Raw genomic sequence first — 72,089 nt, 5'->3', positions numbered from 1 at the left:
CGTGTTATGTTCCCACAAAGGTTGAGCATTTTCAAGTTATACACTTGAGTCAAATTTATGCATTATTTGTTACAAACCATGATGGTTTTAAATTTACTACTGCTAAATTAATCATCTCTGATTTTCCCCTGTAGGTAGTCGATGGCTAACAATTGGAGGCTCTTGCCCTCAATGGCCACAACTTACTTAAGCAGGTAATGGACATCAAGATCAATATTGCATCCCATTGGATAGCGCATGCAATCCAAGCCATGCCTTCAGGACGCAAAGGACCTCAAGGGTAATGGTTTGAAACTCACTTCAAACCCTCAACTTGACACCATCAAGCTATCACGGGACCGTGTGAGCATGGAGAGCATGATGGTTGAATATGCTTCAACCAACATGTTTGGAGACTATGCATTTAGTCCCTTAGTCTCCTTAGTGATCTATTTATTTATGTCCATTTATGATGTTCTAATAAGAACATGGTTATTGTTGTCATCATATATTGTATATCACAATATATTGTATCAGCACTTTGGTACAAATACATTTATATGTATTATATATATCTGAAGGTGATTTTCATATTGAGAGTCTTCATGTCTATATATAGATTTCTATGGGAGTCAATCCAATGAAAGATGATATGTGCCTTGTGGACATATGTACCACAAACTCTTGTTGGGGAACGTCGCATGGGAAACAAAAAATTTCCTACGCGCACGAAGACCTATCATGGTGATGTCCATCTACGAGAGGGGATGAGTGATCTACGTACCCTTGTAGATCGTACAGCAGAAGCGTTAGAGAACGCGGTTGATGTAGTGGAACGTCCTCACGTCCCTCGATCCGCCCCGCGAACAATCCCGCGATCAGTCCCACGATCTAGTACCGAACGGACGGCACCTCCGCGTTCAGCACACGTACAGCTCGACGTTGATCTCGGCCTTCTTGATCCAGCAAGAGAGACGGAGAGGTAGAAGAGTTCTCCGGCAGCGTGACGGCGCTCCGGAGGTTGGTGATGACCTTATCTCAGCAGGGCTCCGCCCGAGCTCCGCAGAAACGCGATCTAGAGGAAAAACTATGGAGGTATGTGGTCGGGCAGCCGTGAGAAAGTCGTCTCAAATCTGCCCTAAAAGCCCCATATATATAGGAGGAGGGAGGGGGGCCTTGCCTTGGGGTCCAAGGGACCCTCAAGGGGTCGGCCGAGCCAAGGGGGGGAGGACTCCCCCCCCCAAACCGAGTTGGACTTGGTTTGGTGGGAGGAGTCCCCCTCCCTTCCCACTTCCTCCCTCTTTTTTTTTCCTTTTCCTTTGATTTTCTTTCCTTGGCGCATAGGCCCCCTTGGGGCTGTCCCACCAGCCCACTAAGGGCTGGTGTGTCTCCCCAAAGCCTATGGGCTTCCCCGGGGTGGGTTGCCACCCCCCCCCCCCCGGTGAACTCCCGGAACCCATTCGTCATTCCCGGTACATTCCCGGTAACTCTGAAAACCTTCCGGTAATCAAATGAGGTCATCCTATATATCAATCTTCGTTTCCGGACCATTCCGGAAACCCTCGTGACATCCGTGATCTCATCCGGGACTCCGAACAACATTCGGTAACCAACCATATAACTCAAATACGCATAAAACAACGTCGAACCTTAAGTGTGCAGACCCTGCGGGTTCGAGAACTATGTAGACATGACCCGAGAGACTCCTTGGTCAATATCCAATAGCGGGACCTGAATGCCCATATTGGATCCTACATATTCTACGAAGATCTTGTCGTTTGAACCTCAGTGCCAAGGATTCGTATAATCCCGTATGTCATTCCCTTTGTCCTTCGGTATGTTACTTGCCCGAGATTCGATCGTCAGTATCCGCATACCTATTTCAATCTCGTTTACCGGCAAGTCTCTTTACTCGTTCCGTAATACAAGATCCCGCAACTTACACTAAGTTACATTGCTTGCAAGGCTTGTGTGTGATGTTGTATTACCGAGTGGGCCCCGAGATACCTCTCCGTCACACGGAGTGACAAATCCCAGTCTTGATCCATACTAACTCAACTAACACCTTCGGAGATACCTGTAGAGCATCTTTATAGTCACCTAGTTACGTTGCGACGTTTGATACACACAAAGCATTCCTCCGGTGTCAGTGAGTTATATGATCTCATGGTCATAGGAATAAATACTTGACGCGCAGAAAACAGTAGCAACAAAATGACACGATCAACATGCTACGTCTATTAGTTTGGGTCAAGTCCATCACATGATTCTCCTAATGATGTGATCCCGTTATCAAGTGACAACACTTGCCTATGACCAGGAAACCTTGACCATCTTTGATCAACGAGCTAGTCAACTAGAGGCTTACTAGGGACAGTGTTTTGTCTATGTATCCACACAAGTATTGTGTTTCCAATCAATACAATTATAGCATGGATAATAAACGATTATCATGAACTAAGAAATATAATAATAACTAATTTATTATGGCCTCTAAGGCATATTTCCAACAGTCTCCCACTTGCACTAGAGTCAATAATCTAGTTCACATCACCATGTGATTCCAACGAATCCAACACCCATATAGTTATGGGGTCTGATCACGTCTTGCTCGTGAGAGAGGTTTTAGTCAACGGTTCTGAAACTTTCAGATCCGTGCATTCTTTACAAATCTTTATGTCATTTTATAGATGCTACTACTAAGTGCTATTCGAAAATGCTCCAAATATCTACTCTACTATACGAATCCGTTTCACTACTCATAGTTATTCGGATTAGTGTCAAAGCTTGCATCGACGTAACCCTTTACGACGAACTCTTTAACCACCTCCATAATCGAGAAAAATTCCTTAGTCCATTAGTTACTAAGGATAAATTTTGACCGCTGCTAGTGATTCAATCATGGATCACTCTCTGTACTTCTCAACATACTTTTGAGTCAAGGCACACATCAGGTGCGGTACACAGCATGGCATACATTAGATTCTACGGCTAAGGCATAGAAGACGACATTCGTCTATTCTCTTTATTCTGCCGGGGTCGGGTTTTGAGTCTTACTCAAATTCACACCTCACAACGCAACCAAGAACTCCTTCCTTGCTGATCTATTTTGAACTCCTTCAAAAACTTGTCAAGGCATGCATCTTGTTGAAACTTCCATTAAGCGCTTTCGATCTATCTCCATAGATCTTTGATGCTCAACGTTCAAGTAGCGCAATCTAGGTATTCCTTTGAAAAACTCCTTTCAAACAACCTTGTATGCTTTACAGAAATTCTACATTACTTCTGATCCACAATATGTCAACCACATATACTTATCAGAAATTCTATAGTGCTCCCACTCACTTCTTTGGAAATACAAGTTTCTCATAAACCTTGTACAAACCCAAAATCTTTGATCATCTCATCAAAGTATATATATTCCAACTCCGAGATGCTTGCACCAGTCCATTGAAGGATCGCTGGAGCTTGCATACTTGCTAGTATCTTTAGGATCGACAAAACCTCCTGGTTGTATCACATACAATGTTTGCTCAAGGATACCGTCGAGGAAACAATGTTTTGACATCCTATGTGCAATATTTCATAAATAATGCATCAACAACTAACATAATTCTAACAGACCTTTAGCATCGCTACGAGTGAGAAAGTCTCATCATAGTCAACTGTTTGATCTTGTCGAAAACATCTTTGCGACAAGTCGAGCTTTTCTTAATAGTGACTTATCACCATCATCGTCTGTTTTCCTTTAAAGATCCATCTTTACTCAATAGTCCTATGACCATCAAGTAATTCTTCCAAAGTCTACACTTTGTTTTCATCCATGGATCCTCTCTCGGATTTCATGGCTTCCAGCCATTTGTCGGAATCTGGGCCCACCATCGCTTTCTCCATAACTCGTAGGTTCACTGTTGCTCAACAACATGACCTCCAAGACAGGGTTATCGTACTACTCTGCAGCAGTACGCGACCTTGTCGACCTACGAGGTTTGTAGTAACTTGATTCGAAGCTCAATGATCACCATCATCAGCTTCCACTTCAATTGGTGCAGGCGCCACAGGAACAACTTCTTGCGACCTGCTACACACTGGTTGAAGTGATGGTTCAATAACCTCATTAACTTCTACTACCCTCCCACTCAATTCTTTCGAGAGAAACCTTTCCTCGAGAAAGGATCCATTTCTAGAAACAAACACCTTGCTTTCGGATCTGAGATAGGAGATGTACCCAACTGTTTTGGATATCCTATGAAGATGCATTTATCCGCTTTGGGTTCGAGCTTATCAGACTGAAACTTTTTCACATAAGTGTCGAAACCCCAAACTTTCAAGAAACGACAGTTTAGATTTCTCTAAACCTCAGTCTATACTGTGTCATCTCAACGGAAATACGCGGTGCCCTATTTAAAGTGAGTGCGGTTGTCTCTAACGCATAACCCATAAACGATAGTGGTAATTTGATAAGAGACATCATAGTATGCACCATACCAAATAGTGCGTGGCTATGACGTTCAGACACATCATCACACTATGATGTTCCAGGTGGCATGAACTGCGAAACAATTTCCACATTGTCTTAACTACGTACCAAAACTCGTAACTCAGATATTCATTTCTATGATCATATCGTAGACAGTTTATCCTCTTGTTACGACGAACTTCACTCTGAAACGGAATTGAACTTTTCAACATTTCAGACTTGTGATTCATTAAGTAAATACTCTTGTATCTACTCAAATCGTCAGTGAAGTAAGAACATAATGATATCCACTGCGTGCCTCAGTACCCATTGGACTGCATACATCAAAATGTATCACTTCCAACAAGTTACTATCTTATTTCATCTCAATGAAAACAAGGCCTTGCTCATGTGGTATGATTTGCATGTCACTAGTGATTCGAAATCAGGTGAGTATAAAGATCCATCAGCATGGAGCCTCTTCATGCAATTTATACTAACATGACTCAAGCGGCAGTGCCACAAGTAAGTGGTACTATCATCATTAACTCATATCTTTTGGCACCAATATTATGAACATGTGTAACACTACGATCGAGATTCAATAAACCATTGAAGGTGATTATTCAAGAAAATAGAATAACCATTATTCTCTTTAAATGAATAATCGTATTGCAATAAACACGATCCAATCATGTTCATGCTTAACGCAAGCACCAAATAACAATTATTTAGGTTTAACACCAATCCCGATGGTAGAGGGAGCGTGCGACGTTTGATCATATCAACCTTGGAAACACTTCCAACACGTATCGTCACCTCGCCTTTAGCTAGTCTCCGTTTATGCCGTAGCTTTCATTTCGTGTTACTAATCACTTAGCAACCGAACCGGTATCCAATACCCTCATGCTACTAGGAGTACTAGTAAAGTACACATCAACATCATGTATATCAAATATACTTCTTTCGACTTTTGCCAGCCTTCTTATCTACCAAGTATCTAGAGTTGCTCCGCCTCAGTGACTGTTCCCCTCATCACAAAAGCACTTAGTCTCGGGTTTGGGTTTTAATCTTGGGTCTCTTCATTAGTGCAGCAACTGTTTTGCCGTTTCACGAAGTATCCCTTCTAGCCCTTGCCTTTCTTGAAACTTAGTGGTTTTACAAACCATCAACTGTTGATGCTCCTTCTTGATTTCTACTTTCGCAGTGTCAAACATCGCGAATGGCTCAAGGATCATTGTATCTATCCTTGATATGTTATAGTTCATCACGAAGCTCTCACAGCTTGGTGGCAGTGACTTTGGAGAACTATCACTATCTTATCTGGAAGATTAACTCCCACTTGATTCAAGCGATTGTCGTACTCAGACAATCTGAGTACACGCTCAACGATTGAGCCTTTCTCCTTTACGTTGTGGACAAAGAATCTTGTCGGAGGTCTCGTACCTCTTAACAAGGGCACAAGCATGAAATCACAATTTCATCTCTTTAGAACATCACTTATGTTCCGTGACGTTTTACAACGTTTTCGGCGCCTTGCTTCTAAGCCATTAAGTATTTTTACACTGAACTATCGTGTAGTCATCAGAAACGTGTATGTCGGATGTTCATAGCATCCACAGACGACGCTCGAGGTGCAGCACACCGAGTGGTGCATTAAGGACATAATCCTTTCTGCGCAGCAACGAGGACAATCCTCGGTTTTACAAACCCAGTCTGCAAAGTTTTGCTACTATCAATTTTCAACTAAATTTTCTCTAGGAACATATAAAAACAGTAGAGCTATAGCGCAAGCTACATCGTAATTCGCAAAGACCATTTAGACTATGTTCATGACAATTAGTCCAATTAATCCTATTACGTAAGAACTCCCACTCAAAAAGTACATCTCTCTAGTCATTTGAGTGGTTCATGATCCACTTACACTATCCCAAGTCCGATCATCACGTGAGTTGAGTATAGTTTCAGTGGTAAGCATCCCTATGCTAATCATATCAACTATATGATTCATGGTCGACCTTTCGGTCTCATGTGTTCCGAGGCCATGTCTGCACATGCTAGGCTCGTCAAGCTTAACCTGAGTGTTCCGCGTGCGCAACTGTTTTGCACCCATTGTATGTGAACGTTGAGTCTATCACACCCGATCATCACGTGGTGTCTCGAAACGACGAACTGTAGCAACGGTGCACAGTCGGGGAGAACACAATTTCGTCTTGAAATTTTAGTGAGAGATCACCTCATAATGCTACCGTCCTTCTAAGCAAAATAAGGTGCATAAAAGGATTAACATCACATGCAATTCATAAGTGACATGATATGGCCATCACCACGTGCTTCTTGATCTCCATCACCAAAGCACCGGCACGATCTTCTTGTCACCGGCGCCACACCATGATCATCCATCAACGTGTTGCCATCGGGGTTGTCGTGCTACTTATGCTATTACTACTAAAACTACATCCTAGCAAAATAGTAAACGCATCTGCAAGCACATATGTTAGTATAAAGACAACCCTATGGCTCCTGCCGGTTGCCGTACCATCGACGTGCAAGTCGATATTTCTATTACAACATGATCATCTCATACATCCAATATATCACATCACATCGTTGGCCATATCACATCACAATCATACCCTGCAAAAACAACTTAGACGTCCTCTAATTTTGTTGTTGCATGTTTTACGTGGTGACCAAGGGTAACTAGTAGGATCGCATCTTACTTACGCAAACACCACAACGGAGATCTATGAGTTGCTATTTAACCTCATCCAAGGACCTCCTCGGTCAAATCCGATTCAACTAAAGTTGGAGAAACCGTCACTTGCCAGTCATCTTTGAGCAAAGGGGGTTACTCGTAACGATGAAACCAGTCTCTCGTAAGCGTACGAGTAATGTCGGTCCAAGCCGCTTCAATCCAACAATACCGCGGAATCAAGAAAAGACTAAGGAGGGCAGCAAAACGCACATCACCGCCCACAAAACCTTTTGTGTTCTACTCGAGAAGACATCTACGCATGAACCTAGCTCATGATGCCACTGTTGGGGAACGTCGCATGGGAAACAAAAATTTTCCTACGCGCACGAAGACCTATCATGGTGATGTCCATCTACGAGAGGGGATGAGTGATCTACGTACCCTTGTAGATCGTACAGCAGAAGCGTTAGAGAACGCGGTTGATGTAGTGGAACGTCCTCACGTCCCTCGATCCGCCCCGCGAACAATCCCGCGATCAGTCCCACGATCTAGTACCGAACGGACGGCACCTCCGCGTTCAGCACACGTACAGCTCGACGTTGATCTCGGCCTTCTTGATCCAGCAAGAGAGACGGAGAGGTAGAAGAGTTCTCCGGCAGCGTGACGGCGCTCCGGAGGTTGGTGATGACCTTGTCTCAGCAGGGCTCCGCCCGAGCTCCGCAGAAACGCGATCTAGAGGAAAAACTATGGAGGTATGTGGTCGGGCAGCCGTGAGAAAGTCGTCTCAAATCTGCCCTAAAAGCCCCATATATATAGGAGGAGGGAGGGGGACCTTGCCTTGGGGTCCAAGGGACCCTCAAGGGGTCGGCCGAGCCAAGGGGGGGAGGACTCCCCCCCCCAAACCGAGTTGGACTTGGTTTGGTGGGAGGAGTCCCCCTCCCTTCCCACTTCCTCCCTCTTTTTTTTCCTTTTCCTTTGATTTTCTTTTCTTGGCGCATAGGCCCCCTTGGGGCTGTCCCACCAGCCCACTAAGGGCTGGTGTGTCTCCCCAAAGCCTATGGGATTCCCCGGGGTGGGTTGCCCCCCCCCCCCCCGGTGAACTCCCGGAACCCATTCGTCATTCCCGGTACATTCCCGGTAACTCCGAAAACCTTCCGGTAATCAAATGAGGTCATCCTATATATCAATCTTCGTTTCCGGACCATTCCGGAAACCCTCGTGACGTCCGTGATCTCATCCGGGACTCCGAACAACATTCGGTAACCAACCATTTAACTCAAATACGCATAAAACAACGTCGAACCTTAAGTGTGCAGACCCTGCGGGTTCGAGAACTATGTAGACATGACCCGAGAGACTCCTTGGTCAATATCCAATAGCGGGACCTGGATGCCCATATTGGATCCTACATATTCTACGAAGATCTTGTCGTTTGAACCTCAGTGCCAAGGATTCGTATAATCCCGTATGTCATTCCCTTTGTCCTTCGGTATGTTACTTGCCCGAGATTCGATCGTCAGTATCCGCATACCTATTTCAATCTCGTTTACCGGCAAGTCTCTTTACCCGTTCCGTAATACAAGATCCCGCAACTTACACTAAGTTACATTGCTTGCAAGGCTTGTGTGTGATGTTGTATTACCGAGTGGGCCCCGAGATACCTCTCCGTCACACGGAGTGACAAATCCCAGTCTTGATCCATACTAACTCAACTAACACCTTCGGAGATACCTGTAGAGCATCTTTATAGTCATCCAGTTACGTTGCGACGTTTGATACACACAAAGCATTCCTCCGGTGTCAGTGAGTTATATGATCTCATGGTCATAGGAATAAATACTTGACGCGCAGAAAACAGTAGCAACAAAATGACACGATCAACATGCTACGTCTATTAGTTTGGGTCTAGTCCATCACATGATTCTCCTAATGATGTGATCCCGTTATCAAGTGACAACACTTGCCTATGACCAGGAAACCTTGACCATCTTTGATCAACGAGCTAGTCAACTAGAGGCTTACTAGGGACAGTGTTTTGTCTATGTATCCACACAAGTATTGTGTTTCCAATCAATACAATTATAGCATGGATAATAAACGATTATCATGAACTAAGAAATATAATAATAACTAATTTATTATTGCCTCTAGGGCATATTTCCAACAACTCTATATTCATGGAAGTCCAATGTTTTCACTCTCGTTGAGAGAAAGGAGATATTTTAAAATCGCTAGACGCGATGAGGTATTTGTTGGCTCAACTTGAGTCATATTTACTATCCCTCTAGGTACTCGAGTAACGCCATGATGCTTTATTGATTACTGGTTTAACTCGTACCTTACTAAACTATAGAGGTATCCGTCAAAATAGTCTCCATAGTGAAACTTATGATGACAACAAAGAGGACTAACTTCTCTTTATCATATGCAATGGATATGGTTGGCACATTCTCTATGTATCATCGGGATTGGATTACAGATACTACAAAACCCGTATCACATGTTGCGTACAAGATAGTTTTCCACAGTGTCTTGTACATGACAACTTGGCATTCTCGCCTTGGTCATCGGGACATTGGGTTGAAAGCGAAAATATCAATAATTCCAATAGTTTATGATTATTATGATGCTCAATTCTAACAATATTTGGATTTTTTGTGCACTACATGTGACACAGGGAAGCTAATTTTAAGGCTCGCGCACCTTAAAGTCTACGCTGAACCACTCAGACTCCTTAAATGCATCAAGTCGAGGTAAGTGGCTCTTCCCATCCATTGACTAGACCATTCAGGTATTCCATGGTTCTAAAAGACATATCTATACGATTGTATCAAGTGTGATTTATCCACATGAAACCATTGGTTCATTATCCTGACATCGATTTCAAGCAAATCGAATGGATAACATTGCAAAATTCTCCTTGAGTGCCTTTTCTATGGTCCTTGGATTGAAGTTTGCAATTTGTCCTAATGTCTAGACTCAAAATGATTTGGTAGAATCCTTTATCCAAAGAATTAAGCTCATTGCATTATCTTTACTTTGGAATTGCAACTTATCGACTTTACGTTGGAGTCATGTAGTTTTACACGCTCATGACAAAACTGCATAATATCATTCCCCCTCTATCTTTGGTACGTGGAAATCTATCGAGTATTTCCCATCTGCGGTAATTCGGTTGTATACCGTTATCACCACCCCACATACATCATTGGCCCCTCAACATATAGTTGGGATCTATGTGAGGAATAACTGTATTTCCGTCAATACCTCCAACCCCTTGCATGGGGAGTTATTTAAGGCAAGTATGCTGATTCATGAGGAATATTTCCAGGCATCACGGGGAGATTTCAAGTACCATAAAGAATGCCAGGAAATAGTGGAATGTTCAACACATTTCTGCCTCAAATCTACGTACTCAAAGAACTGAACCATGCGTTCGGAAGGTTTGCAACACATTGCAAATAACCTGCCAGATTCATTTACTGAATATAAAGGTGTCACACAATCTTACAATCCTGGCAAAGTACGCCTGAAAGAGTGGAGGTACCAACAAAAACCACTCCAGTCCCCGTTCGATGCAACAGGGGAGATGTATGGCAAAAGTACATCAGGATTCATCTTCCTGCAAGCAAGGATATCAAGGCCCGTGAATCAGTAAATCAAGTCAACTTCACGTTGACAGACACCTAATGGGTAGTATACCCGACGGATAGGAAACCTCCACCAACCCAGGTCATAGTGCACACAATGATTGGGACATCAGAATACCCGACTTAGTCGCATTGGGAAATCGCGAGCAATCACCATGGGTAATGATATTTCCATCAACTATATACTGATATATAGATTCTAGAGAATCATATAACCGGAAGTCTACAATTGTTGACATATGTTTCTCAACTAGATTGCAAAACCTTTCACATGATTCGGATCCAAAGACCATGGCCATGGCAAAGTGTGAACAACACTCGGATTGAACTCAAGCAAAGGGTATAATCTAGGTAGAAATAATCTTGCTCAACAATGGAAAGGTATTGATACGCAATACCTACACCAGTTTTCTTCTGAAAACAGAATTGAGAACAATGTGGTGGTGAAACAAAGAGCAAGTATTGTAGCACAAGGGTTCACGCAGATACCCGACTATTCTCCAGAGGTGGAATCTTTTTCCGATAACTTATATCATTGGTAGTACAAAATCATTTATCTGTGCAGTTAATAGATGTAGTGAGCACATATCCATGTGGATCACTAGATTCAGACATATATGATTGATTCCCGATGGAATCTCACTTCTGAATCGAAATGCAAAATGCAACATACATTGTGTAAAAATCAGTAAGTCACCATACGACTTATTGTTGTCGGTACATATGGTACAACCGACGTAGTGAGTTCCTCATACACAAGGACTACTCCTACAATGATGATTATCCATGCTTGTGTGTCTGCAATGACGACACATGTAGTCATCTAAATGATGGAGTTTAAAATGAAGGATTTGGGTAAACCAAAATATTGCTCGTTACTACAACTTGAGCACCTTCATTCATACATTTGGTATACTATGTTGCCTATATCCAAAATATATTGGAGAAATTCATTGTGGACAAATCTTACCCATCCATAACTCTCATGGTAGTTCATTCTTTGGACGTAGAGAAAGATCTATTTAGACCAAGAGATGATGGAAATAAGATATTGGGGCTCAACGTTTCGTAATGCCATTGGATCCATCAAACAAAATTGGTTGAGACTCAAGAATATCTATCGATATCTCCAAAGGCATCAAACATCTTGTCCTGGTTTTTCAAGTTTCAGAAAAATCTGAACACCAATACTATTGGATATATTGATCAGATCCCCACTATGTCAGATCATAGACAAGCTTAGTGTTCCTAGTAGGTGTGGTAGTCATCTCATGAAGAGTCTTCGAAACAGACCTCATGGCTACATCCACCAACCATTATCTCAACGATAATGTTTCTTGTGTTGCCCGGATGCAAACATGCTACATAGTAAACAATATCACTATATTTCATATATTGCAAGTCAAATCATGTGACTGATTTGTTCATCAGGTCTCTACCAACTTTTATGTTTCAGAAATGTGTTCATGGAATTGGTATGCGACGACTTCGAATTTTGCAAGAATCAGGGGGGAGCATCTTCCTGAATTATTCCTGTTTAATGCATCATATTATACTCTTTTTCCCTTCATGAGTTTACTATACAGGCTCTCATAAAGGTTTTTAATGAGGTAATATCAACATGAGATCATATGTCATACTTTCAGTTTTCCTCATCGAGGTTTTTAGGAAAATATATACAGCATATTTATTGACCTCTTAATTCTATGAGTTTTCTCGTGTTGAGTTAAAAGTGGCAATAACCATTATATGTTGCATCATTTTTCTCCTTATTTTTTCCACTGGGTTTGAAGGAGTTTTAGCAACATATCAAACACCTATCTCCTCATATTTTTCCCACTGGGTTTTTAGAGGAGCTTTTTCAAGATGATGATGCTTACACAAACAAGCATGGATTAGGGGGAGTGTTATGATTAAATAATTATGTTAATCCTTGATTTTCTTAATTACCAAGGCAGTTACTTTTGGCATGTCGGTTGCTCATGTCCCTTTGTAGAGACACCCCTTGGAGGCACCCTTTGTAATCCTATATAAGACATCATCATCAATGAAAATGATACAGTTGAATCATTTTGTTGTCTCTCTCGTTTGTTTCTCGATTCCATTCAACAAATTATAGTCGCCATGTCTAATTAACGGTAGTTGCCGCGTATAATGAAACAAAGTTACCATGTGTGATTAACTACTTGTCATATGTGGTCAAACAATAGTTGTTATATGCGATTAACTAGTTGCCACATGTGATCCAATCATAGTTGTCATGTGTGGTTAATCATAGCTGCAATGTGTGGTTACCTAATTGCAATGTACGCACAACTATAGTTGCCGTCTAGTAACGAATCATAGTTGCAACGTGTGTTTATCTAGTTGCCACGCACGCGTAACCGCAGTTGTCATCTAACAGTGTACGAGCGTCGTGTGGACGAAGAGCAGTTCACCCACACGCATGCGGACTAGATGTTGACTGTGTGAGCGGAAACTAGTTCACCCACACGGTGTAGCTGACAACCGTGCGCTGCGGATCATGTGGACGAACTCTTCAACGCACACACACATGATGATGCCTATATAACACACAGAAGTCATCGAACGGTATTAAGATTCGTGCAAAACTGAATCAACATGATCAACACGTGTGAACGAAGTATGTCATACTTGTGGACGTTATCATTTGGGATCTCTTTTGATACGATGTGAAAAGGGGCACAACACGTTAAAGTTCCATGTATGACTTGTCTACGTACATCCCATTGAGGGCTTGTTCGGTTAATCCCCATCACAAGGGGATTTGAGAGGATTGGAGGGGATTGAGGTGAATTTTGACTTACAGGGAATTTAATCCTCCCCAATCCACTCCAATCCCCTTCAAATCCATTGCAACTGAACAAGGCCTGATGTGAGTGACCAGGCTTTTCAAATAGATTAATTATTGAACGGTGGTATATGATCTGATGAACTTTTATAATAGAGTCATGTGCTTTTCACAAGAGGATTAAAAAAACTCAAGCAATTCGAAAATGCGAACTTTCAATATATAGATTGCTTGATTCTTTTTCCTAGATTCCTTGATTCTTTCAATACTAACCTTCAATTTGACGTTAAATTTGTAGGCATGGACAATCGGACATCTTTCATGGCAATTTATATTCATGCTGTGATCGCAAATTTAGTTTGAAATCACGGTAATTTTTTATGGAAAACATATTCTAAGATAGATTTGCCAACCTTCCCAACTTAACAAGCCATCCCCAACAAATAAATTTTGCCATGAAAAACATTTGATTTGTCACTCCTAAAAATCTAATGTTCATGTTTGGGTCCTTCTTTTTTTGAGGAGGAGAAATAAAATTGGACTCTATATAGATTTTTTTTAGCGAAATTGGACTCTATATAGATGGGAGCTCCTATTCACAACGTCGTTCCATGAGAAGTTATGAAACGTGCACCCTCTGCTCCCCGAGCGACCTTTTGGGACGGCCCATGTGTGGCCGGGGGGGAGGGGGGGGGGGAATTGTTCTTTTTTTTCTTTTTCATTTCTTTCTTTACAGCTGCTTATTTCTTCCTTCTTTAAATCAAATTTGGTATTTCAAAAAATGGTAATGACTTTTAAAATATATATTGCAAATTCAAAAAATAAAATATGAAAATGTTCATGAATTAAAAATTGTTCATGCATTTTCTTAAATGTCAACAAATTTGAAAAATGAAAGGTTGTAATTTTTACAAAATGTTTGCAAATTCAAAATAATGTTTATAAATTTCATAAATTTGCTGATTTAAAATTGTTATCAAAATTATCAAATGAATATTTTTTGAATTGGTTGAATAAATTTTGAATTTTATGACCAAAAATTGAATTGGATGAACATTTTTTGAACTCGATGAACATTTTTTAAATTCATGCACATTTTTAAATATATGAGTAAAAAATCTGTAATTTGATGACAAAATTTGTAACAAATAATTTTTGAATTCAATGAACATGTTTTGAATTTGATGAATATTTTTGAATTGGATAATTTGAACAAATAAATGTTCATGATTTTAAGAAGATGTTCGTGAAATAAAGAAAGGAAAATGAAAATTAAAAAATGAAACAGAAAAGGAATAAGACAAAAATGGAAAAAATAAAAGGAAGAATGAACAAAAAATAAAAAAGGATATGGGAAGGTTACCTTCCTAAAACCGGAAGAAGGATCATGCGCTCCTTGGGCTTGCCCATATTATGTACCGAGCCGAGGGGCGGGGAGGGGCGACAATAATTGACTTACACACTAAATAGGAGGCATCAGGCCCTGCTCTCCTGTCTCTCGCGCGCACGTTTCCCCGCGTGCGATCGAAAGGGAACCCTGGCCGTCGCCGTCGGGCCTCCCTCGTCGTCGCCTGAGAACGCGGTTGGGCGAAGCCCGGTCGTCGTCGTGAACGGCGGGGGTTCTTTCGTCTCCCTGCGCGGTGGCTTCGGCGCTGGTTGCGGCGGGCGCATCGGCGGCGGTGCATCGGTGCTAAGGTGCGATGACGGTGTGGCTGGCGGCGTGATAGGCGGCACGTTGGTGGTGCACACGTGGGGGCAGGGGATAGTGTAGCGACAACGCTCCTATATCAGTACTGCTATTGTGGGAACTAGGCCTCTTGGCCCTCCCACCCACCAATATGTGGGATTCATGGCTTTCACGAGGGAGTGAGAGGTCGTGGTGGAGGGGGTGGTGGGTTAATGAGACAGAGCTCATATTGTTATTTTGCTCGGTTTCCCTCCATCCTAACCAGCCGGGGAGCCTAAGGCCTCTTGGATATAGAATCGATAGAATGGAACGAGCAAAAAGGGCTTAAGACGACGATGTGACCTTATTATCGAAAAAGACTTCCGTCCCATTTTATATATAAAACAACCACCAAACCACGAGTACATGCATAGGTTCAAATTCGAGCACACACACCAAGGTATCACGACACCAAGTATTTGCAGATGTGACCTTATTTAAACTAGATGATACCAGGCATGTTGTTGTGGGAATAAGTAGTAATATATTTCAACAAGATTTGGTTGTATGAAATATATAACTAAAATACATATTATATATTATATTTGATCATTGTATAATTGTAAAAAAATATTGAATACAAGTAGATTGATATGATGATAAAAGAATTGTCATGCATGTTGTGGTGGGCCTTGGATGATATGGCATGTGTGGTGAGGTGAGACTTGTGCATGTTAATGTTGGGGAACGTTGCATGGGAAACAAAAAATTTCCTACGCACACGAAGACCTATCATGGTGATGTCCATCTATGAGAGGGGATGTGTGATCTGCGTACCCTTGTAGAGCGTACAGCAGAAGCGTTAGTGAACGCGGTTGATGTAGTGGAACGTCCTCACGTCCCTCGGTCCGCCCCGCGAACCGTCCCGCGATCAGTCCCACGATCAAGTGCCGAACGGACGGCACCTCCGCGTTCAGCACACGTACAGCTCGACGATGATCTCGGCCTTCTTGATCCAGCAAGAGAGACGGAGAGGTAGACGAGTTCTCCGGCAGCGTGACGGCGCTCCGGAGGTTGGTGATGATCTCGTCTCAGCAGGGCTCCGCCCGAGCTCCGCAGAAACGCGATTTAGAGGTAAAACCGTGGAGATATGTGGTCGGGCTGCCGTGCCAAAGTTGTGTCAAATCAGCCCTAAAACCTCCGTATATATAGGGGGAAGAGGGGGAGCCTTGCCTTGGGGTCCAAGGACCCCTAAGGGCTTCGGCCGAGCCAAGGGGGGCAGCCCTCCCTTCCAAACCGAGTCCAACTAGGTTTGGAAGGAGGAGTCCTTCCCCCTTTTCCCACCTCCTCCTTTTTTTTCTTTTCTCTTTGATTTTTCTTCCTATGGCGCATAGGGCTCTTTTGGGCTGTCCCACCAGCCCACTAAGGGCTGGTGCGCCACCCCCAATGCCTATGGGCTTCCCCGGGGTGGGTTGCCCCCCCCCCCCCCCCGGTGAAGTCCCGGAACCCATTCGTCATTCCAGGTACATTCCCGGTAACTCCGAAAACCTTCCGGTAATCAAATGAGGTCATCCTATATATCAATCTTCGTTTCCGGACCATTCCGGAAACCCTCGTGACGTCTGTGATCTCATCCAGGACTCCGAACAACACTCGGTAACCAACCATATAACTCAAATACGCATAAAACAACGTCGAACCTTAAGTGTGCAGACCCTGCGGGTTCGAGAACTATGTAGACATGACCCGAGAGACTCCTCGGTCAATATCCAATAGCGGGACCTGGATGCCCATATTGGATCCTACATATTCTACGAAGATCTTATCGTTTGAACCTCAGTGCCAAGGATTCATATAATCCCGTATGTCATTCCCTTTGTCCTTCGGTATGTTACTTGCCCAAGATTCGATCGTCAGTATCCGTATACCTATTTCAATCTCGTTTACCGGCAAGTCTCTTTACTCATTCCGTAATACAAGATCCCGCAACTTACACTAAGTCACATTGCTTGCAAGGCTTGTGTGTGATGTTGTATTACCGAGTGGGCCCCGAGATACCTCTCCGTCACACGGAGTGACAAATCCCAGTCTCGATCCATACTAACTCAACGAACACCTTCGGAGATACCTGTAGAGCATCTTTATAGTCACCCAGTTACGTTGCGATGTTTGATACACACAAAGTATTCCTCCGGTGTTAGTGAGTTATATGATCTCATGGTCATAGGAACAAATACTTGACACGCAGAAAACAGTAGCAACAAAATGACACGATCAACATGCTACGTCTATTAGTTTGGGTCTAGTCCATCACGTGATTCTTCTAATGACGTGATCCAGTTATCAAGTAACAACACCTTGTTCATAATCATAAGACACTGACTATCTTTGATCAACTGGCTAGCCAACTAGAGGCTTGCTAGGGACAGTGTTTCGTCTATGTATCCACACATGTAAATGAGTCTTCATTCAATACAATTATAGCATGGATAATAAACGATTATCTTGATACAGGAATTATAATAATAACTATATTTATTATTGCCTCTAGGGCATAATTCCAACAGTTAAGATACTAACAGCATATACACACATGCAATGCTAGTCTGAGCATGAATAAAAGAAAACTAATTAGGTGTACATCATATGATGTCATCGACCTCATGGAATATTCATCTTCTACCAAGTTCTGAACGACCAACCCAATCCTACACCACCCTGCTAACATGACTGAGGCCTTGTTCGGTTGATAGAGATTTGACAGGGATTGAGGTGGATATCATCCCCTACAAGTCAAAATCCATCCCAATCCTCTTGAGAAGAGGTGTAACTGAACAAGGCCTGATGTAGCTAGCCAACACTGACTCAAGCATGCCACTCACTACAGAGATGCCCCCACTCAAATTTCAAAGCGCCCTCTGTGCAAAGGGCCAAGGTTTCACCCTCGAGTCACCATTTCTCAATCACTAGAGCCCCTGTTTGACGGCGCTATTGGGCACCCCTGGGCCGACCCATATACAGTAGATGCTGGTCATTTTTATTTAACAAATTTAATAATCATTATAAAAAAATGATATAGATAATAGGAAGATATCATATATTTTTCGCAAAGAAATGTGGAAAATATATTTTTCTTAAAGGTTCAAATGATATTTTCAAAAATCAATTTATAAAATGTGGAAATACTGTGAAAAATAAAAAATGTTCGGACCCGTACATGTAAAATTTAATAGGTATGAAAAGGCATGTTCACCACCCAAAAAAAGAACATGTTCACTGCATATTTAGAAAATTTTCTGACTAAAAGATTATGCTAGAAAGTTCAGTTTTTTTTACCTAGCAGTCCAAGCAGTCAGCTTGGTGAGCTACCTACAAAAAGTTGCAATCACTGAAAGTTCAGGTTTTCTTTAAAGAGGTCTATGGATTTAAATAAATGTTCATAGGTGTGTGAATACGTTCATACGTATGAAACACAATGTTTATTGCATATTCGAAAATTGTTCATTTTGTGCAGTACCAAAGTGCATATATTGTGGACGTACACTTACGAGCACCTGAGCACAAAGCCCATTTCTGCTTCCTACCGACCATCAGACCAAATGGTATTTCCTCAAAAACAAAAAAAGTCAGACCATATGGTAGATGGCGCCTGCAATGAAAATGGCAGAACATGCATAGAAAAGGTAACTATAAATTATTTGAACTACATTTTCTAGCAGGGGAAAGTTGTAGCTAAACCCGGGTGCAATGTACCCATGATGAACAGTAAAAAATAGCGAAGAAAACAAGTTGAAACTTTGAATGTGATTGGTTTGACATCAAAAATTGGCATGCCAACATTTGACAAATGCCTAATATTGGCTAGTGCTTCGTTGGTTACCAATTTTACTTGCCAACCTCAAAAGAAGTTGCCAATTATTGGCAAGTTTTGATATTGCCAAATGCCAAGTATTGGCAATGCCAAGTGTTGGCATCAAACCAATTCAATCATAACCAAATGTTTCACATGCTTACAAATTTTGGTGACCAAATGCACTAATTATGTTCTATTTTGTATGGAGCTCCTCCAATGTCATTTGACCATCAAATTTTGCAAGCACCTAATAAATTTGGTCAATATAGAAGTCACAAAATTTCAGATATTTTATTTTATTTGCTTCTTTTTCTAATCTTTGTGGGTGCAATGCACGCGGCTACGCGCTTGAGTACTAAACAGTAATCCTGTAGCTACAGTCAACGAATGAGCGGACCGACACGGCCCTGGTAGCCAGGGGCCTAGCTACGCCCCTGATCAGAGGGATGCAGGTGAATATTTTGAACGCCGCAAAAAAAAAGTTGAATATTTTGAAGCGCATAACAAAGCCATATTGAAGCTGGATGTAACGACTTCAGCCCAACGGATTCATGGAGATCGAAAGCGTGATATAATCTGAAGGAAATGACTGCCTTCAGAGTTCAGACCACACCAGCTTTTCTTTCCTGCTGTTCTCAAGTCCAAGGAAATAAGAAATCAGCTGCACAAATAGCATCAACCTGTCAATGGCATCTTATTTGAAGTGCACAATCAATTTTAATTCCACAACAAAAGAGATTGATGACTTCACATGCTCTGTTTTCGCATAAATTACTTATGTTTCCCAGAAGCATCAATCAAACCAATCAAGTTAACAAAGTTTGCGCACCAAATGGAATCGTAGCAGTCATCAAGACAAAACAATGCAAGCCTTTCATATTTTGATTCCACTGGTATCGCTGTGATTTATTGGCTCGTATGAACTGGACGTACCACAGGCAGATGTTCTCTCATAAACTGATTCCACCGGCATCGCTACGGTTTGTATGGGCTGGACGTGCCTCCAATCACCGTGCTGCCCGTTTTCAGAGTACCGTCCGCATTTCTGTCAAGCAGATCATCGAAGAACTTGTTGGAAGGAACATAAGATGGTCTTCGAGACCCTGCAGACATCGGTTGCTTCAGGTTCTTGTTTGTTGGGGAATTTAACACAGCACTGCGAAGCGGTACGCCAAAAGATTGTGATTGCTGTAGAGGCCTCATGTTGGATGGTACTTTAAGAGGCGAGCTGGAAGTGGAAAGATGCTGCGATGAAGATGCCACGAAAGGGTTTGACTCAGTGTTGTCCTGCGGGTCCCATGGTGGTGGCGGGTAAGGAGATGGGTTGTAAGAAAATTGTGATTGTGGTGGTGGTTGCTGTTGCTGATGCTGATGCTTAATGGGTCCAGTTTGAGATTGATGCTGAGCCCAAGGAGCGACGTAACTATTTTGTGCCGCAGCTGTGTGTTCTGGGTCTACGTAACGAGGCTGTGGATGATAACTTGTTGGGGAACCACCATGATGCAAGGCAGGTTCAGGTGATGGGCTTGACACTATGGTGAGTGCAAGAAGGTCACTCATAATCTTCTCTTCTGGAGAAGTCCTTATCGGAGCTAGGTGTTCAGGCAATGATAGTGCACTGCTTGAAGTAGATGGTGGTGCTGAAGTGGTCACAGGAGCTGCTGAACTTGCTGTTCCGTCCTGCATGGACGACGATGATGCGCCTACCCCTGAAGAGGCACTCTTCTCATTTGCTGCCCTGAATCTTGAATTCCTGACCACAAGTAATCGTCAGCAATGAATCATGCAAGACAAAATGAACCGAGTATGAATCAATGAGATCGGTCATCAGTACGACCTGCGAGCTAGCTGAGAGAACTCATCATCTTCCTCCTCTTCCTCTTCATCAGCCAAGACAAAAGTTGGTACAATGGCAGTTTCGGGAACAACTGTTACTGCAGGAGTTGTAGTGATCCCTCTGGGCAATTCACTCAACACATCTGTTTCTTCAGCCGGTAGAGGGGAACCTGATGCAATTGCATCATGTTTGGAAAGCAGAATTTGCAATCTGTCGTTTAAGTCAAGACTTTGGCTCAAGAGGTCTTCATCACTGTAATGCAGTAGAGGAACGTCAGATAATTTATATCGAATTGTGGTTGTTATTCTGTAAAAATTATCCCTGCCTCCGAAGAGTGATTGCCGCTACTGAACGTTATCATGTTATGCAAGGGGAGTGTCAAGGTAATAAGCTTGACTTTGGTCTAGGTTTAATTTTTTTAAAAGAGCATCTTACTCGTTATTCATTTTACAATGAATTGCAATCTGAGTGAAAGGTTGTGTGAGGGAAAATCGGATTATTCTTACGTGGCATGCATCTAATATTGGAAAAAGAAATCTGCTTTGCACATAGATGCGTTGCTGAATTGTACTTTCTAGACATGAAGATAACTTGGAAGTGATTTTTTTTGTATTTTTTCCAGTGAACTAAGAACTTACTAAAACATCAGTAGTCATGTACTACAGAAATTAGAAAATTATATTTGTCATGTTTGGTTCTTTTCTGAACAGGACTAATTAATAGGCAACAGACTCCAGGAACAATCTCATTTATGTTCTCTGGACCCATGCCTTATGCCAGTTAGTAATGCGTTGAACTATTAGTATTCTTCCAAGCTAATCAATGGACCATGCTTCTTGTCTCATAAATTTATAGCATAATAGTCTCTATCAGAAAAAGATGGTACAATCACATTAGTTTATTCTTCAAGTGTACGATGTGGGAACGTGCCCCACGGTGTCTTACGTGGGGGGCTACAATGAATATCCTATAATATCATCTTTTACTTGTTAGTGACATTTGAAAAACTTACTATATCTCTACATAAACATTGCAATGCCTAAAAAGCATCTGAAATATTGTCTCATTATTAGGGCTCATTAGGTTTGGAGGATTACTACGGGATCTCCACCCACGAGAAAATATTCCTATAATTTAGAAATCCTTTAAACCGAATAGGCCCTTAATAGCAGAAGCTGATATGACTGCTGCCACACATTTATCCCTTAATAGAAGGTAATAAGATGCAAGAATGTAGGAGACAATGTTCATGCAGGCACGTACCTCACTGAACTTACCAAGCTCATGATCTTTTTCTGGTATGACCGGCATTGGTTCACAAGTTCTGCAATAATTTCATCATTCACAGCCTAAAATGACAAGAAATGTCTGTGATTTAGAAATTTGCATGTGTACTGACCAACACAAAGCAATATTAAATCATCAGGCATCGTCAAATCCTCAAGATTAGGTTGGATGCAAACAAGTGCTCTTGAGCATACAACAGTACCGCACTAAATATATTAGTTATATGCTTAACTAGTACTCCCTCCTGACACGAATTACTTGTCACGTAAAGCGAAAAGCGAGGCGGCCCTTTAGACAGACTCTGAACCTAATGGGCAGTAGAATAGAGTACCATTTAGTGAGACTCTAAACCTAGTGAACATAATAAATCTCTATACCTCATGATCATTTGGATTGACTTCTCTCAGCATCTCACTTAGTAGCTCCGCGGCACTTAAAATGCGTTGCAAGTCTGACAAACTAAACAGATAAAAATATGTCATATAACATGGAACACATATCATCCATTTTCTCAGACACTAACATAAATCACAGAAAAGATGCATACAAATATAAAATAAATGGTTACCTCAGAGGAGAGCCACTAGATGAAATCATCTCATCAGCTCTCAAGGATGAACTGACTGGCATTCCGATCCCTGGTTGAAGGTGAGGAGCGAATATTGTTGCTGCTTCAGGTGAGCGCCTAGGAAATTCCAAACCAGATTGCTGCAAGTAATGATACTCATTGGGACATGCCAAACAAAATTATTCAGGATTCAACAACTATATGTACCAGCTTCACATAGCTGACGGGTGACTTCCGAAAGTTGCAGAATAAAAGGGTGTGTCATGAAGTGTAGATTGTTCTGGATGGTTTGGCAGACAATAAAAATACCTTAAGTTCAGAATATGCCCAGTAGAATTGAGGGTGCTTGCCACCAGGCCCACCAAATGCTTCTTGCCAGGAATCAAGGAGTGTCAAAATTTTGTCCCTCACTTGCACATTTGCCTGTGGTTATACTGAAGAATTTTAATCAATACCACAAAAACAAACTTTTAAAGAACACAAAATTCATGATTCATATGGTAATTAGAATTTATTAGACAGTGACTTAAAGTAAATGTAATGTGTAGAAAGTTCACTGACTGTAAGAGCAAAGATTGGATAAGTACACATGGATGCCACGTTAAGATCTTATGAATTTGATTAAAAAGGGGGAAAACTTGAAAGATAATTACTAATCCCTCCGTTTGAAATGAAATCCTGCATATCTCAGTTTCCTCATGTAGCAGTGCCAGGTGTGCAAATTTTCAAATATCTATCGGTTAGCCATGATGCAGTGACCACCTGACATTTGTCAGTTTCAGAAATTCAGGCCTTAACTAAGCAGTCTTAAGCCATGGAGCTACGTCCATACTGATTGTAATTAATTTTTGACATTTTCCGGATAAGAAATATATGTATGTGTCATTGTGTCTTCCAAAACATTGAACTACAATCATGAATATGTTCATGTCGAATCAAAGTATGTTAGTGAATAGGGTGTGAAGCCATGTGTTTACCAGAAAATGGAAGGAATTTTACCTACATATTATACTATAGTCTTCTTAGTTCCATGATTCAAAGCAAAACCATCCAGTGGCTTTTCTGGATAACAAATTGTACAACGGCATGTATTAGAAAACTAACCTTTTTCTTTGCAACTTTGATCATTTCCGGCAATATACCGCGCTCTACAACCAGAAAATGCACATGATCCCCACAATTTTTCACCAGAGTCTCCAACAGCTGCAATCCCATTTCATGGCATTCTCAAACAAGCACAAACAAAGCAGGACTAAAAATATACCTGAGCTGATAATAAGTAGAGAAACGTACCGTCAACGCAAGAAATTGAACCGATGAATTCTTGTGTTGAAGACGCTTCTTCAAAGTTTTAATCACCTCTTTCGCTTGCCTGCATCATTGCTTTATTGTAAGCTCTCGTAGGAAAGAAGTCGGAAAAATTAGAGGAAGATAAGCTGCTCTGTGCTATCTCATGATTAACGGCACGATCACACAAAATGAGGCTGCAAACTCGTAACCACTTGGATCATGTTGTAGATGACAACCACCATGACAGGTTTGGTGAGTGGTAATACTCACCGACAAGACTGACAGGCAGTAATCGTTTTCAAAAGTATTTGAAGGATGGTCCTTGAGAAAGTTGGTGTGAATATGTGCTTTATTTGATTAATTACATTTTTCTTCTGAGCAGCAAAATGCTGATGTGTGGGTAGGATCACCCAACCTTGTCAATACCTTAAACTTGGCGACAGATTGGTCCGTGCAGATTAGAAGTAAAATGGTGTGACAGCTCAGATGTCCTCTGTCTGAAACATGTCCAGTGCAGTAGTAATTCTTCTAGAGAGTGAGCGAATTGTTATGGCAATCCAGAGCTCCAATGGTCAGACCAAGAGGTCCTGGTGTGTCTGAATTTGGAGTGAAAACTGTGTGTGCATACACTTGGTATTGCCACTACATGTGGTGATGCTCTGCTTTTCCTGAACCTAAACAGGTCTCTGGTGCGGTTTCTTCTGGAATTCTGAGTGGCCGCTCCCCTCGTATGATACCGGTGCGCCTGAATCCAGATTGTATACTAGCCAAGCCTAAATATGGTGAGCAGAATTCAAGCATGAGTTCCGTCTTCTTTTCAGAGTAAAAATTGCACTAATAATACATGCTTATACAGTTACACTCGTATTTCCACTATATCTGACGCTCTGCTTCTTTTTTTCTGAACTGCCATCCGGTTGAGCTCCACCTACTATAATTGCTGCGCGCCTGCCCAATCATGCCACTTATCGATCGATCGACGGATGAACCAAATACTTATACTAATGCTATAGTATAATACTAGACCGTCAACGTCCAGCGCACTTGGTCGTCCTGTTAGTAGCACTAGCAGATGCTACGGCCCTTTTCTCTTGTGCGTGCTAGTAGTGTCTTGCGCAAGGGATAAGCCACCATCCTGCAGACCCAATCAGCCTTGGCGCGTGGCATGTGAAGACGAGGAGGAAGAAGAAGAAGGATAACAGATTAACGGAGCTCCCGTGCTAGAGAAAACGGGATTCTGGTTTGCGGCTGCACACGGGAAGGGAGCGATCGGGAAAACGGGTTTTGAGCGGTTCTTGCGGCGGAATGGAAGGGTAGGGAAGGGAAGGGTGGGGAAGGGAAGGGGAAGGGAACCCGTGATCGGAGTTGGCGTCGTCGCAGATGTCGATGTTGAGGGTCCAGTCGGGCCCCAGCAGCAGGTCGCTCGTCGCCTTCTCCACCCGCACCGCCGCCGCCATGTCCTCCTCCTCCTCGACTCTTCCCTTCTCCACTCGCCTCTTCTCTCTCGCGGAAGACGCACGCACGCACGCACGGGGAGGATCGATAGGGATTCTCCGCGCGGAGGCAGAGAGGAGGGGTGGTGGGAGGTGGGAACGAGACGATCTCGGTGGTAAAGAAGGAGACAAAACGGGCGGCCATTATTAGGGGCATCCGGTCCGTGCGAGGTGCCGGTCGCACTCCGCGCACACACGGACGAGCACGCGCTGTGCTGTTCCGTGGAGAGCGAAATCCAGCAGGAAACGTTGTCCGGGGTCGTGGTGGTGATGGTGGTGGTGGTGGTGGAGGAGGCCCGCGAATCGATCGCTCACGCTCACGGGTTGGTTGTCGTCGCGGTCACTATCACTTGGTGCTAGGCTGACGCGTAAAAGTACGAATACAGGCCAATTCCTCCAAGAGAAATTAAAACTTAGGCTGTTTGCTTTGGTCCAGCTCGAAAGATTACTTGGTTTTCAACTTGTTATGTAGCGAGATAGTTCCCTGTGGCTATGCCTGTGCTGGAGGTTTCTTTCTTCCTTTAGATGCTGCTAAGCGTGGAAGCTGTATGCTAGATAATGTCTGCTTCATTTTAACAAAGTGGGTCAGGGGGAACCCCTTTTTTTCAAAAAAAAAAAAAAAATCCTCCAAGAGAAGATCACACCCAGCTGAGTCGTCCTCTTCCTCCTCGTCACCCTTATCTTCCTCTCCAATCTCGATCATGGCGACGCAACATGACAAATCAAATCTCAACCTTTTTTTGTCGATAAGATAATAATGGTAGCTTTGGTTAAGCTTACGTCGGTCATAAACTTTTTTTTTGCCGAGCACGTCACGCGGCTGGGTCTAACACGAAATGCTACTACAACCAACTTGTCTATCTAGTCGAGTATTTAACCAAAAACTATCATATTTCATGAAAACGTGCTCAGAAACTATCACTTTACGATTTTGTACGGATAACTACCACTTTTTTTCTAATCCATTGTTAAAAACTACCAAGCGCGAAAACTGCTCAATTTACCTCTTCTAAACGCCTTTCTGACATGCGGGGTCCACAAGTCAGGTTGACCTCTTCAGCACTTTCATGCGGGCCATCCTTGTCATAAACTGATTTAGACGAGCCAAATCAACAACTTTTCTGACATGATGGTTTTTTGCCATAGGTTAAGAAAAAAATGGTAGTTTTCGACACAAATTTGTAAAGTGGTAGTTTCTGAACACGTTTCCATGTCGTAGTTTTCGACATAAATTTGTAAAGTGGTAGTTTCTGAACACGTTTCCATGTCGTAGTTTTTGTTAAATACTCCTATCTAGTCTCTCTAGGAGAGAGAAAGCACACATGACCACGATTGTGGCGGTGGATGGCCTCGTCGGTTGCCACTTCGCCGCCGTCCACCGTTGCGTTTGCGTGGCGCCTCGCACGTCACGGCCACGACTTGTTCATTCTTTTACTGTAGTACTCCCTCCGTACCTAAATATAAGTCTTTTTAAAGGTTTAACTAATGAACTACATACGAATGTATATAGACATACTTTAGAGTATAGATTCATTCATTTTGTTCCGTATGTAGACACCTAGTGAAATATCTTAAAAGACTTATATTTAGGTACGGAGGGAGTAGAAAAGACTTTTCGTTCTTGTGGTTTCCAATAAGAGCGACTTAATCCATTGACTCAAACCATTATTGTTCTGGCCTAATGTTCCGTCTAGATCATGCTTTCGATCGACATAGATTCTAGTCTTTTTATCTTATCCGTGTGATGACGCGCTGATTGCAACGGGTCCCGATGACCCGCGTGCCACTAGCGTTTGGCTCAGGGCGAGATGGCATTACCCGAGGATATACCACTAGCCACCTAGCGTCTCAAGGTGTGTTATTTATGGTCAAGGGATGTTGAATCATTTTTTTTAATTTTTTTTTGCGATGAATCAATGTTCTCCATGCTTCCTCACACATCAACCCGGACCTTTCAAGTCAGGACTAGATGGTCGGGCTATTACAGTTAGGGGTAAGCACTTTTATATCTAAAAGACGAAGAATCAAACTAAACTAAGTTGAGCGATGTTGCTGGTTTATTCGGTTGATGATGGTGTCCCGTTCGACGTTTCATCGCTAGGTGTTCGTGTTCGGGTGTATGGCCAGTTTTCATCCTACATAAACGAAACTAACTATCAACCATATGCACCGTAAATGGACCTCGTTTTTCTAATTACCCTACTTCGTTGGCACATGTAAATATACCCCAGGCCATGTACGATGCACGCCCCTCGTATAACCTAATTCACTCGTGTCTCTGGTCTCACAATCGCTCTATCACTGGTTTTTGTCCCCAAAGGACTCAAATCCCTCAACCTAGTTGCCTCTCACCCTTGCGATTGGATTTACTATCACAAGTCCTAGCTACAATGATTCTCCAATGTGTGTTCATGTTGGCTTGCCTCTCCCGCGTCAAACTTTTCTGTTCTACCTCTTCCTGGCACTAGCACAACATCGGTCTTCCACCGAAAATCCATCGCCGAGTAGCCTAGCAAGAGAGATGGAGAAAGCGGCAACCCGCTCGCTCACCGCAAAACCAGCAAGCTAACGCCATCCCCTGAGAAACACACATAGAAGAAAACCATCATGCCCCTCATCCGACAACGAAATAACCGACGCGCGCAGGGGATCCTATTCAGCGTGCAAGTTGTTGAAGGATGACCAAATAGACACGGCCCCAAGATGCATGCTTTGGTTGCCTACATGTCCCTCTATTGCTACGCCCATCTGAAGAAAAGAAGGAAAAAATATAGAGGAAAGAAAGCTAGAAAAAAGTAGAACAGGTATTTAAAATGTCCAGAAAAGGAACTTTTAGGAATTATAAAAAATATTGTAAAAGTAAAAAAGTTCATAAATTTTAAAATAAATGGTTTTGAGTTAAAATTACCGTTGATTTTTTAAATCTTCTTGGTATGGGAAATGTTTGCAAATTTTAAAAAATGTTCCCCGCAATACAAAAAAAAATGTTTGCAAAGTTAGAAAATGATGATAAATTCATAAAGTGTTCTCGGATTTCATGTATTTCCTGAATTTTACAAATGTTCATGAATTTTAAAAATATTAGTGAATTTAGAAGGTGTTCACGGATTTAAAGATGTGTCTATTGATCAACATAAAAGTGTCATGTTCATGTGGGAACAAGCCCAACCGCAACTCATAGCTGATCCACTTCCTTACATGTGGGGCTACGATTGAAAACTACCTCGATACACAGTGAGGCTCCATTTCAAGGATGCTTAATAACTTAAGAGATGTTCGTTTTTATAGACAGTTTAGCTTGATTTATTGGCTGGTCTGTATATGGTATAGTGGTGTAACTTATCCAAAATTTACGAAGGGGGGCATTTTCATTACACTAGAATTGAACGATTCTTTCTCCTCACCTTTTTCCTTTGTCATGAGGGCATGTACAATGCATAGCCTCAAGGTGATGCCCCGTATGTCATATAGTATCGGATGTCAGAAAAAACAGGTTCAGATAAGGAAGCGGGATCCTTTACAGAAGGCGGGTGTTTGAAGAAAAAATGTGTGGTTCGGTGTAAAAAGTTGAAAAGGTTTGAGTGGAAAAAAGAGATACATGTGCATTAGAGTTTTTATTTTTTATTTTTTAATAAGATATACTGATGGTAGCTTGCATTGAAGAGAAAAATTAATAAAAATGCCTTAAACTACTTTTTATCATGAGACATCTGTATTAATATGCCATCATTATACATGTCCTCATAGGCAATCAAGGCGAGTCATCATTCCTCATCATCCATCATTATTGGTGTTGAGCCTAGCTACTGGTTACCCATTTCTTCACTGGTCTCTCTACGATGGGATGGGTGGGCAATCCCAGTGCTTCGGTGTCGTTCTGTACATAGTTTAGGGTTAGGGCTTTTTGATGGCACATCGTTGATCAAAACAACAATGGCAGTCTGGTGAATATATTTTTTTTCTCTCCAACTTATATCTATCTCAATTAATGTCGTCTTCGATGTTGTCATTGACTCACTGGCATAAATTATGGGAAAAGATTACATCCCATCGGTTGATCCATCCGCCGCCCGCTCGTCCGTTAGATCTCGCCTCGATCACGAACCATTTTCCGAAACTGGCTCGTTGTTTCAGAAACTGAAGCGTTGTTTCAGGAACGGGGGCTGAAGCTGGAGCACTCCAGGTTCCTCGTCGTGGCTCCTCTGCTACCGGGGACGAGCCTGCCGGAGTCCGGCGAACCATCGCCGCCGTCGGTCCTCGCCAGCTCGCCGGATCCCCACCTCGCCGACGAGATCCAGCCCCTCGCCGGATCCCCACCTCGCGCGGCGAACGAGGAGGTGTGCGGCGCGGACGCCGGAGAGCTCCCGCCGCCGGGGAGCTTCTCTGCCTCGCTATAGAAGCGTCTCTGCTCGCGCGCCCGACTCTCCGTTGAGCATGGATCCCGGCTGCAACGTGACTTTCGTTGCAAAAATTCGTGAAACTCGACCGTTGTTGCAAAAAATTCTTCCGTAAAAATACCTATGTTACAGAAAGACGAAAAAAAAAACTGCAACAAGCAAATTGTTTCTGAAACTCGACCGTTGTTTCAGGAATTAACGGATTCAAAGTTTATTTCTTGCAACAAAGCGAAAGTTTCCGCAACTCAAGCGTCGTTTCAGGAAATAACTACTGACCATGCGGCAGGGATGCGGGGCGTTAGATCGGCATCCAACGGCTAGCTAGGTGACGGATAATTTTTAAAAATCATCTGACGGACGCGTAGCGTTCCCCATAAATTATTGTCGATTCTTGTCGTCCTTTTCATGATGACAAGCCTACGATTTACATGGTACATTGACACAACGACAACTTCCCTTTATAGTTTGTACTCCTGATTTGGTTTGATTTCAAAGATATCTATGAAGATTGAGGCGGAATTAAATCCTTTATAGGCCAAAACTCTCCGTTAGAGGAGGATTAACCAAACAAGGCCTGAGGGAACGGTGACCGGCTTCTCTTATGTGATCAGGGTTGTTTGTACTCCTGGTTGAGCGACGCTATAAGTACGGACAGTTTTTATGAAAATTTACGAAAAGGATTAGGTGGGCTAAGATGATTGAAAGAAATAAGGGCGAGGGGGCTCACACCCCCTTAGAATCAGGAGGCGGTGGAGATCAGCTAACGAAGGAGTCCGTAAACCCCCCGTATTACTCCGTATGTTTAGAATTTTCCCTCCTGGTTTGGTTTGGCAGAAAATGAAATTCTGAAGAAGGAAAAACTCTCCATTGGTCGGTCGGTCCTACCAGCACAGTAGCAGTGACCACCACGCCACCGGTGGGTAATCGCCGAACCCCGCTGCTCCCATGGAAACCGCCGCGGCGCCCCGCGTCCAGGCGCTCGCCGACGCCGGCTTGCCCCGCCTCCCGGCGCAGTACATCCAGCCGCCCGACCTCCGCGCGGGCCCCTCCCCCTGCCCCTCCGCCTCCCTCTCCGTCCCCGTTGTTGACCTCTCGGCCACGGCCGCCGCCACAACAACCGACACGGTCGGCCGCGCGTGCGCCGATTGGGGCGCCTTCCACGTCGTCAACCACGGGGTCCCGCCGGGGCTGCTCGACGCGATGCGGGCCGCCGGGCTGGCCTTCTTCCGGGCGCCCATGGCGGAGAAGCTCCGGTTCGGCTGTGACCCGGCCAGGGGCGCCGCCGCCGAGGGCTACGGCAGCCGCATGCTCGCCAACGACGACTCCGTGCTCGACTGGCGCGACTACTTCGACCACCACACCCTCCCCGAGTCCCGCCGCGACCCCGCCCGGTGGCCTGACTTCGTCCCAGGATACAGGTAAATTTTTTTTTGCCCTGGTACAGACTACAGAGTTAAAGTGCCACGCCCCATACGTTGTGTAGAATTTTTGGACTGCTTTGGCCATTTTATGAGCAATGCACTGATAAGAAAAACATGAATTACATGTTCTGATGCAGGATTGAGTAAAAAAAATGGTGAGAACACAATGTATCCGTTGTAGATTCATGTTTAGGTTCAGGAAAAAACTTTTTTTTTTTTTGAAACACGGTCCCTGAGGTACCGATCTCATTAAAAAGGTCGAAGAGAGTTGTCCGGTTAATAGTCGGAAAACCGGGCTAAAACCGTCACAATGCGCCCGCCACAACAAGGCACACAGGGCGACCTGGCAACCTTTACAAGAACGCACACACGCCGCCTAAGGGAAGAACTCCGTCGAGGTTGTAATCCGGCGTCATCGTCATCACGCCTCCGCGAGGGCGACTCCGACTTCACCATCGACGACCACCGATGTAGCCTCCACCTCAGACAAGCGTAGAGGCCTGCGTCGGACAACGCCAAACAGTCCACCACACGCGCCGGCGACCAGGCAACTTCGACTCAGTCGACGAGCATTGAAGGAAGAAAGCACTGGACCTGCGTCGAGCCAGCGCCAGAACCAACCACCCATCTTCACGTCATCGTCGCTGCAAGGATCCCCCTCAAACAGCTCCGACTTCAGAAGACAAGAGAGGCACGACGACCCCTCGAACACGCCGGACGAGACCGACTACCAGGACCCAACAACAAATCCTTCTCCGCTTGAAGGGGCCATCGTTGCCACACAAGAAACCGCGCAGATCATCCACATTGCCGGACGATCCCCAGCCGACCGCAATGTCGCGAGCGTCTAGCCCCTGGAGAGTGCAATCGAAATCCAAAGCTCTTCAAGACGACGCCCCCAAGGAGGAAGCGACGATGTCGACGCCGTCGTCCGGCCCAACCGGGCCTAAGGTTTTCACCCGAAGAACTGGATCCGAGGATGTGTAGGGAGAGAACTCCTCAACAGTGCCTCCAAGAAGGTAAGACAACGTCCACGGACGCCGACACCGTCGGCCGGCAAGCTCTTGCCCGGCAAGCTTTCGCCCGGAGCACCTCCCAACACCACAACCCCACGCACAGCACCTCCGCTAGCCCACACGCCTCCCACAAAGCCACCGCGCCAGCGGCACTCGAGAGCCACCAAGCACCTCCTCCACGCAGCACCGCAGCAGCCCCGAGTGACACGAGATCTCAGTCCCGCCAAATCCGCCGCACTCTCCAGCCACTGCAATCATCACCCCAGGCTGCCGCCTCGGCTTCCTCCACCGCATCATGCCGCCACGGCAGGCCCCGCATCATCACTGCCTGGAGCAGCGGAGCAACGCCGCCCCCGCTCTTGAGACGGCGACCGAGGGGTCCCGCCGCCGCCGCACCGCCAGGGCTTTGCCCGGCGACGCCTCCGTCGGCGGCGAGCGGAGAGAGAGGCGTGGAGCGGCCCGGCGCGGCCGCACGGGAGCGGGGTAGGAAGAGGGGAGGCCCCGACTCGAAATCCGCCGCGAGGAGAGAGCCGGTGAAGACGGCGCCGGGCTTCGGGATGGGTGGAGAGAGGACGCTGGCGGGGTTCCGGATCTGCGTTTGGCTGGGCCGGAGGTGGACGGAGGAGGGAGATCAGCCGCCGGCGGCGGCGGTCCTGCGCTAGCGCGAGCCGCGAGCCGCGCGCTGACCTGACCTTCCTTAATGCATAAAACAATTATACCAATGATCGGAAAAAACTTTATCTCGTCGATTCTCTATTGAACCAGAATTTCACACATGATTTTTCTCCGTGCGATTTAATTGCTAGTACCATCTAGAAATGACCATTTCAATGTGTTGTTCTAATTGTCTACATAGGTTCTTTCAGAGTATGATTCTGAGTAGAAATTCAGCCGGATGCCAATGTAGCATGACACGTTGATACCGAGATTCATTAATACTCCCTCCGTAAAGATATATAAGAGCGTTTAGATCACTACTTTAGTGATCTAATAAAGTATCTTATATTTCTTTACAGAGGGAGTACATCTCATGAGCTACCTTGTATCATTGCCCATGTTCCTACAGTATCTATCACATTAACTCTCTTTTTACGAGAACAAATAGCCTAATATATCTGCAATGTTTGCAGGGACACTGTTGTAAAATACAGCGACAGCATGAAAGTCCTCGCCCAAAGATTGCTGTGCATCATCTCTGAAAGTCTGAACTTGCCACCCTCCTATCTGCAAGAAGCGGTGGGAGAAGCTTACCAGAACATCACCATTAGCTACTACTCCCCTTGTCCACAGCCAGATCTTGCTCTCGGATTGCAATCCCATTCTGACTTTGGCGCAATAACACTTCTAATACAAGATGATGTGGGTGGGCTCGAGGTATTCAAGGATGGGATGTGGATACCTGTACATCCTGTTCCTGATGCAATCCTTGTGATTCTGTCTGACCAGACAGAGGTAAAATACCTTCACATGGTTTTATGTGTTTATTACTTAAGTGATATGACTTCTCAGATCTGTCTAACATATATACTTACAATACCTCGTTCCATTCTAGATGACTTCAATTCAATATTTTTGTTTATCTTACAATTGCTTTTCCATATCTATTTTTACTAGCCTGTATGGATCTGATATAAATCAGTAGATGCTGGAATACTGACAGGAATAAAACCTACTGGTTTAAATGTGCTGCTTGGTATCCCAGTAGCGAAAATTTGATATTGTATCATAAACTCAGTAAATATCATCACACCAACCGTTTACAACTTTTTTGACTTGGCAGCACAATAATGTACTCCCTCCGTCCCAAAATGCTTGTCTTAGATTTGTTTAAATATGAATGTATCTAGTCAAGTTTTATTATTTAGATACATCCATTTCAAGACAAAGCTAAGACAAGAATTTTGGGACGGAGGGAGTACTGATTTAGGATCGTGGCAAAATTTTCATTCTTGTGTTTAACTGACCTAATTAATCCCAGTTTTCCTCATTTTTTAAGTTTGATGTCCACTATTTTGGTGAAAGCGAAAATCTCATCATATGACCACACTCTTCCGTATGCACGTTTTGTTTTATTTTCTCTAGATTGACTGATTGACTTCTGCATGCATATTTTCTTATCTTTTCACTAGCTTGACTTCTGCATGCATATTTTCTTATCTTTTCACTAGATTGACTTCTGGATGCACATTTTGTTATCTTTTCACTAGATTTGACCTCTGTGTGCACATTTTCTTATCTTTTCACTAGATTGACTTTCTTTATGCACATTTTACTATCTTTTCGCTAGATTGGCAAGGTCTTTGAGCAAATAGTTAATTGTAAACTTCAATTGAGAATATCCTCCTGCATAGTTGCGAGATGGTTCCTCCATATTTTGCTCATATTTTCTACCCTGATTCAGATCATAACCAACGGAAGATACAAGAGCGCCGTTCATCGAGCCATTGTCAATGCCGACCGTGCCCGCTTATCAGTGGCGGCGTTCTACGACCCTCCTAAATCTCAGAAAATAAGTACCGCACCCCAGCTCGTGAGCAAGGACCACCCGCAGAAGTACCGGGATGTGGTTTACGGCGACTACGTCTCATCCTGGTACAGCAAAGGCCCAGAGGGCAAGCGCAACATCGACGCCCTCCTGATCGAGCAATAGGCAGGGCCATTGAAATGTACCACAAAATTTGTAACACACACAGCGCGAGGCTGACAAACTTGATCAATAAAGAGGTGGAAAACAAAACAAGGTTGTATAGAACGTGATTTGCCTGTGTGACAGTTCGCTCTAGCCTTGGTGTGGTTGAATGATATGATCAATAATTCATGTCCCTTTTGATCGACCTGTGTTATTTTGTACTCCCTCCGTCCCAAAATAAGTGTCTCAACTTTGTACTAGCTCCAGTATAAATTTGTACTAAGCTTGAGACAGTTATTTTGGGACGGAGGGAGTAGTAGTATTGGACAACCCTCTCTTTGGCTAATTAGCTACAGAAAACAAGTTCGCATCCTCCCTAATGAAAGGAAATGCAGCTACAAGCTACCAGTGAGCCTCTCTGTCTTTAAGTTCAGTTTTTTTCTTTTTTGAGTTAGTTTATGGCATCATGTATTCTGGAGGACTAACGTGAGTCTATGTAGCGTAAGTAACACAACGGTGGCACAAGCGTTCACCGGAAAAAAAAAAATCGGAGGCGAGAAGAAAACCAAAAAAGTGGGGGCGTTGCGAGAATCGAACTCGCGACCTCTCGCACCCAAAGCGAGAATCATACCACTAGACCAAACGCCCTAGATTGGAATTAAATAATACGACATGTCTATTATTTACTATTGGGCTTGTCAAAAAAGAATTTGATTATCGCCCGTGTATTTATATGCCTTGCCTCACCAAAGATTGATCTGTTTTTGCTTAAAAAAAGAGGATTGATCTGTTTTAACCGACCGGATGGAAATTGTTAACAAATATTGATCTGATTTGTCCATCCAGATAGAAAACCATTATAAATAGAAAATCACAAGGAGATAGGGAAAACGATGAGAGGGTGGGAGATAGCTTACATATTTTCCGGAAAGAAGGATGACCCCGTGTGTGCACGTGAGTGATGTATTCAACCATTTTATTAATTATTTATCGAGATCTTACAAAGTAATCAATATGTCTGAAGCCATCATCTTGACAACATTTGTCGCTGTTTCTATCCATTTGATGGAGTGATGCGGATTGTGTGAGCCGTATACCTAGACTTCACACTAAAGTCTAACATCTAAAGCCAGAGGCCCCAACCAAACCGCAATGTCAGGCCCAAGGCACACATCGGTCTGATGCACTCTCAGCGGGCACCACATGCACCCCCTGCATAGACCGTCACCATCTTCTTCCACTCATCCATCTTCACAATAGGTACTCACGCATCATCCTTCACAGGCCTGCCGTCGACGCCACCATGAAGCCACACAATGCCCCCACCCTGCGCTAGTTCATCATCTCACATTCGTCACCGAGACCCTGATGCGCCACGCCACCAAGACTCACCCTCGTCGATGCGGTATATGTACACCACTTCAAAGTACGTGGATGTCGCATAGAGAGGGAGGGTGCATAGGCACTTTAAATTAATTATGGTTTAGGCTTTAACAAATGGGTAATAGACCTAGTATTTAATTAGTCAACCACAAAACCTAAAACAACTAGGCTCACCTATGTGCACCAACAACTTATGCTAAGAAAGATAAATAACTAAGTCATAGCAAGATATAACATGAAACAATATGGCTATCACAAAGTAAAGTGCATATGTAAAGAGCTCGGGTAAGAGATAACTGAGGCACGCAGAGACGATGATGTATCCCGAAGTTCACACCATTGCGGATACTAATCTCTGTTTGGAGTGATGTGGAGGCACAATGCTCCCCAAGAAGCCAATAGGGACACTGTAATCTCCTCAAACCCTCGCACAATGCAAGATGTCGTGAGTCCACTAAGGGATCTTTGAGGGTGGTTACCGAACCCGTACAAATGGCAACCCTTGGGGCGGTCACCAAACCCGCACACTTTGGCAACCCTTGGGGACGGTCGCTGGAGCCCGTACAAATTGCTCGAGGCAATATCCACAACCTAATTGAAGATCCTCGACGCTTACCCAGAGCTTTTCACCATAATGATTGAGCTCTGAGGCACCACCAACCATCTAGGGCGCCAAAGCAACCAAGAGGAACAAGCTCTAGGGTACCAAACACCCAAGAGTAATAAGCTTCTCAACTTTTCACTCCCACGTATCACCATGGAGAACTCAAACTGGTGCAAAATAATGCAATGACAAAAACACACAAAGTGGTCAAGTCCCTCACACTCAAACCACACCACAAAAACAAAAGCTATGAGGAATATGAGAGGAGGAACAAGGAGCTCACAAAGAACTCCAATATCTAGATCCAAGGGGTTCTCCTCACATAAAGGAGAAAGTGATTGGTGAAAATGTGGATCTAGATATCCTCTCTCTTTTTCCTCAAGAACTAGCAAGAACCATTGGAGGGATTGAGAGATAGCAAGATCGAAGAGGGTCAACAATGGGGGCCAAACACGAGCTCAAAGGATAAGGTCCATTGCGGAAGAAGACCCCGTTTTATAGAAGGATAAATATCCAACCGATACCCCCTCAGCCCGCACACAAATGGTACTACCACTTGGGCAGCTGAGCCAGTCGCACAGGGAAATGGCACGAGGCCATGAGGCGGTAGGGCTGCCAGACGGTTGCAATGCAGCAGCTCTACAAATAGAGAGGTGATAGGAGCGGAGGTAGTTCTGCCTAAGCGGTACTACTGCACCCTACTGAAAAGACCTCGATGACGCCTAGAGGGGGGGGGGTGAATAGGCTATTTAAAAACTTCTTCAGATTTGGCTTGAACCTAATGCGGAAATAAACTAAGAGGGTACTTGTCAAGCACAAATCCTAAATGCACTAGGCACCGCAACGTGTATCAACAACACGATCTACCAAGATGGACACAATGCAGCTACTAACAAGCACAAGTAAGTTACACAAACTTACTTGAGCTATATCACACGACAAGTAGGTAAATAACACAAGATACTAGATCACACTATATCACACGATATATCAAGGGTTGCAAGTATGTACGTGTGGATATAGAGGGTATGCTTGAATGATTAATCTTGTACAAGAGATGGCCAACACAATATAATGAGCACAAGCAATATGCAATGTATGTATGCTCAAATAACACAAGTAAACCACAAGTAAGGAGTTAGGGTTAAGGATAACCAAGGTCACTGAGACGAAGATGTATCCCGATGTTCACTTCCTTCGAGGGAAGCTAGTCACCGTTAGAAGAGGTGGATGTTACCACGAAGGCACACCAACGCCACGAAGGCTCACCCTATTCTCCCTTTGAGATAACACCACGAAGGCGTTTCTCAACCACTAGTGGTAAGCCTTTGAGGTGGCTTCCAAACCCTCACAAACTTTTTTGGGGGAAATCACACGAATTGATTCCTCTCCGAAGAACTCCTACCGCCTAGGAGTCTCCAACCTCCAAGAGTAATAAGATCATGGGGAATGCTCAAAACTTGCTCAAATCACAAATAGCTTGGGTTGAGAGAAGGAGAGGGAGAAGATCTATCTTTTGATTGGAACAACTCTCAAAGGGGCTCACAAATGCTCTTGGGATCTAAGATTTGGAGTGAGCAAATGTGTGTGAGGTGGAAATGTGTTCTTATGAGGATAAGGCTGTGTTAGGCAACCCTCTCATGAAGTGGGGGGGGGGTATTTATAGTGTGGAGAGTAAAAGAGCCGTTGGGAACACTTTTAAGTCACACAGGGTCCGGACGTCCGACAGTTGTCGGAAGTCCGGGCGTCCGACAGTTGTCGGAAGTCCGGGCGTCCGTGAGGGGCCGGACGTCCGACAGGGGTCGGACGTCCGAGACCTGTAGGCATGACTGGAGCTCTTCTGAATTCATCAGCGGCCGGACGTCCGACAGGGGTCGGTCGTCCGAGGCCTGTAGATGTGACTGAACATTTTTGAATTCATCAGCATACGGACGTCCGGAGTGGCCCGGAAGTCCGTGATATACAACACAATATCTACTGGTGGTGGCTTCCGGATTTCCGATGGGTGTCGGACATCCGGCGCTCGGACGTCCGGAGGGGGCCGGATTTCCGAGATATAGTGCACACATACTACTGGTGTTGACTTCCGGGTTTCCGGAGCTTGGCCGGATGTCCGGCCCTCGGACGTCCGGAGGGAGCCGGATTTCCGAGATATAAGCCTTACAAAACTACTGGTGTCTGGCTGCGGATTTCCGAAGCCAGCCGGATGTCCAGCCGGATCCACTTGAACTTGCACACCACAATCTTGATTACGATCACCTCTTGACGTCATCCTTCATGGGTTGTATGAGATCTTCCTTTTGACGCAAGCCCAATGGAAACATACCTAACCCCCACATAGGAGTCTCACAAAGACCATGGGTTAGTACACAAACACATAATGGACAATGCTTACCATACCATGGGATCACTTGATCCCTCTCGGTACATCTTATACGCTTCGTGTGTTGATCATCTTGATTTACTCTTTGTCTCAGATCTTGATCAACCTAGTGTTTCTATGACCATTCTTTGGATAATATCTTGAATAACATCTTGGTCAACTTATAAACTCCTTGAACCCAACAGATGGACTTCAAGAAGTGCCTATGGACAAATCCAATAAATATAACTTAAGGCAACCATTAGTCCATAGGAATTGTCATCAATTACCAAAACCACATATGGAGATATATTATGCTCTATCAATCTCCCCCATTTTGGTAATTGAAGACAACCACTTCAAGAGAGTTTATATAAGGAAATAAGCATAACCAAGCGCACACATACAAGGTAATAGTGCATGTGAGCAAGATGTAAATGCTTACGCAATAAAAGCAATACCCTCTAAACATATACAAAGTAAACTCTCTAAACTTCTCCCCCATTGGCATCGATTGCCAAAATGGACGAAAAGTTTAGAAAGCAAATATAGTAGGTGGTTATCAAAAAGTGTGTACTTCTCAGCAAATGAGTGCAGAAAAATACACAAATACAATGATAAGTAGTTGGAGGAAAACAAACTATATTAAGGACCCAAAGATTGCAAAAAGAATCGTATGCCACAAAGACATACAAAGATAGAGGCAAGCAATCAAAAGATCCCAGATGGAACAAACAATCATATGGTCCTTCGAACCACATGAATAAAAGATATTATGGTAAAGGCAACATAGTGCTTTATCAAAAACTAGAGGAACTCCCCATGATTTGTGCACTAATATGAGATTTTTGTATTTGACACAGGTGCACAAAGTAGGATCGTTGCTCCCCCAGAATTAATAGAAACACACAACGAGTGCAAGAAGATAGCTGAGACAATAGGCATATCAATTGCACAAAACTAATGGTTGAGCACCATGTAAAGGAAGCAATTTAAGAATAAGCTCAACCAAAGTAATGTGTGTGAGTCATGGCAAAGCACTTGAGAAGACTTAGGATAAGGATGAGCATTTCTCATCAACATAGTCTTGATGAATATGAGATACAAAGTGCAAGACATATCATTCCCACACACACATACTAGAAAATGGGTTCAAAAGCTTACTAATAAACACAATAAGAATCAACGCTTGTGACAACCCATTGTGAAGATAGGAAGTAAGAATCTTGTCAAGAGGAGGAATACTAATTGAAAATGGCAAAACCCTCATCAAGACAAGCATGAGGAAAAATAATCTTCACGGCCAAAGAGTGCACCAAGATGTAGGAAAATGAGATACGCACTCAAAACAAATTCTTTCACGTTGCCACCAGAACCGAAAAAGGAAATGCAGCAATGGACGTGAAAGAAAAGAGGATATCAATTAGAGATGTAACTTCTCTCATGTGGCCAAGATTCTAAGTAGAAGACAATCATGATGATATATATATCCACAAAGAAGGATGTACACACGAAATGGTTACAAGAAGGAAGAACACTAGTTATCCAAAAAAAAAGGGAAATCATAAATATATCAATGATATCTTTTACTTGGAAGCATAACACATGGCCTAATATTTTCTTATTGTATATTATGAACTTCCATCATACGAACATCAAAGACATCCCAACTAGCAGTAAGACATCATCGTTCGGATGCTTTGAGAAGGCAAACAAGTACTACGAGAATAAATCAAGAAATTCATGCCATGATGCAACCTGGAAAAGAAAAGACAGGTTGGGTCCTTTGCAAGAAAAGAATGCATGAAGTAGATACTTGTTACCGAGACAACATTGGATTGATGTAGTAGATAGTTGTTCTTTGATCATCCTAACTTGGCTCCAATAATCACATGGTCTCAACATCTTCCTTATAGGTGAGCCGAGCATCCAATGCATCTCCAGTTGTTCCTGGAACAACAAAGCAAACAAAATGGTGCCCAAACTCATTTGGACCAAAGAGTTAGAAAACCTGCAATACATAGGGCAAACTCCACACACATATGTGCATATAGATATGAATTTGAATTTCATGCACAGTTTAGCTAATTTATGACAGGGTGGAGTTTCCCTTATATATTGGGTCAAAGGAGGAAAGCAAGCAAAATAAGTTGTATATAGTAGCTAGATATGCATGTTCAGGACTCTCAAGAATCAACTCAACACAAAGTTGATAAGTCATCAAAAGACAAGATATCAAGTGATAATAAGATCCTAAAACAAAAGAACTATCACTTGAAAGATATCAATTAATAGATACATCAAGGAATGAGATATCCATTGACACATGCCAAATAGAAGGCAACAAGAAACCAATTGAAGGAAAACAAACAAAGGTATCTAGTTTCTAAGAGGGAGCTAGGTTCCAACAAACAAAGACCTCTACAAATTTTCATGATGGCACAAAGCATCATAAAGAGCAGGACTTGCCTCCCATCAACACACACTTGATGGGGATCAAATGATTTTATGATGGGTGAATAAAGAGAGTGTTTTTTTAAAGGGAATAGGAAAGCTCCCCCAAGGGACGTGCATTATATAGAATTTGCATTTGTATACAAAACACACACGATGGGATCATTACTTTCTCTATATCTATAACCACACTAGACATGTTAAAAATAGATTCATAAGAGGCAAGAAAGACAAATGAAACACAAAATCCAATGTAAAGATGATTATCAATTCCAATCATATGATGGGAATACCAATTGTCAAGGACAAGAAGTATTTTTGAAATGATACTCATTGGTAGATCACAAATATATCTAAGATCATCTTTACCCATAAAACGCAAGCAAATGACACTTGTAGAGATAACATGCCACCAAGGAACAGGATAATTTACAATATCAACACTAAGTGGCAACACCTCAAATGTACACATTTTCTAGGTTTGTAATATGCACATAGCATATTACTCCCCCATAATGTGATAAACCAACAATATTAACAAGTGGCAAATTAAAACCAATAAGAGATACTTAATGGACCATGTAGAATTTGAATTTCTCATGAGTAAGACATACCACATAGACACTAGATAATCTTGAAGCGTCAAAACTAAGTGGTATTCCCCATGTATACACATTTATAGGATTGTGAGGTGTGCAAAGCACATCACTCCACCACAATGGGATAATCCATTAATCTCTCACAAGAGCCAACAAAAATACAAACAAGAGACAAAAGGCTCAATACAAGACTCACATGTACATGATATGCAGACCAACATACCCATACTCGATTACTCAAGATAAGAAAGTTGGAAGCACAACATATACAAACACATGCAAGGTACAAAACCACAACATGCAAAGGGGGCAAGCACCTAACAATGAAAACAATTTAAGTATAAGTTACCGTAAGGAGGCACATTGGATATAAGATAGAAACTCGATAATCCAAATGACTTGGCTTGAGATAATATGAATGATGAAGACCCCTTAATTCTTCATTATGAATCCAAGTCTCTAATGTCCTCCAAGGTCACCTATTGATCAAGTTTGAGCTTGTTGGTCCCCAACTACGTTGGGTCCTAAGAGGTTAATCACAATAGGCTTGGCAACCCAAATGGTTCTTTTCTTGACACCATTTTGAGTACCAACAAACTTGGCAAACACATTGCCAACCTTATCCTTCCCAAGTGAATATGTATCATCAATAGTGATTGGGTTGGATAAGTTACCTTTCGTGCAAGACGAAGTGATGTGACCCTTCTCACGACATAAGTAGCAACATCTACCCTTTGTTTTCTTCCCAGTTGATTTCTCACCTTGGGGAGTGTTGGCTTGGGTCTTATTGGGAAGAGGCCTTCCTTCAACTTGTAGTTGAATATGTGATTGAGTTTGTGGCCGCTTCCCTTGTTGCTTGTGACTTTGAGACTTCGTCTTCAGAGGGCAAGATCTAACATGGTGCCCTTTAACTTTGCACTTGAAGCAAATGATTTTGGCCGAATTCTTGACTTGTTCTAGGCCCCTCTTATTCTTGTTTGAGTTTACTCCAAACTCATTTTTGTCATTCGGAGATGTTTGCTCACACAGGACGTTGTTGAGTGTGGGCATCCCTTCATGACACTGTTCCAAGTCTTTCTTCAAAGAAGTGACTTGGGCCTTGAGCTCTTTGATTTCCTCTGCACGGTTAGTATCAATGCAAGTACTAGAGGGAGTGTAAGCTTCAATGTTAGAGCAACAAGGCAAGGAAAGTAATTCATCACACGAGGTAGCAACATTATGAGTAGACGAATTACGAGGACTAGCACATGGAAATATAGTACTTTGACTAGAAGTAGTGCCATTGTCCACATGAGGCTCGCTTGATGTTACCTTGGTGATGATAGCCTCATGAGCTAACTTTTGCACATTATGGGATGTTAGAAGATCCGCATGAGAGCTTGTGAGCATTACATGGTTTTCTTCCAACTTCCCATAATTGCTAGTTAGTAAATCAAGTTGAGCACGTAGCTCAACATTCTTCTTCAATGTTGATACTTCAAAAGAGGTAGAGTTAGATGTACAAGTATCATCAACAATATGAGAGGAGTAAGTAGCAAATAGAGACTTCTCATGAGTAGATTGAAGCTCCTCATAGATCTTAGAGGTTTTGATGAGCTCTCCCTTGACATTATTGCATTCAAGGAGAAGGACCTCAAAATCCCTTTTGAGTTTATCATGAGCAACTTCAATCTCTCCTTTTGAAGATCTTAAGTCTCTACATGCTTGATGACTCTTCTCAAGTTCATGTTCAAGTTGTTCACTTTTAGCTTGTTCATGATTAAGTGAATCATTACAGTTTTCAAAGTAAGCAAGAACATCTTGGAACCTTTGAAGAGAGTTATTTTTAGCTTTATAAAGAATTTTACTGATCACATAGATATTTTCAGTCAAGTCATCATCATCATCCTCATCGCAAATATCATCGTTATTGCACAGGGAAGATGATACCTCATTATTACCTCTTGCCATGAGGCACATGTGAACTGGAGGAGTTGATGATGATTCTTTTGGTGAATCAGATTCTTCATTAGTCAAGAGTACTTCATATTTCTTGATTTCCCCTAAATGGTTAGTCATAGAGCAACTAGGGAGAAACAAGATATTTTGATCAAGAGGACACGAGGAAGCAGGCATATCACCACAGACATTTGTAAATGAATCTTTAGGTGAAATGCATGACCTATCGGCACAGTAATTTACACTATGTGTGGTGCTAGATATGTTCGTGTCCATAGAGGCTATGCCATTTTCATCAACATATATTTCTTCACTCACCATGTCATTACCTTGTGAGATTGAAGATGCTGAGGTGTGCAAGCAATCGGATATGGGAGTAGTGGTGGACTCATTAAGATCGAAAAGAGTGAAGAGCTCATGCACCAACTCCTTCATCATAATACCGTCTTCATCAAGATTGGACCCACCATATATATCTTCAAGTTTAGTCCAAACTTCATGAGCTGACTTCCAAGTCGAGATAGACTTGAACACTTCAGGACTTATGGTTCGATGAATGGCAAGAAAGGCCTCACAATCAAGATACATTTCATTAGTAGATGAAGATGCATCATCCTTTTTGTCGGCAATCCCTACAAGAACAATTCATAAAGTATTTGGGCCCATGGCCCGAAAGTGATGAAGCATACGAATTCTCCATAGGGTATAATTTGTGCCATCAAAGTCAAAGATGCCATTGTGCACTAATCCAATAGTCGACATCGATACTCTCTAGGTCGTGAAACCTAATTAAAGAGAGACCTAGCTCTGATACCAATTGAAAAGACCTCGATGACGCCTAGAGGGGGGGGGTGAATAGGCTATTTAAAAACTTCTTCAGATTTGGCTTGAACCTAATGCGGAAATAAACTAAGAGGGTACTTGTCAAGCACAAATCCTAAATGCACTAGGCACCGCAACGTGTATCAACAACACGATCTACCAAGATGGACACAATGCAGCTACTAACAAGCACAAGTAAGTTACACAAACTTACTTGAGCTATATCACACGACAAGTAGGTAAATAACACAAGATACTAGATCACACTATATCACACGATATATCAAGGGTTGCAAGTATGTACGTGTGGATATAGAGGGTATGCTTGAATGATTAATCTTGTACAAGAGATGGCCAACACAATATAATGAGCACAAGCAATATGCAATGTATGTATGCTCAAATAACACAAGTAAACCACAAGTAAGGAGTTAGGGTTAAGGATAACCAAGGTCACTGAGACGAAGATGTATCCCGATGTTCACTTCCTTGGAGGGAAGCTAGTCACCGTTAGAGAGGTGGATGTTACCACGAAGGCACACCAACGCCACGAAGGCTCACCCTATTCTCCCTTTGAGATAACACCACGAAGGCGTTTCTCAACCACTAGTGGTAAGCCTTTGAGGTGGCTTCCAAACCCTCACAAACTTTTCCGGGGAAAATCACACGAATTGATTCCTCTCCGAAGAACTCCTACCGCCTAGGAGTCTCCAACCTCCAAGAGTAATAAGATCACGGGGAATGCTCAAAACTTGCTCAAATCACAAATAGCTTGGGTTGAGAGAAGGAGAGGGAGAAGATCTATCTTTTGATTGGAACAACTCTCAAAGGGGCTCACAAATGCTCTTGGGATCTAAGATTTGGAGTGAGCAAATGTGTGTGAGGTGGAAATGTGTTCTTATGAGGATAAGGCTGTGTTAGGCAACCCTCTCACGAAGTGGGGGGGTATTTATAGTGTGGAGAGTAAAAGAGCCGTTGGGAACACTTTTAAGTCACACAGGGTCCGGACGTCCGACAGTTGTCGGAAGTCCGGGAGTCCGTGAGGGGACGGACGTCCGACAGGGGTCGGACGTCCGAGACCTGTAGGCATGACTGGAGCTCTTCTGAATTCATCGGCGGCCGGACGTCCGACAGGGGTCGGTCGTCCGAGGCCTGTAGATGTGACTGAACATTTTTGAATTCATCAGCATACGGACGTCCGGAGTGGCCCGGAAGTCCGTGATATATAGCACAATATCTACTGGTGGTGGCTTCCGGATTTCCGATGGGTGTCGGACATCCGGCGCTCGGACGTCCGGAGGGGGCCGGATTTCCGAGATATAGTGCACACATACTACTGGTGTTGACTTCCGGATTTCCGGAGCTTGGTCGGACGTCCGGCCCTCGGACGTCCGGAGGGAGCCGGATTTCCGAGATATAAGCCTTACAAAACTACTGGTGTCTGGCTGCGGATTTCCGAAGCCAGCCGGATGTCCGAGGTAATAGGACATATATTGAATTGTAGAGAGTGGACAGTATGTGGTGTTTGATATGGTTGTAGAGATGTGGTATGAGCAAAAGTGAAGATGTAGTTTGAGCAAGTTCATCGCAAAACCTGTGATCCCCTCTTAATAGTGCGGGATCCCTAAGGACTCAAGAATCAAAAAAGAGTACTGATGATCCATACTTGAGTGTTTACTTTTATTCGCTGATCATCACTCCGCACAACTAACGTCAAAGGAACTGATACCTTTGAGTTAGCCCTTTCACCTGAGCTTGATGACGTTGTTCCTTCTTGGCTCAAGTTGAAAGCAAGACATGATGAAGTCTTCAATTAACTTTTCCATACACAATGCGGAAAGCCTAGCTTATGTATTCATCTTCATTTGTCCACCATGTGAACATCCACAAGAATCAAGCATGTAGTGCTCAGGAATGCTTATCTTGATCTTGTCCTTGTTAGCACATGAGATTGTCCTTATCAACACATGATCATTGACAATAGTTTCAATGATATATTCGTGATGATCCACTTGAACTTGCACACCACAATCTTGATGACGATCACCTCTTGACGTCATCCTTCATGGGTTGTATGAGATCTTCCTTTTGACGCAAGCCCAATGGAAACACACCTAACCCCCACATAGGAGTCTCACAAAGACCATGGGTTAGTACACAAACACGTAATGGACAATGCTTACCATACCATGGGATCACTTGATCCCTCTCGGTACATCTTATACGCTTTGTGTGTTGATCATCTTGATTTACTCTTTGTCTCAGATCTTGATCAACCTAGTGTTTCTATGACCATTCTTTGGATAATACCTTGAATAACATCTTGGTCAACTTATAAACTCCTTGAACCCAACAGATGGACTTCAAGAAGTGCCTATGGACAAATCCTATAAATATAACTTAAGGCAACCATTAGTCCATAGGAATTGTCATCAATTACCAAAACCACATATGGAGATATATTATGCTCTATCACCTACTACTGCTAGTAGTTTGCTAAGGGTTTCAGGCCGAGAAAGAAGGGCGGTAGTGGCCAGGTAGTAACAGGCTTGGGCAGTGTAGTGGGCGGTAGTGGCACCCACTACACTACTACCGCACTGTAGTGCCGATCAAACATCGCTCAGTCCGACACGAAGAGTCGAGACACCAAAGCCAGCGGTACAATATGCAGTGCTTGGGCAATGGTAGTACCGCTCATTGCCCAAAGCGGTACTATCGCATATAAGAGGTAGTAACGTTGCCTTGCACGATACTACTGCTTGGTTCCTTCCGACCAGAACAAAGACAACGTTTGAATGCACAAACACAAGAACTACCATAACTTCTACAAATGAGCTTCGAATTGAGCAAACTCAAGCTTGTTAGATTCAGGACGACAAGAGTTATCCAACAAGAAGAGGTAGTATAAAAACACTAATGATGTGAAACCTCTATGAATGAAGAACTGACAAAAATTCCAACATTGAAAACATCATAGAAGATGCATATGGACTCCGTTTTCGATGAACTCGAACTTGTCATGAAGATGATCATAATCTCGAGATCTGACATAGAGAAAAACCAACCAAGATCCAAGAAAGATGATGATGCCAAGAATGCAATGGTTTGAGCTCTCAACGAATGATACGATCAAGCTACTCACTTGAGAGCCCCCCCCCCCCCCCTTGATAGTACGACAATCGATCCTATTACCCGGTCTCGCAACTAACACCCTGAGACCGGTAAACTAGAAAAACCTATCAAAGACAAACCTTTGCCTTGCGTATAGTCCACTTGAACTAGATGATGACGATCTTATCCTCCTCAAGATGGACCATCTTTCTTGATTGTGCCGACTTGAAGAAGACTAGTAGATTGCTCCCCCATACTTCACTATGGGTGAGCCACTTTTAGGCACATATTCATAAGTCCATTGTCACCACAATGGACGACAAGCTTCAAGCATGATCTCTTTGTGATGCTTCACTTGAACTTGCACACCACAATCTTGATGACGATCACTAGTTGATTGCATGCTCCATGTGTTGTATATATGTGCGATCTTCCTCTTGACATAAGCCCATGAAAACATACCTAACCCCATATAGAACTCTCACGTAGACCATGCATAGTATACAAAGCGTAATGGACAATGCTTACCATACCATGGAATCACTTGATCACTCTCAATACATCTTGTACGCTTTGGGTGTTGATCAACTTTTTCACTTGAGAACGTGTTTTTCTAGTCTTGCTATTATGGACAACAACAATGTTATAACTTATAAGTTATATGGGAGGTTTTGTTAGGAAAAGAAAAATAAATGAAAAATGGGAATATTCCTAAATATATGATGCGACATCTTAATAAACAAAGGGAAAATCTTATCTTTAATTTCTCTTTCCTCCATTTCAGCATTATGCGCATCACACTTCTAAAATAAACGTTCTTGTGGATGATTGTAACGCTTTCTATCCTATGTTGTTTTTTTCTATAAAATAAGTATTAAAATGATTTATATGTAGATTTTTGTACTGATGAAGAAATTACAGAAATAAAACTAAAAAAGTGGGGGCGTTGCGAGAATCGAACTCGCGACCTCTCGCACCCAAAGCGAGAATCATACCACTAGACCAAACGCCCTGTTATGCAATTAATTTAATTAGCCACTATATAACATAATCAGCAGATCAACCACAAGCATATCCCTAGCAGCAACCCGTCTGAGATCAAGCCCACATGCTGCCGTTCAAGTGATCACCGGTGCACAAGTGGCCTTCCTCAGGCAGGTTGACCACGATGCAAAAAAAAAATAAAAATGGCAGGTTGACCACGCTGCCCCACACGCTCACAATTAACTGAACGAGCAAAAGTTTGCATGGACATGTAAGTCCAGGGAAAAAAATACAGGAGGAATAAAAAGATCGCCGTTGATTGATTACGATGCAAAATAAAAACTAAAAAAAACGGCAGGTTGACCACGCTGCCCCACACGCTCAATTAACTGAACGAGCAAAAGTTCACATGGACATGTAAGTGCAGGGACAAAAAAAAAAAAGAGGAGCGCCGTTGCCGGGGATCGAACCCGGGTCACCCGCGTGACAGGCGGGAATACTTACCACTATACTACAACGACCCAAGTGAATTTATGTTTAGCAGAAATATTCTAATCATGACCCTTACTTCCGAGATTAGTCGATCTAGTCTGTTCAGGCTTGAAAACCATTGGCTTCTGATTGGAGAGGTCAAAAATGTCACCTCGGCAGGATGGCTCAGAGGAACCCGCCACATACGGTCCACTGCATCTTCAATCAATCTCAAGTTCAGACAGATCAGAGCTGCAATCCGAGAAATGGGCTCGTAATAAGTCTATCCGGTAGTTAATGCTATTGAAGAGCGCAGGCAACTTTTCCGTCTAGAATTCACCTTCAGCGGATTTGCTGAAGGCAAAGCTCATCCTATGGCATTTTGTTCAAAGAAAACTAAATAACCATCTTGCGACGAGAGCACACACAAAATTTTTTTTGTTCAAAGAAAACTAAATAACCATCTTGCGACGAGAGCACACACAAAATTTTTTTTGTTCAAAGAAAACTAAATAACCATCTTGCGACGAGAGCACACACAAAATTTTTTTTGTTCAAAGAAAACTAAATAACCATCTTGCGACGAGAGCACACACAAAATTTTTTTTGTTCAAAGAAAACTAAATAACCATCTTGCGACGAGAGCACACACAAAATTTTTTTTGTTCAAAGAAAACTAAATAACCATCTTGCGACGAGAGCACACAATTTTTTTTTTTGTTCAACGAAAACTAAATAACCATCTTGAGACGAAAGGACACATTTTTTTTGTGTAGAAAAGACAACTAAATAAATAATTAAAAAAATTGGGGGCGTTGCGAGAATCGAACTCGCGACCTCTCGCACCCAAAGCGAGAATCATACCACTAGACCAAACGCCCACTTGATGTCCAATTTTATCGTTCCTCTTATAAGACCTCATAGCACAAAACCCCCTGCACTGAATTATGACAAATCGATCGCATAACAAGGGAGAGCGACATGGAAGGGCAAACATTCCCCGCCTTTTGTACAAATTCTGTACTTGTCTTGTAGACAGTGCCTCGGAAGTGATCTCTTCAGGCATCTGCTGCAGCAAAAGCAGGCGCAACAAAGACTACTTAGCACCAACAGGGCAACAAATCACCATGGCGTGGTGCATCTGACCATCCTTACACGCAGAGTACAAGTGACTGTCTAAATCGTTCAGTTTCCAGTAGGAATTCACTCATTGTTGATTAATCCATGTGTGGTCATTAGGTCGTTGGACTGCTTTTCAGATTGCACAAAAGGTGTTTGCTTGACCGATAAATAAAAAAGATTAGGGCTCCAGAGTATTATATTATATTTACCTGGGTTTTCGCCATAAATCAACCTAATTTCAGCAGGTTCTACCCCCAATGACCTGAGATACTGACAGGACAAGACGTTAACTGAATTTGACTAGAAAACATATGAACACTGTCAAACAATTTCAGGTTATAGGATGGTAGGGCAGATGCTAGGAAATACTATAATGGATATATCAATATCAATCTTGTGAAAATCACCCCATTTTTAATAGTTATGATAATACAACAAATAGCCTAGGACAGAAGGATGGCACTGCTATTTGTAAACTAAACAACTGGCAAAATAACAGGAACCCAATTATGTGTATGTGTGTGCGTGGGCAATTGTGACAAGAAACAGATCGCGGAAAGGCACCTGCACAGAGCTAGCAATCGGCCAAGTAACCTCTAGATGTACACACGAATTAGAAGGAAAAAATGCAGTACAGATTTCACAAAGGAATGTCAGGTTGTACAACCAAGTTCAAAATCTTATAAGAGCACTTGGAGCACAGATGTTGCAAAGGAATTGCAATGCAGATGTGGCCGTGTTCAAAACCCAGATGCTCGGCACTTGAGACAAATTCCTTTTCATGCTCCTTGGCCAAAACCCAGAACAGCACAATTGCAAGCACCATCACCAGCTCAAACCCACTACATATTCCATTCCTGCCCAGGGCCTAACAGAAACACAGGATCATCGACTCATTACTGGCAAGAACCGCTGCTTTCATTTCTAAGAAGTGCATCCATCATCTAACATAAATGCAAGATCAACTCATTGCAAGAACCAACTAAATCATAGAGATGAATGAATTGCAGAAGAGTGGCACTCCAACGACTACTACAACCACTGGACACAACGCTTTCAGCAGTTCTGAATCATAGAACCGCAAGGCCAAAAGAGACAGGTTCGCCCTGTCCTGTCGAGAGAGCGGAGCAAGTTTTAGCTAGCAAAAGAAACACAGGGGCTGCTGAGTTTTCTGAACCTATATCTATCTATCCATATGCAAAAGTATGCGTCCAGTTCCGCTGTATGTCCGGGGCGGAGAAACTTCTGAAGAGGTGAACTGCCAGGACTCCTGCTCTGATCTTTATCTACGCTGCGTCAACATCCGGGTGCCGCAGTGCATTATAAGCTGAATTAGCAGAAATAATAAGTCAGTTAGGCGGAATATCAAATAATAAACAAGATCAATAGGAGAAAACCTGAAACAATATAATGTGCAAGGAACTAAGCGGCAAATGTTACGAATGATTTCCGTTTTAGGTTTCATAATTTCAACCAGCGCAAATGTTATCAAATGTACAAACTGAATTATCTGAATCCAGAACAGTATGTGGAACCAGCAGTTTCTACTAGCTTCAGACCATGTTTCGACATGTGCGTACAGACTGATAAGTCGACATGCTACCTAGTATTTCCACTCAACTACTTTTACTTTTCAGACAAGTTCCAAAGTCCTAATAAAACCCATCATAGAATCCTTTTTTCCAAGAAGGATCAGATTAGCACTCCACTGAAGTAAGACTCCAAATATCTGTGCATTCTGCAATAATACATTTCAAGACCACCAACACATTTCTCGCTAAAGAATATTTGTAGGAAGTAGATCAGCAATTCAAATCTCAGATTTTTACAAAAATATAAGAAGACAAGACTAGGAACACAGCTCATGTGAAAAACCTGAAAAAAAATGATTTGCAGAAACTAGATTTTGCAAAAATATGAACCTGAATTTTGTTCAGAGGTTATTCAACCCAGTAAAATAGGCGAAATCAAACGGATATATCAATCTTCTCTGCTAAGGCTGAAAAGAGATTAATGGGATAATTTGGCTTTTTAAGTTCTATAATTTTTAATAGCTTTAGCTATTTTTTCACTGATGGAAATAAACAGTACCAAATGGAGGTACTGAACGATCTGAATCAAGGAGAATAGTATGGAACCGATGCTTTTCCATATCAAGGTTGTGTGTAAACATGTTATGAAATGATCTGTTCCCCCAATAACCATCTTTTACTTATCTACAAGACTATAACAGTTGCAGACAATTACCAACTCCTCCTAACAGTTTCATTGTTTCAGACAGTTTCATTTAACTGGTTTTTAGACTACAAAAATTTCATTGAACTTTTCTTCAGTCCATAACCATTTCAGTAAATTTGTTCAAGCACAAGCAGATTAGCACTCCACTTAAAATAAAACCTAAATGATCATGGCCATGCAGCTAATAACATCTACACCAAAATCTGTACATCACACATAGCAAATTCAGTCAAGACATGGAGATCATTAGGAAGTTGGGACATGGAGAGTGTCTCTCACCTGGGGTCCCGGACATGATAACGACAATCGAGAGGGTCTCTCCGTAGCCGCTGCTGGGCAGGTCGACGACGAGTGGGGTCAGACGACCCTCGCGGCCCGCTCGGACGCACATTACCAGGTCGAAGGACTGACGGCCGTCCAGGACGAAGGCCATGCGCCTGGCCAGCTCGTCCCTCAGGTGGAACACGGACCTCCCCCTGTACCGGAACGTGGTCCAGCAGTACCGGGAGTAGATGGGACCGTTCGGATCGGACGGCATGAACCGGATCAGCCATGACACCACCGGGTTGCGCCAGAGCATGAGGGAGTGATATCCGGGGCTGGGGGTCTGCAGTTCAGTCGAAAAGAACCATGGTTATGTGTGTCCAGGAGATCAAAGAAGCAGGGTAATTGCTCTCAGTAATCGCAAAATTTGGTTGCGCCAGAGCTAGCATGAGGTAACAGAGCCAATAAGCAGTCCCCAAAACTCGATTTGTGTGTACATCTGAGGATAATTGCTCTCAGTAACTCGCTCTCGGGCGAATGAAACACAATTCGCTGTCCCTAAAACTCAAGTCGCTCGATTGATTCAAGAAGCAATTCGAGAGTTATCAAGATTCAAGAAGCAGGTTTGGTCATGGCGAACTCACGTGAATCGGTCCTGGAAGGCCAGGCGGACCGCCTCTGGCGGGGATGGGCTCGACGGTCCAGTACATCATGGCGCTGACGTTGTCGTCGACGGTGACCCCGTTGTTCCAGGGGAGGTACCTGCCGTTGGCGCGGAGGAAGCGGCCGGAGACGCTGCGGAGCAGGACGACGTCCCGGAAGCCCGCCCCGGCGGCCCGCCACATGACGGCCATCAAGTCCTGCTCGTCGTCGTAGTCGCGCTGCTCGGTGCGGCAGCCGAGGTGGCCGAGCGGCGACGGCTTGAACGTGGCGCCGAGGTAGCGGCCGTAGGCGGCGCTGTGGAGGAGAAGGTACGGGCCGTCGGGGCGTGGGTGGATGTGCACCGCCCACGCCGCGTGCAGCGAGTCACGGCGCCGGCTGAGGGAGACGCGCTCCCCGTCGTGGTCGGCGTGGAGGTACGTGCCGAGCACGCGGCTCCGCAGCCGCACGTGCTGCCTGTCGTGGAACTGGTCCATCGGTCGCCGCCGGCGCTGGGTCGCCGGAGAGCGGAGGAGGCGGGTTCTTGGTTCTTGTCGGCGCTCCGGCGACGAGGAGAAGGGCGCGCTGTTGGGTGAGGCGGTTACGCTCGGGCGCCAAGGCGGGGTATTTCAAGGTACCGCCGGAGCGGGCTTTGGGCAGGACATGGGCTTGTTGGCCCTTTCCTCGGCCCAGCCCACAATCCCGACCGTGGGGGTCCTCCTTCCTCCTCCTATTCCTCCCGCACAGGCCCACGCGCGGCGGTGGCGGCGGCGGCGGCCGTGGTCGGCGGCGCCGCTCCTCCCCTTCCCCGGCGAGCCGCTCCCTCGTCGCCTCCCCAGCACGACGGCGCGGAGGCACGGAACGGCCGGCGGCGTCGCTTCCTCTCCTTCCCCAGGTGCCCCGGCCACCGGCGCGGCGCACCCCCGCGGAGCACCAGCGAAGCGAGGCAACGGCGAGGAGTGAACCGCCATGAGATCCAGCAAAGCTCCCATGGAATGCGCGCTCTCGCTCATTTTTTTTTTCTGTTGCTCACAGCTTGATTCCTGAAAGTGTTTCTGACCTGGTGTGCCCTCCTCCTCCGTATGGAGTACTCCGTATTTGGTACCTACTGCTTTGTTTTCCTCTCACACATGCTAAGAGCATCTTCAACTGATGTACAAAAATTTCATGTTCAATATAAATTTAAGCGTCACTGTAGTATTTTTAATATCGTGGCGACTAGTGCATGTTCATCGGCTACATAAAAATGCGTGCCCAAAAACACGTGGTGTAAATTATGAAGCGCACGCATTCCGGCGTCTAAAATATGTTGCACGCTATAGTGTTTTTAACGCATGCCTAAAAAAAATTAGCGCACACACAATTCTACAGCGTCTGTTGGAGCTCTCTGATGCTCAAAAACGAATATTTTAGCACTCGAAACAGTTTTTGGACGCCTATTGAAGATGCTCCAAATATAAACATGTTGAGTCCATGTATTTGCTGTTATTTGACAGCGTTGTATGCATTGAGACATGCTGAGCTGAAACTTTATTTGGCAGTCTGTATGTGTTTAGACATACTGGATAATTTTGAATTCTGAATAATATTTTTAGATGGTGAACAAAATTTAAAAAACGTGAACAAAAACCTAAACATATTTTGAAATTCTGAACTTTTATTGGAAAACTAATTTTTTTTTGGAATTTTCAACGATTATTGGAAATTTAAATAAATTTTGAAATTTTAAATTCTGAACTTTTTTCATTCTGAATATCTTTTGAAAATGTATTTTTTTTGAAAATTTAACTTTTTTGAAAATTTAAATATTTGTTGAAATTATGAATATTTTTTGAAAATTTAAATAATCCATTAAATTCTAACTTGAAAAAAATCTATTTTTTTTAAGTTTTGAACTTTCTTTGAAAAGTTAAATGAAATTAGAAATTTTAAACTTTTTTGAAAATTTAAACAAAAGTTGAAATTATAAATATTTTTGAAAATTTTAAACATATCTGGGCGGGGAGGAGGGTCGTGGCAAGCATGGCTGCCTCTATGCATCCTCTATGGGGTGCATGAGATGGACATGGGTGAGAACCTTTTTTTACATTAGTTGGACACATAACCGAGATGAATCCACGCACTCTACCAAACAAGTAAAATAGGTCGAATTAAGAACTTTTGCCCTCATGTACCTTTCATGCACCCTACTAAACACACCCTATGTTTCTACTATTTTCACGAGTGTGTGCGTGTGGACCATGGAGAGGGGCATTTTCACGACCCAAAAAAATAAAAAAATGCAACGAAATCCCTCTAATTTGTAGGCAGAATCCAAGGATGATTTTTTTGCTGGGATAAAAGGAGTTTATTCTATTATGATAGAGGTACAATCAAGAGGCAAGAGTTCCTCGATACATGGGGCCCATCTGCGTAACCACACAGTTGTGGTACAGTCAAAACGGCTATATCTTGCTGAACAATCTTCTACTCTATTTTGATCACTATGTAGTTTTTGTGAAACAAACTCCCTATCAATCATAAGGGTTTTAATCTCCAAAGCCAAATGACCATATGCAGAACCCAAGGATGATATAAGATACACAAAGCAATCGCGTGAGGCAAACAACGAGATCGTCGGAGATGCTTGAGCCATTGTCTCTGAAGACGACCCTCAACGAAAAGAGACATCTAGTAATGTTGAAAATGGTTGCAAAGGGGATTAGTGTTAGGTTGGCCAGTAGGTGATGATCAACCCTAACAAGCTAACAAGTGTTGGGTAACGTAGCATAAACTCAAAATTTTCCTACGCATATTCAGATCTTCCTATGAAAGACCAGCAACGAGAGAGGGATGAGTGCATCTTCATACCATTGAAGATCGCTAAGCGGAAGCGTTACTAGAACGCGGTTGATGGAGTCGTACTCACGGCGATTCAGATCGCGGTGTGATTCCGATCTAGTGCCGAACTACGACACCTCCGCGTTCAACACACGTGCAGCCCGGTGACGTCTCCCGCACCTTGATCCAGCAAGGAGGAGGGAGAGGTTGGGGAAGATCTCCAGCAGCACGACGGCGTGGTGTCGATGGAGAGACGAGGTCTCCCGGCAGGGCTTCGCCAAGCATCGGCAGAGAGGAGGAGAAAGAAGAGCAGGGCTGCACCGAGGGAGAGGAAGATTGGTATCTCCAACAGCCCAAAGTGCCCACTATATATAGGGCGAGGGAGGGGCTGCGCCCCCTTGAGGGTTTCCCTCTCCTGGGAGGGGCGGCAGCCCTAGATGAGGGGAGGTGCGGCGGCCAGGAGGGGAAGGAGGGGTGGCGCACCCTTCTGGTGGGCCTTAGGCCCACCTGCGCTAGGGTTTCCCCCTTCTCCCCTCTTCTTGCGCCATGGGCTGAGTGTGGGGCGCACCAGCCCACCTAGGGGCTGGTTCCCTCCCTCACTTGGCCCATCTAGCCTCCCGGGGTCGTTGCCCCCTTCCGGTGGACCCCCGGGGCCACTTCCGGTGGTCCCGGTAGTCCCGGTACGTTACCGGTGACGCCCGAAACACTTTCGTTGTCCGAAACCATCCGTCCTATATATCAATCTGTTGGGGAACGTCGCATGGGAAACAAAAATTTTCCTACGCGCACGAAGACCTATCATGGTGATGTTCATCTACGAGAGGGGATTTCCGATCTACGTACCCTTGTAGATCGCACAACAGAAGCGTTAGTGAACGCGGTTGATGTAGTGGAACGTCCTCACGTCCCTCGATCCGCCCCACGAACCGTCCCGCGATCCGTCCCACGATCTAGTGCCGAACGGACGGCACATCCGCGTTCAGCACACGTACAGCTCGACGATGATCTCGGCCTTCTTGATCCAGCAAGAGAGACGGAGAGGTAGATGAGTTCTCCGGCAGTGTGACGGCGCTCCGGAGGTTGGTGATGATCTTATCTCGGCAGGGCTCCGCCCGAGCTCCGCAGAAACGCGATCTAGAGGTAAAACCGTGGAGATATGTGGTCGGGCCGCCTTGAAAAACTTGTCTCAAATCAGCCCTAATTGCTCCATATATATAGGAGGAGGGAGGGGAGGCTTGCCTTGAGGCTCAAGGAGCCCCAAGGGCTGCGCCACCAAGGGAGGAGTCCTCCTCCAATCCTAGTCCAACTAGGATTGGAAAGTGGAGTCCTTCTCTCCTTTCCCACCTCCTTTTTTTTCTTTCTCTTTGATTTTCTATCCTTGGCGCATAGGGCCCTCTTGGGCTGTCCCACCAGCCCACCAAGGGATGGTGCGCCACCCCCAAGGCCTATGGGCTTCCCCGGGGTGGGCTGCCCCCCCCCGGTGAACACCTGGAACCCATTCGTCATTCCCGGTACATTCCCGGTAACTCCGAAAACCTTCCGGTAATCAAATGAGGTCATCCTATATATCAATCTTCGTTTTCGGACCATTCCGGAACCCTCGTGACGTCCGTGATCTCATCCGGGACTCCGAACAACATTCGGTAACCAACCATATAACTCAAATACACATAAACCAACGTCGAACCTTAAGTGTGCAGACCCTGCGGGTTCGAGAACTATGTAGACATGACCCGAGTGACTCCTCGGTCAATACCCAATAGCGGGACCTGGATGCCCATATTGGATCCCACATATTCTACGAAGATCTTATCGTTTGAACCTCAGTGCCAAGGATTCATATAATCCCGTATGTCATTCCCTTTGTCCTTCGGTATGTTACTTGCCCGAGATTCGATCGTCAGTATCCGCATACCTATTTCAATATCGCTTACCGGCAAGTCTCTTTACTCGTTCCGTAATACAAGATCCCGCAACTTACACTAAGTCACATTGCTTGCAAGTCTTGTGTGTGATGTTGTATTACCGAGTGGGCCCCGAGATACCTCTCCGTCACACGGAGTGACAAATCGCAGTCTCGATCCATACTAACTCAACGAACACCTTCGGAGATACCTGTAGAGCATCTTTATAGTCACCCAGTTACGTTGCGACGTTTGATACACAAAAAGCATTCCTCCGGTGTCAGTGAGTTATATGATCTCATTGTCATAGGAACAAATACTTGACACGCAGAAAACAGTAGCAACAAAATGACATGATCAACATGCTACGTCTATTAGTTTGGGTCTAGTCCATCACGTGATTCTTCTAATGATGTGATCCAGTTATCAAGAAACAACACCTTGTACATAATCAGAAGACCCTGACTATCTTTGATCAACTGGCTAGCCAACTAGAGGCTTGCTAGGGACAGTGTTTTGTCTATGTATCCACACATGTATATAAGTCTTCATTCAATACAATTATAGCATGGATAATAAACGATTATCTTGATACAGGAATTATAATAATAACTATATTTATTATTGCCTCTAGGACATAATTCCAACACAATCTTTACCTCCGGACCATTCCGGAGCTCCTCGTGACGTCCGGGATCTCATCCGGGACTCCGAACAACTTTAGATAACCTCGTATAACAATTACCTATAACCCTAGCGTCATTGAACCTTAAGTGTGTAGACCCTACGGGTTCGGGAGATAGGTAGACATGACCGAGACACCTCTCTGGCCAATAACCATCAGCGGGGTCCGGATACCCATGGTGGCTCCCACTTGCTCCACGATGATCTCATCGGATGAACCACGATGTCAAGGATTCAATCAATCCCGTATAGAATTCCCTTTGTCTGTCGGTATAGAACTTGCCCGAGATTCGATCGTCGGTATACCTATACCTTGTTCAATCTCGTTACTGGTAAGTCTCTTTACTCGTTTCATAGCACGTCATCGTGTGACTAACTCCTTTAGTCACATTGAGCTCATGATGATGTTCTACCGAGTGGGACCAGAGATACCTCTCCGTCATACTGAGTGACAAATCCCGATCTCGATTCGTACCAACCCAACAGACACTTTTAGAGGTACCCGTAGTGCACCTTTATAGTCACCCAGTTATGTTATGACGTTTGATACACCCAAAGCACTCCTACAGTATCCGGGAGTTGCACAATCTCACGGTCGAAGGAAAAGACACTTCACATTAGAAAAGCTTTAGCATACAAAGAATACGATCTAGTGTTACGCTTAGGATTGGGTCTTGTTCATCACATCATTCTCCCAATGATGTGATCCCGTTATCAATGACATCTAATGCCCATGACCAGGAAACCATGATCATCTATTGACTAACGAGCTAGCCAACTAGAGGCTTGCTAGGGACACATTGTGATCTATTTATTCACACATGTATTACTGTTTCCTGTTAACACAATTATAGCATGAACAATAGACGATTATCATGAACAAGGAAATATGATAATAACCATTTTATTATTGCCTCTAGGGCATATTTCCAACAACAAGCACATCAGAAACATCTGTTCACTTGATTTCAACTCCGATGCTAGAGGATGTTGTGGTGATCAAAGACATATAAAGCACACCCATATCACCACAGAATACTTAGGACTAGGGCCAGAACGTGGATCCCCATGTCGTTTCTTACCCATGACAACGACAAAAAGGGAACAATGAAGATTAGCCTGTTTTGGCAGAGTCGTTGTGAGATGTCAGCTATGGATGTCGACCGAAAGAAGAACGAGGCAACCACCCGATGCCACTCGCAAACAGATGAGTGAAGTTCCATCATAACAGAACACCAGATGTCACATGAGCAAACATAAACCTAGACCTAGCCCTGGACTTACTATTTATTCCTCCTCTTCTGCTATTGGATAGTAGATGAGTTAGGGATATATCTATGAGCAACTCCCAAGAGAACAGTGATGAGAGACACCAACGTCGTGCGATCCTGTGGAGGTTCCCTGCGAGGGTGAGGGTGGCGACGACATGACCACGGGCGGCAGAGGTGGTGCGGGGGGAAACCCTAGCGGGGCGGGGAGGGAAAGGGGGGAGCGGCAGCAGCGACAGCGTCAGTAGAAATGTGGGGAGGGGAAGGGGGAGGGGGAGGACGGGGGGGGGATGGGGCTGATTAATTTGGTGGTGGTCTCTCGGTAGTGAGTAGGGGAGTGAATCAGACACTGACACGCACACGGAAAGAAGGAGGTGTTGGGGAACGTCGCATGGGAAACAAAAAATTTCCTACGCGCACGAAGACCTATCATGGTGATGTCCATCTACGAGAGGGGATGAGTGATCTACGTACCCTTGTAGACCGTACAGCAGAAGCGTTAGTGAACGCGGTTGATGTAGTGGAACGTCCTCACGTCCCTCGATCCGCCCCGCGAACCGTCCCGCGATCAGTCCCACGATCTAGTGCCGAACGGACGGCACCTCCGCGTTCAGCACACGTACAGCTCGACGATGATCTCGGCCTTCTTGATCCAGCAAGAGAGACGGAGAGGTAGAAGAGTTCTCCGGCAGCGTGACGGCGCTCCGGAGGTTGGTGATGACCTCGTCTCAGCAGGGCTCCGCCCGAGCTCCGCAGAAACGCGATCTAGAGGTAAAACCGTGGAGATATGTGGTCGGGCTGCCGTGGCAAAGTTGTGTCAAATGAGCCCTAAAACCCCAGTATATATAGGAGAGGGAGGGGGGAGCCTTGCCTTGGGGTCCAAGAACCCCCAAGGGGTCGGCCGAGCCAAGGGGGGGGGGAAGGATTCCCCTCCCAAACCGAGTCCTACTTGGTTTGGAAGGTGGAGTCCTCCTTCCCATTCCCACCTCCTCCTTTTTTTTCCTTTTCCTCTTTGATTTTCTTCCCAATGCGCATAGGCCTCTTTTGGGCTGTCCCACCAGCCCACTAAGGGCTGGTGCGGCACCCCCAACACCTATGGGCTTCCCCGGGGGTTGGTGGGCCCCCCCGGTGAACTCCCGGAACCCATTCGTCATTCCCGGTACATTCCCGGTAACTCCGAAAACCTTCCGGTAATCAAATGAGGTCATCCTATATATCAATCTTCGTTTCTGGACCATTCCGGAAACCCTCGTGACGTCCGTGATCTCATCCGGGACTCCGAACAACATTCGGTAACCAACCATATAACTCAAATACGCAATAACAACGTCGAACCTTAAGTGTGCAGACCCTGCGGGTTCGAGAACTATGTAGACATGACCCGAGAGACTCCTCGGTCAATATCCAATAGCGGGACCTGGATGCCCATATTGGATCCTACATATTCTACGAAGATCTTATCGTTTGAACCTCAGTGCCAAGGATTCATATAACCCCTTTGTCATTCCCTTTGTCCTTCGGTATGTTACTTGCCCGAGATTCGATCGTCAGTATCCGCATGCCTATTTCAATCTCGTTTACCGGCAAGTCTCTTTACTCATTCCGTAATACAAGATCCCACAACTTACACTAAGTCACATTGATTGCAAGGCTTATGTGTGATGTTGTATTACCGAGTGGGCCCCGAGATACCTCTCCGTCACACGGAGTGACAAATCCCAGTCTTGATCCATACTAACTCAACGAACACCTTCGGAGATACCTGTAGAGCATCTTTATAGTCACCCAGTTACGTTGCGATGTTTGATACACACAAAGTATTCCTCCGGTGTTAGTGAGTTATATGATCTCATGGTCATAGGAACAAATACTTGACACGCAGAAAACAGTAGCAACAAAATGACACGATCAACAGGCTACGTCTATTAGTTTGGGTCTAGTCCATCACGTGATTCTCCTAATGACGTGATCCAGTTATCAAGCAACAACACCTTGTTCATAATCAGAAGACGCTGACTATGTTTGATCAACTGGCTAGCCAACTAGAGGCTTGCTAGGGACAGTGTTTTGTCTATGTATCCACACATGTAAATGAGTCTTCATTCAATACAATTATAGCATGGATAATAAACGATTATCTTGATACATGAATTATAATAATAACTATATTTATTATTGCCTCTAGGGCATAATTCCAACAGTCTCCCACTTGCACTAGAGTCAATAATCTAGCCCTCACATCATCATGCGAATTACATTGTAATAAATCTAACACCCATACAGTCCTGGTGTTGATCATGCTTTGCCCGTGGAAGAGGTTTAGTCAGCGGGTCTGCTACATTCAGATCCGTGTGCACTTTGCATATGTTTACGTCCTCCCCTTCGACGTAGTCGCGGATGAGGTTGAAGCGTCGTTTGATGTGTCTGGACTTCTTGTGAAACTGTGGTTCCTTTGCTAAGGCAATGGCACCCGTGTTGTCACAGAACAAGGTTATTGAATTCAGTGCGCTTGGCACCACTCCAAGATCCGTCATGAACTGCTTCATCCAGACACCCTCCTTTGCCGCCTCCGAGGCAGCCATGTACTCCGCTTCACATGTAGAATCTGCTACGACGCTTTGCTTGGAACTGCACCAGCTTACCGCACCCCCATTAAGAATAAATACGTATCCGGTTTGCGACTTAGAGTCGTCCGGATCTGTGTCAAAGCTTGCATCGACGTAACCTTTTACGGTGAGCTCTTCGTCACCTCCATACACGAGAAACATCTCCTTAGTACTTTTCAGGTACTTCAGGATATTCTTGACCGCTGTCCAGTGATCCACTCCTGGATTACTCTGGAACCTACCTGCCATACTTATGGCCAGGCTAACGTCCGGTCTAGTACACAACATTGCATACATGATAGAACCTATGGCTGAAGCATAGGGGACGGAGTGCATATGCTCTCTATCCTCATCAGTTGCTGGGCACTGAGTCTTACTCAATCTCGTACCTTGTAAAACTGGCAAGAACCCCTTCTTGGACTGTTCCATTTTGAACCTTTTCAAAACTTTATCAAGGTATGTGCTTTGTGAAAGTCCTATCAGACGTTTTGATCTATCCCTATAGATCTTAATGCCTAGAATGTAAGCAGCTTCTCCTAGGTCCTTCATAGAGAAACTTTTATTCAAGTAATCCTTTATGCTCTCCAAAAACTCTACGTTGTTTCCAATCAACAATATGTCATCCACATATAATATTAGAAACGCCACAGAGCTCCCACTCACTTTCTTGTAAATACAAGATTCTCCAACCACTTGTATAAACCCAAAAGCTTTGATCACCTCATCAAAGCGTTTGTTCCAACTCCGAGATGCTTGCACCAGTCCATAAATGGATCGCTGGAGCTTGCACACCTTGTTAGCATCCTTAGGATCGACAAAACCTTCGGGTTGCATCATATACAACTCTTCCTTAAGGAAACCGTTAAGGAACGCCGTTTTGACATCCATCTGCCAGATTTCATAATCGAAAAATGCAGCTATTGCTAACATGATTCTGACGGACTTAAGCATCGCTACGGGTGAGAATGTCTCATCGTAGTCAACTCCTTGAACTTGTGAAAAACCCTTTGCCACAAGTCGAGATTTATAAACGGTCACATTGCCGTCAGCGTCCGTCTTCCTCTTAAAGATCCATTTGTTCTGAATAGCCTTGCGGCCCTCAGGCAGTACTTCCAAAGTCCACACTTTGTTCTCATACATGGATCCTATCTCGGACTTCATGGCTTCTAGCCATTTGTTGGAATCTGGGCCCACCATTGCTTCTTCATAATTTGCAGGTTCATTGTTGTCCAACAACATGATTGATAAGATGGGATTACCGTACCACTCTGGAGCAGCACGTGGTCTCGTCGATCTGCGTGGTTCGACAGAAACTTGAACCGGAGTTTCATGATCATTATCATTAACTTCCTCCTCAACCGGCGTCGCAACGACATAGGTTTCCCCTTGCCCTGCGCCACCATCCAGAGGGATGAGAGGTTCGACAACCTCGTCAAGTTCTATCTTCCTCCCACTCAATTCTCTCGAGAGAAACTCCTTCTCGAGAAAAGCTCCGTTTTTAGCAACAAACACTTTGCCCTCGGATTTGAGATAGAAGGTGTACCCAACTGTCTCTTTGGGGTAACCTATGAAGACGCACTTTTCCGCTTTGGGTTCCAGCTTTTCAGGCTGAAGCTTTTTGACATAAGCATCACATCCCCAAACTTTAAGAAACGAAAACTTTGGCCTTTTGCCATACCACAGTTCGTATGGTGTCGTCTCAACGGATTTTGATGGTGCCCTATTTAAAGTGAATGCAGCTGTTTCTAATGCATAAGCCCAAAACGATAACGACAAATCGGTAAGAGACATCATAGATCGCACCATCTCTAATAAAGTACGATTACGACGTTCGGACACACCATTACGCTGTGGTGTTCCAGGCGGTGTCAACTGTGAAACAATTTCACATTGTCTTAAGTGAGCACCAAACTCAAAACTCAGATATTCACCCCCACGATCAGACCGTAGGAATTTGATCTTCTTGTTACGATGATTTTCAACTTCACTCTGAAATTGCTTGAACTTTTCAAATGTTTCAGACTTGTGCTTCATTAAGTAGACATAACCATATCTACTCAAATCGTCAGTGAAGGTGAGAAAATAACGATATCCGCCGCGTGCCTCTACGCTCATCGGACCACACACATCGGTATGTATGATTTCCAACAAGTCACTTGCACGCTCCATTGTTCCGGAGAACGGAGTTTTAGTCATCTTGCCCATGAGGCATGGTTCGCACGTGTCAAGTGAATCAAAGTCAAGTGACTCCAAAAGTCCATCGACATGGAGTTTCTTCATGCGCTTTACACCAATATGACCTAAGCGGCAGTGCCACAAAAATATGGCGCTATCATTGTTAACTCTAACTCTTTTGGTCTCAATGTTATTTATGTGTGTATCGCTATCAAGATTCAATATGAACAATCCTCTCACATTGGGTGCATGACCATAAAAGATGTTACTCATAAAAATAGAACAACCATTATTCTCTGACTTAAAAGAGTAACCGTCTCGCAATAAACAAGATCCAGATATAATGTTCATGTTCAACGCAGGCACTAAATAACAATGATTCAAGTTCATAACTAATCCCGATGGTAATTCAAGTGAAACTGTGCCGACGGCGATTGCATCAACCTTGGAACCATTTCCTACGCGCATCGTCACTTCATCTTTCGCCAGCCTTCGTCTATTCCGCAGTTCCTGTTTCGAGTTGCAGATATGAGCAACAGAACCGGTATCAAATACCGAGGCACTACTACGAGAGCCGGTTAAGTACACATCAATAACATGTATATCAAATATACCTGATTTTTCTTTGACCGCCTTCTTATCAGCCAGATACTTGGGGCAATTGCGCTTCCAGTGACCCATACCCTTGCAATAGTAACACTCTGTTTCAGGCTTAGGTCCAGCTTTGGGTTTCTTCGTCGGATTGGCAACAGGCTTGCCGCTCTTCTTCGAATTACCCTTCTTGCCTTTGCCGTTTCTCTTGAAACTAGTGGTCTTATTCAGCATCAACACTTGATGCTCTTTACGGAGTTCAGACTCTGCGACTTTCAGCATCGCAAACAACTCCCGGGAGACTTGTTCATCCCTTGCATGTTGTAGTTCAACACAAAGCCTTTATAGCTTGGCGGCAGTGATTGAAGGATTCTGTCAGTGATAGCTTGTTGCGGGAGTTCAATCCCCAGCTCAGCTAGACGGTTTGAGTACCCAGACATTTTGAGCACATGTTCACTGACGGACGAGTTCTCCTCCATCTTGCAAGCATAGAATTTATCGAAGGTCTCATACCTCTTGATCCGGGCGTTCTTTTGAAAGATAAACTTTAACTCCTGGAACATCTCAAATGCTCCATGACGCTCAAAGCGACGTTGAATTCCCGGTTCTAAGCCATACAAGACTGCACATTGAACTATTGAGTAGTCCTCCTTACGTGCTAACCAAGCGTTCTTAACATCCTGATCGGCCGTAGCGGGTGGTTCATCTCCTAGCGCAGCATTAAGGACATAATCCTTCTTCCCAGCTTGTAAGATTAGCTTAAGATTACGAGCCCAGTATACAAAGTTGCTTCCATCATCTTTCAACTTAGCTTTCTCTAGGAACGTATTAAAATTCAGGATGACTGTCGCGTGAGCCATGATCTACAACACAAATATATTCAAAGTGGACTTAGACTATGTTCAAGATAATTAGAGTTTAACTTAATCAAATTATTCGCTAAACTCCCACTCAAAAAGTACATCTCTCTAGTCATTTGAGTGGTTCATGATCCACTTACACTAGCTCAAGTCCGATCATCACGTGAGTTGAGCATAGTTTCAGTGGTAAGCATCCCTATGCTAATCATATCATCTATATGATTCATGATCGATCTTTCGGTCTCATGTGTTCCGAGGCCATGTCTGCACATGCTAGGCTCGTCAAGCTTAACCCGAGTGTTCCGCGTGTGCAACTGTTTTGCACCCGTTGTATGTGAACGTTGAGTCTATCTCACCCGATCATCACGTGGTGTCTCGAAACGATGAACTGTAGAAACGGTGCACAGTCGGGGAGAACACAATTTCGTCTTGAAATTTTAGTGAGAGATCACCTCATAATGCTACCGTCGTTCTAAGCAAAATAAGGTGCATAAAAGGATTAACATCACATGCAATTCATAAGTGACATGATATGGCCATCATCACGTGCTTCTTGATCTCCATCACCAAAGCACCGGCACGATCTTCTTGTCACCGGCGCCACACCATGATCTCCATCAACGTGTCGCCATCGGGGTTGTCGTGCTACTCATGCTATTACTACTAAAGCTACATCCTAGCAAAATAGTAAACGCATCTGCAAGCACAAACGTTAGTATAAAGACAACCCTATGGCTCCTGCCGGTTGCCGTACCATGGACGTGCAAGTCGATATTATCTATTACAACATGATCATCTCATACATCCAATATATCACATCACATCGTTGGCCATATCACATCACAAGCATACCCTGCAAAAACAAGTTAGACGTCCTCTAATTTTGTTGTTGCATGTTTTACGTGGTGACCATGGGCATCTAGTAGGATCGCATCTTACTTACGCAAACACCACAACGGAGATATATGAGTTGCTATTTAACCTCATCCAAGGACCTCCTTGGTCAAATCCGATTCAACTAAAGTTGGAGAAACTGACACTTGCCAGTCATCTTTGAGCAACGGGGTTACTCGTAGCGATGAAACCAGTCTCTCGTAAGCGTACGAGTAATGTCGGTCCAAGCCGCTTCAATCCAACAATACCGCAGAATCAAGAAAAGACTAAGGAGGGCAGCAAAACGCACATCACCGCCCACAAAAACTTTTGTGTTCTACTCGAGAAGACATCCACGCATGAACCTAGCTCATGATGCCACTGTTGAGGAACGTCACATGGGAAACAAAAATTTTCCTACGCGCACGAAGACCTATCATGGTGATGTCCATCTACGAGAGGGGATGAGTGATCTACGTACCCTTGTAGACCGTACAGCAGAAGCGTTAGTGAACGCGGTTGATGTAGTGGAACGTCCTCACGTCCCTCGATCCGCCCCGCGAACTATCCCGCGATCAGTCCCACGATCTAGTGCCGAACGGACGACACCTCCGCGTTCAGCACACGTACAGCTCGACGATGATCTCGGCCTTCTTGATCCAGCAAGAGAGACGGAGAGGTAGAAGAGTTCTCTGGCAGCGTGACGGCGCTCCGGAGGTTGGTGATGATCTCGTCTCAGCAGGGCTCCGCACGAGCTCCGCAGAAATGCGATCTAGAGGTAAACCGTGGAGATATGTGGTCGGGCTGCCGTGGCAAAGTTGTGTCAAATGAGCCCTAAAACCCCACTATATATAGGAGAGGGAGGGGGAGCCTTGCCTTGGGGTCCAAGAACCCCCAAGGGGTCGGCCGAGCCAAGGGGGGGAAGGATTCCCCTCCCAAACCGAGTCCTACTTGGTTTGGAAGGTGGAGTCCTCCTTCCCTTTCCCACCTCCTCCTTTTTTTTCCTTTTCCTCTTTGATTTTCTTCCCAATGTGCATAGGCCTCTTTTGGGCTGTCCCACCAGCCCACTAAGGGCTGGTGCGGCACCCCCAACACCTATGGGCTTCCCCGGGGTGGGTGCCCCCCCCGGTGAACTCCCGGAACCCATTCGTCATTCCCGGTACATTCCCGGTAACTCCGAAAACCTTCCGGTAATCAAATGAGGTCATCTTATATATCAATCTTCGTTTCCGGACCATTTCGAAAACCCTCGTGACGTCCGTGATCTCATCCGGGACTCCGAACAACATTCGGTAACCAACCATATAACTCAAATACGCAATAACAACGTCGAACCTTAAGTGTGCAGACCCTGCGGGTTCGAGAACTATGTAGACATGACCCGAGAGACTCCTCGGTCAATATCCAATAGCGGGACCTGGATGCCCATATTGGATCCTACATATTCTACGAAGATCTTATCGTTTGAACCTCAGTGCCAAGGATTCATATAATCCCGTATGTCATTCCCTTTGTCCTTCGGTATGTTACTTGCCCGAGATTCGATCGTCAGTATCCGCATACCTATTTCAATCTCGTTTACCGGCAAGTCTTTTTACTCGTTCCGTAATACAAGATCCCGCAACTTACACTATGTCACATTGCTTGCAAGGCTTATGTGTGATGTTGTATTACCGAGTGGGCCCCGAGATACCTCTCCGTCACACGGAGTGACAAATCCCAGTCTTGATCCATACTAACTCAGCGAACACCTTCGGAGATGCCTGTAGAGCATCTTTATAGTCACCCAGTTACGTTGCGACGTTTGATACACACAAAGTATTCCTCCGGTGTTAGTGAGTTATATGATCTCATGGTCATAGGAACAAATACTTGACACGCAGAAAACAGTAGCAACAAAATGACACGATCAACATGCTACGTCTATTAGTTTGGGTCTAGTCCATCACGTGATTCTCCTAATGACGTGATCCAGTTATCAAGCAACAACACCTTGTTCATAATCAGAAGACACTGACTATCTTTGATCAACTGGCTAGCCAACTAGAGGCTTGCTAGGGACAGTGTTTTGTCTATGTATCCACACATGTAAATGAGTCTTCATTCAATACAATTATAGCATGGATAATAAACGATTATCTTGATACAGGAATTATAATAATAACTATATTTATTGTTGCCTCTAGGGCATAATTCCAACAGGAGGGCGATGCCGAGAGGCGCACGCGCCTCGTGACACACCGCCCCCGACAGCCTCAAAGCCGCGGGGCCCACGCTGTCCCCCCGATCACCACAGCTAGTATAAGGCTGGTTGTAATGGGTAGTATCATATACTAGTATCATGCATATGATACTAGTCTATGATACCACATCCGTAATGCATAGTATCATATGTTGGTATCATAGGATAGTTCATTTATTGCCATGCAAGACACATAGTAGCACATCATTTAATATGATACGGTATCATGATATGATACTCAACCCTCTTTTTTTCATTTAATTCTATGTCACATCATCAAAATTGCCTAGTTGACATGCATGATATTACCTATGATACTCCCACTATGAGCAGCTTAATATTTTCGATCGCTTGTCTCTATGATGTTTGTTTTCCCTTTTCTTTTCCTTTTTTTCCTAGGCTTACTATATACAAAGCTTTCCGTCCGTTTGGGTCGGTCCGACGGACACCAACGTCCGCTTCGGCGTTTGGGTCGACGCGTGCGTCTAACACTGACCCAACCCATTTTTTGCCGACGCGTCAAAAAATAAATAAATAATTTCCAAAAATGATAAGCAAGTATTAATTAAACATTTAAAAACCGGTCACGAAGGCCGACGAGAGTCCACGCGTCCCCATCACATTATAATTGAAAAAGAAACCCTTGGCGTCCTCATCGGCAGCGGTGAGGTCGGGCTGCACCGGCGCGGGTAGTGCTGGTAGCGGCGGTGGCGCATCACGGGCGCGGTCGTGCGCGAGGCGCATGACCCTCTTAGCATGGAGGTAGGCCTCCTCCTCCAAAAACAGCGCGCGGGCATAAACGATGAGGTTGTTGCCCTTTTTTGGACGGAGCCGGGTGCATCACGGGTGCGCTCGTGCGCGAGGTGCATCGCCCTTTTAGCATGGAGGTAGGCCTCCTCCTCCGGGAGCAGCGCACGGGCATAGACGGCGATGGTGTTGCTATTGTTCGCCATGGCTGCTGGCTAGGGTCGTCGACGAGGAAACAGAGGGGGTGACAAGATGAGGACGGGTGTGGAAGCAGACGAGGTCCCGTTGGAATTCCTCCTAGCGACGAGGTGGGAGGGATCATCGACGGATCACGATTGGTCTGGGGATAGGTTCCTAATAATATCAGACTACGGACAGGAAGGGTTTCCGAATCCGAATAATAAACAAGGCACCTTTACAATAAACTGGCGCGACGCTTTGGAGGAACTCAGGGAAAACCCCGACTCGCTCGTTAGGTTGTTGTGATGGCAGGAGGAGGCAGAGGACGTGGCGGCGGCTGGAGCTTCCTGCCGGCGGAGCTTATCGAGGAAATATCGGACCGTTTGCAGGCCGACGTGGACCAAATCCACATCCACCAGGTATGCTCCCACTGGCGCGCGTCCACCGCCCCGCTCGCAGCCTGTCGTCCGTGGATCGTCGCCGCCCACGACCAGCGGCACCGCAACGCCGTTAACCCTGACTGCGACCACTCCTTCTCCTTCTGGCTGCCCCGCGGTGGTAAAAGGATGCACTCCCGGGCCCTAGCCCCGGCCGGCCTCCCCTACTGCTGCGGCACGCCCCGTGGCTGGCTCGCCCTAACGGACGACCTGCGATCCCCCACCAGGCTAATCCTCTGGGAGCCCCTCTCCCAAGCTGAGATTCCTCTGCCACCTTTGCCAAGCATCGTCCAATTGTTCCTCACCGGCGACCCCCTCGCCTCGCCGTCGCCGGCGGGCTGGATGGCAATCGCGAGCCAGAAAAACCCGGGCTCGCAGATCGGGCACACGCTCTTTTGGCGCCCTGGAGACGCGACCTGGACGATACGGCTCGACTACCCTATAGGCCGGATCGAAGGCGCAGCCTTCCACCAAGGCAGGTTGTACATCTCCACCAGGATGTGCATGAAACTCAGCATCTTCGATCTCCAGCAGCACCCTCTCAAGCGCCTGCGGCTTATCCCCCTCTTCACCCCTCTGCGAACGCGGTACCCAAGACGCTTACCCGGGGATCCGGTGCCACACGTGGTGGCATGCAACAACCAGCTGCTGCTCGT

General features: G+C 44.4%; 4 protein-coding genes and 4 non-coding genes across 9 annotated transcripts in view; 2 read left to right on the top strand and 6 right to left on the bottom strand.

Moving 5' to 3' along the window:
- Positions 1-19,787: 19,787 nt before the first annotated feature.
- On the bottom strand, positions 19,788-25,759 carry LOC123408367 (TOM1-like protein 6). 2 transcript variants are annotated; one of them, XM_045101488.1, is made up of 9 exons: positions 25,453-25,759; positions 24,103-24,181; positions 23,914-24,012; positions 23,119-23,232; positions 22,810-22,949; positions 22,619-22,700; positions 22,218-22,303; positions 20,955-21,206; positions 19,788-20,861 (listed from the first exon to the last, which is right to left on the bottom strand). In XM_045101488.1, the coding sequence occupies exons 1-9, from the start codon at positions 25,554-25,556 to the stop codon at positions 20,093-20,095; spliced, it is 1,725 nt and encodes a 574-aa protein (XP_044957423.1). In that variant the 5' UTR covers positions 25,557-25,759; the 3' UTR covers positions 19,788-20,092. The 2 variants fall into 2 exon arrangements, with proteins under 2 accessions (XP_044957423.1, XP_044957422.1); XM_045101487.1 differs by having other exon boundaries at positions 19,788-20,870; positions 25,453-25,755.
- A 5,132-nt stretch (positions 25,760-30,891) lies between these two features.
- LOC123407696 (jasmonate-induced oxygenase 4) lies at positions 30,892-35,175 on the top strand. The gene is made up of 3 exons (XM_045100886.1): positions 30,892-31,407; positions 33,557-33,878; positions 34,828-35,175. The coding sequence occupies exons 1-3, from the start codon at positions 30,935-30,937 to the stop codon at positions 35,074-35,076; spliced, it is 1,044 nt and encodes a 347-aa protein (XP_044956821.1). The 5' UTR covers positions 30,892-30,934; the 3' UTR covers positions 35,077-35,175.
- A 456-nt stretch (positions 35,176-35,631) lies between these two features.
- TRNAP-UGG lies at positions 35,632-35,703 on the bottom strand. Its single transcript has one exon. It is a non-coding gene; the product is annotated as a tRNA-Pro (tRNA).
- Positions 35,704-49,268: 13,565 nt separating this feature from the next.
- Positions 49,269-49,340, bottom strand: TRNAP-UGG. Its single transcript has one exon. It is a non-coding gene; the product is annotated as a tRNA-Pro (tRNA).
- Positions 49,341-49,761: 421 nt separating this feature from the next.
- On the bottom strand, positions 49,762-49,833 carry TRNAD-GUC. Its single transcript has one exon. It is a non-coding gene; the product is annotated as a tRNA-Asp (tRNA).
- Positions 49,834-50,592: 759 nt separating this feature from the next.
- Positions 50,593-50,664, bottom strand: TRNAP-UGG. The gene has a single exon. It is a non-coding gene; the product is annotated as a tRNA-Pro (tRNA).
- An 888-nt stretch (positions 50,665-51,552) lies between these two features.
- LOC123412292 lies at positions 51,553-54,765 on the bottom strand. Its single transcript, XM_045105250.1, has 3 exons — positions 54,052-54,765; positions 53,423-53,750; positions 51,553-52,232 (listed from the first exon to the last, which is right to left on the bottom strand). The coding sequence occupies exons 1-3, from the start codon at positions 54,541-54,543 to the stop codon at positions 52,192-52,194; spliced, it is 861 nt and encodes a 286-aa protein (XP_044961185.1). The 5' UTR covers positions 54,544-54,765; the 3' UTR covers positions 51,553-52,191.
- A 16,536-nt stretch (positions 54,766-71,301) lies between these two features.
- LOC123408213 overlaps positions 71,302-72,089 on the top strand; it is a 1,164-nt gene continuing 376 nt past the window's right edge. The window contains exon 1 of the mRNA XM_045101377.1: positions 71,302-72,089. This exon is cut by the window's right edge and continues 376 nt beyond it. Coding sequence (XP_044957312.1) covers positions 71,302-72,089 — 788 coding nt within the window.

The sequence above is a fragment of the Hordeum vulgare genome, chromosome 7H (assembly GCF_904849725.1).
Source record: "Hordeum vulgare subsp. vulgare chromosome 7H, MorexV3_pseudomolecules_assembly, whole genome shotgun sequence".
NCBI classification, from domain to species: Eukaryota; Viridiplantae; Streptophyta; class Magnoliopsida; order Poales; family Poaceae; genus Hordeum; species Hordeum vulgare.
This window is presented reverse-complemented; position numbering and strand designations above follow the sequence as displayed.

Coding starts and splice junctions, on each gene's coding strand:
- LOC123408367 (XM_045101487.1), bottom strand. CDS start 25,556: ATGGCGGCGGCGGTGCGGGTGGAGAAGGCGACGAGCGACCTGCTGCTG. Junction 23,233..23,913: donor TCAAAGTTGCAAAGAAAAAG/GTTAGTTTTCTA, acceptor GTATAACCACAG/GCAAATGTGCAAGTGAGGGA. Junction 21,207..22,217: donor AGCTTGGTAAGTTCAGTGAG/GTACGTGCCTGC, acceptor ACTGCATTACAG/TGATGAAGACCTCTTGAGCC.
- LOC123407696 (XM_045100886.1), top strand. CDS start 30,935: ATGGAAACCGCCGCGGCGCCCCGCGTCCAGGCGCTCGCCGACGCCGGC. Junction 31,408..33,556: donor GACTTCGTCCCAGGATACAG/GTAAATTTTTTT, acceptor CAATGTTTGCAG/GGACACTGTTGTAAAATACA. Junction 33,879..34,827: donor TTCTGTCTGACCAGACAGAG/GTAAAATACCTT, acceptor ACCCTGATTCAG/ATCATAACCAACGGAAGATA.
- LOC123412292 (XM_045105250.1), bottom strand. CDS start 54,543: ATGGACCAGTTCCACGACAGGCAGCACGTGCGGCTGCGGAGCCGCGTG. Junction 53,751..54,051: donor GCCTTCCAGGACCGATTCAC/GTGAGTTCGCCA, acceptor ACTGAACTGCAG/ACCCCCAGCCCCGGATATCA. Junction 52,233..53,422: donor TATCATGTCCGGGACCCCAG/GTGAGAGACACT, acceptor CTGCTAATTCAG/CTTATAATGCACTGCGGCAC.